Genomic DNA, 72,089 nt, shown 5'->3' with positions numbered 1-72,089 from the left:
TGATTTATGTGATTAATAACTAAAATTAACTAAGAATCTAAAGCTATTGACTAATGACAATCGAAGCAAAGGTAAGCAAGGAAGTTATCAGTGGGAGAAAATAGGGATTGATTGGATATGTGCAAGATAATTATTTGGGATCTAACTCTAGATAATTCACTTCTAATATTTAAGTGAGTCTCTCACATTCACTCAATTATTAGTTCAAACGTTTAGTAGAAACTCCTCTCTTAAGCCTCAACCTCACAAGATGAACCAATTTAAGCACATGAAGATATGTATGAATGCATAGTAGATTGGTCTTTAGGAGAACCTCTCTCGATTATCCTCCTAACTAGGTTTAATCAACAATTCAACTAGCCTCTTTCGATTACTAAGAAGAACTAATAAACTCAACCAATAATATAATGCAAAGATATCACAAGTTATGCCTCTCTCGATTACATGAACAAGTGAGTATAGATGCAATGATTAAATCATCCAAAACGCTTCAATACATAAAAACTAGAGTTATAATCCACCAAACAATTATCAATATGCCAAATCCATCAAACCCTAGAGAGAACTACTCCATAGATATGGAGTAATTCATCACAAATATGTTTAAAGTAAAGGAAAATATAAAAAGATCCAAACTCGTGTCTTGAATGAGGATTGAATGATGAACTCCTTGTGCTTCTGCTTCTCCAACTCCTCCTTATCCTTCCTAGGTCTACTATGTGTCAAATGTTTTTCCATGTATTTATACCAAGTAGGGTCGGGCCCAAATGAAATCACCTTTTCCTACGCGAAATAGGATAATTACTTTGTAAAATTTGTACAGGCGCACCGCATGGGCCGATGCGCCATGCGGGGCATTAGTGGGGAAATCCAGAGAGTTGAAATCTATCAGGAAGCAGGAAAATACATTAGCGTGGCGCCCCACGCGCCGCGACTGTGGGATTTTCTCAGAATACAGATTGTTTCGTGCTTTTTGTTATCCAGATGTTGTTTTCGACTCCCGAACGTGATCCCGGCTTAATCTTTTGCGCTTTTACTCAGACTTCAAAACTCCAAATAGCTCGAATTCATTCAGTAACATCTACATAGCTCAAAATCACTCCTACAAGGTATAAACATAGAATTAGTGCAAAACACTAGCGATTAAAGCTCAAACATAATAGAAGTGCAGTAAATTAGAGTGCAATAAGCGACTAAAATACGAGATTATAGCCAACTATCAAAACCCCACACTTAAACCATTGCTTGTCCTCGAGCAATCAAATTACACTTCACATAGACACGAACTTTTTAAGCAACTCTCATAACTCATCAAACCAAGAATATTTAAAATAGATTATGTGCAATACTGTAACATCCTAGCCTCAAAATTTGACTCACAAGCACCACACATTATTTATAACCCGCTCACTTACTCTAACACAGAGGTCAACGATATTACTTTTCCTTTATGAATCAAGTGCCCTCACACAACAATAGAGAGTAGTTCCAAATACAATAAAATTTAAGAACAATTAGGAATTTAAGATAGAAAGAATTCTCTCACTCTCAAAAACAACACTCATATGCCACAAAAGACATACCATAAGCTTTCCCGTAGTGTACTACTCAACTAATCAAGCTCATTCAGTGAAGGATCAAGTAGGACTTTACTTGGTTGTAATGTAGGCTGCGGGACGGGTAGGATACATTTAGATATAAGAGTGACTACACCTCCCTAAGCAATTTAATACATACAATTCATTGTTCAAAACCCCACACTTATGTCAAACCAAAAATCCACCTTCACATCAATATACATTAACTCCCAACTTCTTTAAACACAGATACATCAAGAATTACCACTATCATAGAATATTTTGCACAATTATACACTTATTTTTTTTATTTCTTTTTCTTATTCAATTCAAGTGTCTCTTACTTTTTCAAACAGTGCACCTTTCTCCTTTTTTCATTAGTTCCACTCAAAAGCCAAACCAACCACCCCACACTTCAACTTTTACAAAGTTCATATCAAATTCAAGTGCTCACGAGAGGTAAATGGTTCAAATAGATGGTCAATTTGAACAAATGGGTAAGTCTTGTAATGTGGTTGCCAAAGAAACAGGATTATAGGCTCAACGAAGTTAACTAATATTCATAATATTAGGTGGGTAATAGCATATACTGGCTCAACAAAGAAACGCCTATATCACTTTCAAGACTAAACAAAACTACCATTTCGCTTTGCAAACACATGGGGCATGTCCTAGAAATCAAATGCAATGCACAGAATACACAAAACCTCACACACACATGGCACATAACTCACTCAAGATTGGATTATCAAGACACTCTAGTCAAAGCAGTTAAGCAAAATTAAAATCCTACAGTTTAAGGTACTTATACAAGAGTCAAAATCTGACCCTAAGCGTCATAACGCACTTACTATTTTCAAGGCAAAATAAAGTTAACAGATATTACTTTTAATTAAAATCATAGCACAAGGTTTTCTACTACTAACAAAAATAAAATCTAACTACACCCAGTTCAAACAAAACCCTTGAAAAAGTATCGCCGCACAAAGAAAAACCAAGGGGGAATTAATACACTTCCTAGCAAAAGAAAATCTTTTTGTCTTTTTCTTTTAACTTTAATCCCTCAAGAAATCCGTCGAATTATATATATCGTCGGAAAAAATCGATGTTTTAATTGTTTTATGTTTTTTCAATTTTTTTCTATCTCTAACTACTAAACAAAAACTACACTAACATATATACATATAATATACAACATATCCTCCACCCCACACTTTAAGTTGTGGCATGTCTCTATGATCCACAATTAAAAATCATAAGGTAAAGGAAACTTACCTGAATATCTAGTCGGGTTCTGAGTCGAAGTCAGGATCCATTCCTCGCCTTCGAACTAATGCACACATCCATGCAGACAGCTTCTTCTCCGCCTTCTTGGGGTACACCCCAGACTTATCTCTCTCAGTCGCCACAGCCTTCTCTTTTGGACCCTTCACTCCACTCAACACTTGTAGCTAGCTTCTTCTCTTTCACCCCCGTTTCTACATTCATCTCGAACAGTCTCCTCATCCACTCTAAGCATGAGCTTTCTCTCTTGTATATCTAATATTGCTCTACCCGTTGCTAAGAATGGTCTTCTTAAGATGAGGGGGACCTCTTTGTTCTTCTCTATATTCACTACTATAAAATCTACAGGAAATACGAACTTATCTACCCGAACTAAAACATCTTCCACTATTCCCTCGAGTATCAGAGTCGTTTGGTCTACCAGCTGCAAAGATATTGTTACTGACCTTATCTCTCCAATCTCCTTCTCCAGTTTCCTGTAAATAGATAGAGACATTAAGTTAATTGAGGCACCAGAATCACATAAAGATTTATACAAATTAATAGAGCCTAAAGAGAAAGGTATAGTAAAACTCTCTGGACCTCCACACTTTTGTGGGAGTTTATTTTGAAATATCACACTACAATGCTCTGTGAGCTTGACCACTGAGGTCTCTTCTATCTTCCTCTTCTTTATCAGGATCTCCTTCAAAAATTTGGCATAAGATGGCATTTGGGAGAGCACCTCTGTGAATGAAAAATTTATATTAACCTATTTCAGCATATCTATAAATCTCTCAAATTGCTTGTCCAGCTTTTTTCTATATAGCTTTTGAGAAAAAGGTAAAGCATGCATATGCTTGCTCTCTTCAGATTCATCCCTTCTCAAAATTTCCCTCTTCTTCTTTTTGTCAGCTCCCTTCTCTCCATTCTTCTTCTTATCAATCTCTTAGTTGCTCCCCACTTTCTTTTGCAATTATTACATCTTTTTGGTTTGAGGTGGGATCCTTCAACACTTGCCCACTTCTCAAGGTCACAACATTCACTGTTTCTTTGGGATTTCTCTCAGTATCAGCTGGCAGAGTACCTGGAATCCTCTCAGAAAAAAGAGTGGCTAGCTGCCTAACCTGTATTTCTAAGTTTCGAAAATCAGTGCCTATTTCTTTGATAGCGGCTGTGGGTTTTTCTCAGAGTATGGATTTTTTCGTGCTTTTCGATATCCAGATGTGGTTTTTGACCCACGAACGCGATCCCGGCTTGATCCCTTGGGCTTTTACTCATACTTCAAAGCTCCAAATACTTCGAATTCATTCCTATCTACATAGCTCAAAATCACTCCTACAAGGTATAAACACACAATTAGTGCAAAATACTAGCGATTAAAGCTCAAACACAATATAAGTGTAGTTAATTAGAGTGCAATAAGCAACTAAAATACGGGATTTCTCGTCCTCGAGCAATCAAACTACACTTCACATAGATACAACCTTTTTAAGAAACTCTCATAACTCATCATACCAAGAATATTTAAAATAGATTAAGTGAAATACTGTAACATTCGGAGGTCCCTATGTTGATTTGGCTTGTTTTACCGATAGTTGGCAATGTGAAGTTTAGAAGTTTCCCTAAGTTTGATCGTAGGTTGAATTTATGACTATCGGGTTTGAAATTTGGGTTTGGGACTTGAAATAGGTTCTTTTTGCTATTTGAAACTTGTCTGCCAAATTTGGTGTCATTCAGAGTTGGTTTAGATTCAGACGCTTGGTTGCAATTCTAGAAGTTCTTGACTTTTCTTTTGAAATTCGTGTGCTTTGACGTCTGAATCATGGTTTTAGATATTATTTTAGTGATTTGATTGCCCGAGCGAGTTTGTATGATATTTTTAGACTTGTGTGGATGTTTGGTTTGGAGCCCCGGCGGCTCGGGTGAGTTTTTGATGTGTTTTAGAATAGTTTTGAACTGAATCAAGTCTGCTGGTTATTGATGCCTCAGGTGTCGCAATTTCAAACACCAGCATCACAATTGCGATCTTAGCAGGAGGTCTCAGGTGTCGCATTTGCGATGCCTGGATCACAATTGCGAATTAGTACTTGGGCTGCGTAGTCTCACATTTGTGATAATTTAGTCGCACTTGCGATGGGGATAGGCTTCGCAAATACGAAGCCAATGTCACATTTGCGACTTCCCCGTAGGATGTCAGGAGTCGCAATTATGAGACTTTCTTCACAATTGTGAAGGTTTGCAATTGCGAACCCAATGTCGTAATTGCGACATCTACAACTGAACAAAAGGGCTGGAAAGTCGGGATTTAACCTCATTTCTCTCATTTTAGAATTCTAGACTCGGTACGAGGCGATTTGGAGTGCGGATTTTCACCTACAATTATTGTGTAAGTGATTTTGATCAATTTCTAACTATTTTACATGATTATATGTGAGATTTAACATCAAAACTATGAGAATCCAAGGGAAATTTGTGAAATTTTGTCTATGTTTTGAAAAAAGAAAAATTTGGGATTTGAGAGTTGAATTTTACTCGGATTTGAAAACAAAACACATATATGAATTTGAATTTTGTTGACTTTTGAAAAATTGTGTAAAGATCATAGCTTTATTAATTGTAATTAATTTCTCTCATATTGTTTGATGATATTAAGTCATTCTCGGTTAGATTTAAGCCGTACGAAAGCAGATTTTAAGGTAAATCCTATTTTTCAGTATTGGTTTGGCCTAGTTGAGGTAAGTATCTTACCTAACTTTATGTGGGGGAACTACCCCTTAGGTGTGATGACCCAAAATATCATCTTTAAATTTAATAATTAATTTTATGTTCTAAGACCTCGAAAAGTATATTTATCACTCCTCGACTTGCGTGCACAGTCCGTAAAATTTTTCGAAAAGGTTTTATGTGAAAAATGGATTAAGATGTGAAATAGAGCCTTAAAACTCAACTGAGTTGATTTTGGTTAACATTTTGAGCAAACGGATCCGGATCAGTGGTTTGACAGTTCCGGTAGGTCCGTATCATGATTTGGGACTTAGGCGTATGGCCGAAATTTAATTTGGAGGTCCCTAACTCCAGTTATGACCATTTAACGGAAACTAGTAATTTAAAGGCTAAAGATTTCCAAGTTTGACCACGGGGTTGACTTTTTGATATCGGAGCCGGAATCCGATTCTGAAAATTTGAATAGCTCCGTTATGTCATTTAGGACTTGTGTGCCAAATTTGAAGTCATTCCGAATTCATTTAATATGTTTTGGCACGAGATTTGCAAATTGAAAAGTTTAAAACTCAAAGTTCGAATCGGGGTGTGAATTGTAATTTCAACGTTGTTTGACGTGATATTAGACCCCGAGTAAGTCCGTATTATGTTACGTGACTTGTTGGTATATTCAGACGGGGTCCCGAGTACCCCGAGTGTGATTCAGATCGAAATCAGATCAAATTGAGAACTTAAGCAAATTCTGAAAATTTGGTGCCTCTGATGTAATCACACCTGCGAGGGTCTTCGCCGCAGGTGCAATGCCACAGGTGCGGAGGAATGGAGCAGATGCGGGACTGGGCCGACCTGGGGTCTTCGCAGGTGCGACAAGTTTGCGCAAAAGCGGATGTCGCAGGTGCGACAGGAATGTCCGCCGATGCAGAACTTCATCTGGCAGCCTGGCATCGCAAATGCGTGTCCGCAAATGCGAAACTTTTATCCGCAGATGCAAAAATCACTAGGCAGAGCCCTTAAATTCGGATGTCGCCATTTTTACTCATTTTTGAGTTTTAAGTTTCGGATTTAGGCGATGTTTGGGCGATTTTCACGGGAAAAAATTAGGGTAAGTATTCCTTATCCTATATTGATTATATTTCATGATTCCATACTCATTTATATCATGAATCCGTGAATCTATAGAAGAAAAATCAGATTTTTTAAAAATCTTCAAAAAACAAAAATTAAAGATTTGAGGGTCCATTTGACATCGGAATTTGATAACTTTTGTATGGTTGGACTCACCTCGGAATGGGTATTCGAATTTCGTAAGTTTTTTCGAGATTTGAGACGTGGGCCCCACTGTCAATTTTTAAAATGAATTTCGAATTTTTATCCGGAAAATTAGTAAATTCATATGGAATTAATTCCTTTGATTCGTATTGAGTATATCGAATTATTTGTGAATAGATTTGACGCTTTTGGAGATAAATTCAAAAGGAAAGGTTGTGGTCGAGTAATTGATTGAAATTGCAAAGCGAGATAAGTTTCGTGGTTAAACTTGACTTGAGGGAATATAACCCTTAAATTATTTGTTATGTGAAATGCATGTGAACGACGTATAGGCGAGGTGACGAGTGTCTATACGTCGTCAAATTAATTATTTGCATAATTATTTAAAAATCATAAATTATTCTAAGACACGAATTAATTGTTATAATAATTATTTCTTTCCTATTTTCTGACAAATATTAATTCTTGAATTCCTGCAATAATTGTTACATGCTATTTGATTTATGTGTATTAATTTCTACTTGACATTTAGCATATTAAATATTAAACTGCCTATTTTCTCCCTGATTTCTATAATAAATTGCTATTTGTCATTGTTTGTTTCATAATTAAATCATAATTATTGTATGTTTGTTGTCTTATAATTTTATATTAATTGTTGTATTTATTGGGGCAATTTCTTCTATAAGAATTGGTAAATGAACATATTGGTGGAGCGGGTTGCACGCCGCAACAGAATTGATTGAAATGAATATATTGGAGGATCGGGTTGCACGTCGCAATAGACTTATTTAAAAGTCCATATTGGAGGATCGGGTTGCACGTCGCAACATACTTATTTAAAGTTTATATTGGAGGATCGGGTTGCACGCCGCAACAGACTTATTTAAAAGTCTATATTGGAGGATCAGGTTGCACGCCGCAACAGACTTTTAAGACTTATTTAAAAGTCTATATTGGGGGATATGATTGCACGCCCCAACAGACCTATTTAAAAGTCTATATTGGGGGATCAGATTGCACGCCGCAACAGACTTATTTAAAAGTCTATATTGGGGGATCAGATTGCACGCCGCAATAGACTTATTTAAAAGTCTATATTGGGGGATCGGATTGCACGCCGTAACAGACTTATTTAAAATTTTACATATACTTTATTAAAATAAATATATGGGAGGATTGAAAATGAATATGTTGTGTGAGTTTGTTGCATGCTGCAACAGAAATTGATTGAAATAATAATTGGTTATGACAGCTGAGTTGGCTTCAACTATTAAAAATGAGTTACCTGATTTATTTCTATTACTGTTGTTGTTACTACTATTGCGTACAAGTTAATGTGAGTGACCTGCCTTAGCCTCGTCACTACTTCGTCGAGGTTAGGGTCAACACTTACCAGTACATGGGATCGGTTGTACTGATACTATAATCTGTACTTCTTGTACAAATTTCGGAGTTGGTCCCAGCGGCGTTCTATAGACTTGCTCGGATTTCAGCTACCAGAGGAGACTTGAGGTATAACTGCACGACGTCCGAAGTTCTGAAGTCCCCGTCTACTTTACATTAGCTATGTGTTTGTTTCCTGACAGCTTTATTTTATTCAGATCTTTATTTATATTATTCTAGAAGCTCATGCATTTGTGATACCAAATTCTGGGATGGTATTTAGACACCGTTATTTATATGGATTAATCATTACATTTTAGACCTTACTTCCGTATTTGTTTATATTATTATTAATAAATTTAAAAATCATTTTAAAATGAAAAATATTATTCTAACATTGGCTTGCCTAGCAATTGAAATGTTAGGCGCCATCACGGCCCCGAAGGTGGGAATTTCGGGTCGTGACAGTTGGTATCAGAGCTCTAGGTTACATAGGTCTCACGAGTCACGAGCAAGCTTAGTAGAGTCTGAAGGATCGGTACGGAGACGTCTATACGTATCTCTCAGAGGCTATGAAGTTTAGGAACAATATCACTTCTTTCTTATTCTATCGTGCGATTTTATTCTATCATCGATGATTGAACCATTCTACTCTTATTCTCTCGTGGATGGTGAGAACACGTAATACCTCTACCGATGGACAGGGATCAGAGCCCTCGGCGGCAAGTATGGCCAGGGGTAGAGGTCGAGGCCGAGGTCGTGCTAGAGGCTGAGGCAGAGGTAGAGGCAGAGGTAGAGCTCAGTCTAGAGATTGAGCAGCTGCACCTGTTGTAGAACCTCAGGTGGATCTTCAAGACGAGGTTCCAGTTCAGAATGTACCAGTTGGACCAGTTCAGGTCCCGGAAGGATTCATAGCCACTCCAGTACTTCAGGATGCTCTAGTCCATTTGGTAAGTCTTATGGAGGGCGTGGCCCAGAATGGTACATTTCTAATGGCACCAGCCGTCTCTCAGGCTGGGGAAGGAGCACAAACTCCCACTACTCCCGCTCCGGAGCAGAAGGCTCTCCAGAATCAAGCTCCAGCAGCCCCGCCAGTTGGGGTAGTTCAGCCAATTGTTGCGGCACAGACCGGCGATAGGCCCGCCATGTCTTTTGAGGCCTTATTGAGATTGGATAAGTTTACTAAGCTCTTTCCAGTTCACTTCAGTGGTACACCTACTGAGGACCTACAAGATTATCTTGACCGCTATCATGAGGTGCTGCGGAACATGGGTATAGTCGAGACCAATGGGGTTGATTTTGCTATATTTTAGATGATGGGCTCCACCAAGAGATGGTGGAGAGATTATACATTGACTAGACCAGTTGGATCGCCTGCACTTACCTGGGAGCAGTTCTTTCAGCTATTTCTGGAGAAGTTCTTTCCTATCACACCGAGAGAGGATTTCCGCAAGCAATTTGAGCGTCTACAGCAGGGCAGTATGACTGTTACTCTGTATGAGTCCCATTTTGTGGATTTGGCCCATCATGCTCTTCTTTTACTAACTACCGAGGGAAAGAGGGTGAGGAGGTTTATTGAGGGACTCACTCACCCTATTAGGCTTCAGATGGCCAAGGAGACCGGAAGTGAGATTTCGTTTCAGGTGGCTGCTAATGTCGCGAGGAGGATCGAGATGGTTTTTGCACAGGAGAGAGGGCAGAGGTCGGATAAGAGGCCTCGTCAGTTCGGTAGTTTCAGTGGTGCCTCGTCTGGAGGTAGGGGTAATTTTGGTAGGGGCCATCCTCTCAGACCATTTCATTCAGCACTTCATGCATCTCCCGGTTCTTCAGGGAGTCACGGTCCTATTATGCCTTACTATGGGCAGCCAGCATTTAGTGCACATTCAGCTCTTATCAGTGCACCACCACTCCAGAGTTACTACATCGGTTATCCGCCCCATTCGGGTCAGCTTCAGTTTCAACAGCCACGACATCAGGATGGGTGTTATGAGTGTGGGAACATCAGTCACATCAGGAGGTATTGCCCTAGGTTGGAGAGTAACAGATCTCGACAGAATTCTCGTGCCATCATACCGGCACCGGTCACTTCACCGCCTGCTCAGCCAGCTAGAGGTAGGGGTCAGGCAGCTAGAGGTGGAGGTCAGGCTATTAAAGGTGGAGGTCAGATCATTAGAGGTGGAGGCCAGTCAGTTAGAGGCCATCCCAGAGACATAGTTCAGAGTGGTGGGGCCCAGCCTCGATTTTATGCTTTTCCAGCTAGGCCTGAGGCCGAGTCATCTGATGCTGTGATCACATGTATTATTCCAGTTTTCCATAGAGATGCTTCAGTTCAATTTGATCCAGGATCTACTTATTCATATGTATCCTCCTATTTTGCTTCATATTTGGTTGTGCCTTGTGATTCTCTGAGTGATTCTGTGTGTGTATCTACACCGGTGGGAGACTCTGTCGTAGTAGATCATGTCTATCGTTCGTGTGTGGTTACTATTGGTAGTCTTGAGACTAGTGTGTATCTTCTACTTCTTGATATGGTAGATTTTGATGTCATCTTGGGTATGGATTGGCTGTCGCCTTATCATGCTATATTGGATTGTCATGCCAAGATAATGACCCTAACCATGCCGGGGTTACCTTAGTTAGAGTGGAAAGGAACTCCTGGTCATTCTGCCAACAGGGTTATTTCCTATATGAAAGCTCGGCGTATGGTAGAGAAAGGGTGTCTAGCCTATTTGGCTTATATTTGCGATCCCAGTACAGGTGTTCCTTCTACGGACTCAGTACCAGTTGTTCGTGAATTTCCAGAAGTATTTCCTGCAAATTTGCCGGGGATGCCACCCGATAGAGATATTGACTTCTGTATTGATTTAGCTCCGGGCACTCAGCCCATTTCTATCCCACCATACTGTATGGCCCCGCCGGAGTTGAAAGAATTGAAGGAGCAGTTACAAGACTTGCTTGATCAGGGATTCATTAGACCAGTTTCTCGCCCTGGGATGCAGCATTACTATTTGTAAAGAAGAAAGATGGCTCTATGCGGATGTGTATAGATTATCGGCAGTTGAACAAGGCCACTATCAAAAACAAATATCCGCTGCCAAGAATTGATGACTTATTTGATCAGTTTCAGGGTGCCAAGATATTTTCGAAGATTGATTTGAGGTCTGGTTACCATCAATTGAAGATTAGGGCATCTGATATCCCTAAGACAGCTTTTCGGACTCGGTATCGGCATTATGAATTCTTAGTGATGTCATTTGGGTTGACAAATGCCCCAGCAGCATTTATGGATTTGATCAATCGGGTGTTCAAGCCCTATTTGGATTCTTTTGTGGTTATATTCATTGATGATATCTTGATTTACTCCAACAGTTGAGAGGAGCATGAGCAGCATCTTCGGAGTGTGATTCATACTTTGAAGAATAATCAGTTATATGCCAAATTTTCAAAATGTGAGTTTTGGTTAGACTCCGTTGCCTTTTTGGGTCATGTGGTATCGGCAGAAGGCATAAAGGTGGATCCTAAGAAGATTGAGGTTGTTCAGAATTGGCCTAGACCTACTTCGGTTATAGAGATCCGGAGTTTCCTGGGTTTAGCAGGTTGTTATCGTCGTTTTGTGGAAGGGTTTTCATCTATAGCAAGCTCATTGACCAGACTAACCCAGAAAGGTGTCCCATTCAGATAGTCAGACGAGTGTGAGTTAAGCTTTCAGAAGCTCAAGACTGCTTTGACTACGACGCCAGTGTTGGTATTACCCATAGGTTTAGGTTCGTATACGGTATATTGTGACACATCTCACATTGGGCTTGGTGCAGTATTAATGCAAGATGGCAAGGTGATTGCATATGCGTCGCGGCAGTTGAAAGTTCACGAGAAGAATTATCCCGTTCATGACTTAGAACTGACAGCCATTGTTCATGCGCTTAAGATTTGGAGGCATTACCTTTACGGTGTCTCGTGTGAGTTATTTACTGATCATCGTAGCCTTCAATATTTGTTCAAATAAAAAGATCTTAATTTGAGGCAGAGAAGATGGTTGGAGTTGTTGAAAGACTATGATATCACCATTTTGTATCACCCCGGAAAGGCCAATGTGGTAGCCAATGCTTTGAGTAGAAAGGCTGTGAGTATGGGCAATCTTGCGTATATTCCGGTTGGTGAGAGGCCATTAGCTGCAGATATTCAGACTTTGGCTAATCGGTTTGTGAGGTTAGATGTTTTTGAACCCAGTCGGGTTCTAGCTTACACAGTCGCTCGGTCTTCTTTATATGAGCGCATCAGGGAGAGGCAGTATGATGATCCTTATTTACTTGTCCTCAAGGACACGGTGCAGCACGGTGATGCCAAACAGGTTGTTGTGGGGGAAGAAGGAGTTCTGCGAATGCAGGGTCGTATTTGTGTGCCTAATATTGACAGGCTTCGTGAATTGATTCTTGAAGAGGCACACAGTTCCAGGTATTCTATTCATCCAGGTGCTGCCAAAATGTATCAAGATTTGCGGCAATATTATTGGTGGAGGAGAATAAAAAAGGATATAGTTGCATATGTAGCTCGGTGTATGAATTGCCAGCAAGTTAAGTACGAGCATCAGAGACCTGGTGGTTTGCTTCAGAAGTCAGAAATTCCTGAGTGGAAATGAGAGCGTATCACTATGGATTTTGTTGTTGGACTCCCACGGACTCAGAGAAAATTTGACGCAGTTTAGGTCATTGTGGACAGGTTGACCAAGTCAACACATTTCATTCCTGTGGTAGTTACCTATTCTTTAGAGAGGTTAGCTGAAATTTACATTCGTGAGATTGCCTACCTACACGGTGTGCCCGTGTCTATTATTTCAGATCGAAGTATGCAATTTACCTCACACTTTTGGAGGGCTGTATAGCGTGAATTAGGCACACGGGTTGATTTGAGTGCAACATTTCATCCACAAACAAACGGACAGTCAGAGCTCACTATTCAGATATTGGAAGATATGCTTCGCGCTTATGTTATAGACTTTGGAGGTTCTTGGGATCAATTCCTGCCACTTGCGAAGTTTGCTTATAATAATAGCTACCGGTTGGTTTGTTTGAACCGGGAGAGGCTCGGTTGTTGGGTAACGATTTGGTACATGATGCCTTGGATAAGGTCAAGGTTATTCAGGATCGACTTCGCACAGTTTAGTCTAGGCAAAAGAGTTATGCCTATCGTAAAGTTCGTGATATTGCATTTATGGTCAGAGAAATAATATTGCTCCGGTTTTCACCTATGAAAGGTGTAATGAGGTTCGGAAAGAAGGGAAAGTTGAGCCCTAGGTATATCGGACCCTTTGAAATTCTTGAAAGGGTAGGTGAAGTGGCCTACAGGCTTGCATTACCACCTAGTTTATCAGTGGTTCATCTTATGTTTCATGTTTCTATGCTCCGAAAATATTATGGTGATCCGTCCCATGTGTTAGATTTCAGCTCAGTCCAATTAGACAAAGATTTGACTTATGAGGAGGAGCCGGTAGTTATTCTAGCCCGGCAGGTCCGACAGTTGAGGTCTAAGAGTTATCCTTCAGTTTGGGTACACTGGAGAGGTCAGCCGGTAAAGGCATCTACCTGGGAGTCCGAGTCAGACATGCAGAGTAAATATCCACACTTATTCACCAGCTCAGGTACTTTTTCTAACTTCGTTCGAGGACGAACGTTAGTTTTAGAGATGGAGAATGTGATGACCCAAAATATCATCTTTAAATTTAATACTCCCTCCGTTTCAATTTATGTGAACCCATTTGACTGGACACGGAGTTTAAGAAAAAAGAGAAGACTTTTGAACTTGTGGTGTAAAATGAGACACATATATTTTGTGTGGCTATAAATTATTGCATAAAGGTAAATTGTTTCAAAATAGGGAAAAAGATCATTCTTTTTGGCACATACTAAAAAGTAAATAGGTTCACATAAATTGAAACGGAGGGAGTAATTAATTCTGTGTTCTAAGACCTCAAAAAGTACTATTTATTACTTTTCGACTTACGTGCACAGTCCGTAAAATTTTCCGAAAAGTTTTTGTGTAAAAAATAGATTAAGATGTGAAATAGAGCCTTAAAACTCAACTGAGTTGACTTTGGTCAATATTTTGAGCAAACGGACCCGGATCAGTATTTTGACAGTTCCTATAGGTCTGTATCGTGATTTGGGACTTGGGCATATGCCCGGAATTTAATTTGGATGTCCCTAGCTCAAGTTATGACCATTTAACGGGAACTAGTAATTTAAAGGCTAAAGATTTCCAAGTTTGACCACGGGCTTGACTTTTTGATATCGGAGCCGGAATCCGATTCTGAAAATTTGAATAGTTTCGTTATGTCATTTAGGACTTGTGTGCCAAATTTGAAGTCATTCCAGATTCATTTAATATGTTTTGGCACGAGATTTGCAAATTAAAAAGTTTAAAACTCAAAGTTCGAATCGGGGTGTGAAATATAATTTCAGCATTTTTTGATGTGATATTAGACCCCGAGTAAGTCTGTATTATATTACAGGACTTGTTAGTATATTCGGACGGGGTCCCGAGCACCCCGAGTATGATTCAGATCGAAATCGGATCAAATTGAGAACTTAAGCAAATTTTGAAAATTTGCTGCCTCTGATGTAATCCCATCTGCGAGGGTCTTGGCCACAGGTGCGATGCCACAGATGCGGAGGAATGGCGCAGATGCGGGACTGGGCCGACAGGTGCGACAAGTTTGCGCAAAAGCGAATGTCGCAGGTGCGACAGGAATGTCCGTAGATGTGGAACTTCACCTGCCAGCCTTGCATCGCAAATGTGAGCCTTGTCTCGCAAATGCGAGTCCTCAAATGCGGAACTTTTATCCGCAGATGCGAAAATAACTGGGCAGAGCCCTTAAATTCGGAAGTCGCCATTTTTACTCAATTTTGAGTTTTAAGTCTCGGATTTAGGCGATTCTTGGGCGATTTTCACGGAAAATATTGGGATAAGTGTTCCTTATCCTATATTGATTATATTTCATGATTCCACACTCATTAATATCATGAATTCGTAAATCTATAGAAGAAAAATCAGATTTTTATAAAATCTTCCAAAAACGAAAATTTAAGATTTGAGGGTCCATTTGACTTCGGAATTTGATAATTTTTGTATGGTTGGACTCGACTCGGAATGGGTATTCGAATTTCGTAAGTTTTTTCGAAATTTGAGACGCTGTCAATTTTTAAAATAAATTTCGAATTTTTATCCGGAAAATTAGTAAATTCAGATGGAATTAATTCCTATGATTCGTATTGAGTATATCAAATTTTTTGTGAATAGATTTGACGCTTTTGGAGATAAATTCAAAAGGAAAAGTTGTGGTCGAGTAATTGATTGAAATTACAAAGCGAGGTAAGTGTCGTGGTTAACCTTGACTTGAGGGAATAAAACCCTTAAATTATTTGTTATGTGAAATGCATGTGAACGACGTATAGGCGAGGTGACGAGTGTCTATACGTCGTCAAATTAATTATTTGAAAATCATAAATTATTCTAAGACACGAATTAATTATTATAGTAATTATTTCTTTCCTATTCTTAGACAAATATTAATTCTTGAATTTCTGCAATGATTGTTACATGCTATTTGATTTATGTGTATTAATTGCTACTTGATATTTAGCATATTAAATATTAAACTGCCTATTTTCTCCCTGATTTCCATAATAAATTGCTATTTATCATTGTTTATTTTATAATTAAATCATAATTATTGTATGATTATTATTTTATAATTTTATATTAATTATTGCATTTATTGGGGCAATTTCTTCTATAAGAATTGGTAGATGAACATACTGGAGGAGCGGGTTGCACGCCGCAATAGAATTGATTGAAATGAATATATTGGGGGATCGGGTTGCACGCCGCAACAGACTTATTTAAAAGTCTATATTGGAGGATCAGGTTGCACGCCGTAGCAGACTTATTTAAAAGTCCATATTGGAGGATCGGGTTGCACGCCGCAACAGACTTATTTAAAAGTCTATATTAGGGGATCGGATTGCATGCCGCAACAGACTTATTTAAAAGTCTATATTGGGAGATCGGATTGCACGCTGCAACAGACTTATTTAAAAGTCTACATATACTTGATTTAAATAAATATATGGGAGGATTGAAAATGAATATGCTGTGTGAGCTGGTTGCATGCTGCAACGGAAATTGATTGAAATAATAATTGGTTATGACTGCTAAGTTGGATTCAACTATTAAAAATGAGTTACCTGATTTATTTCTATTATTGTTGTTGTTACTACTATTGCGTACAGGTTAATGTGAGTGACTTGCCTTAGCCTCGTCACTATTTCGTCGAGGTTATGCTCAGCACTTACCAGTACATGGGGTCGGTTGTACTGATACTACACTCTACACTTCTTGTGCAGATTTCAGAGTTGGTCCTAGCGGCGTACCATAGACTTGCTCAGATTTTATCTACCAGGGGAGACTTGAGGTATAACTGCACGACGTCCACACTTCTGAAGTCCCCGTCTTCTTTACTTTAGCTGTGTGTTTGTTTTAAGACAGCTTTATTGTATTCAGACCTTTATTTGTATTATTCTAGAAGCTCGTGCACTTGTAACATCAAATTCTGGGATGGTATTTAGACACTGTTATTTGTACAGATTAATCACTACATTTCAGACCTTACTTCCGCATTTGTTTCTATTATTATTAATAAATTTAAAAATTATTTTAAAATGGATAATATTATTCTAACGTTGGCTTGCCTAGCAAGTGAAATGTTAGGCGCCATCACGGTCCCGAAGGTGGGAATTTCGGGTCGTGATATTAGGATTTGGGTTGATCGTGTTATTTAAATTATATGAAAGATGTGTACACGAGGTGATGAGTGTGTACATGATCTTATATGTGTTATGTTGATCGATTTAGATTCTTAGGCTACACTCAGGCATTTAATTGAAATTTCCATCTCATGTCATCTCTTCCATTGTTAAATTTACTCTTGCATGCTTTATTGACATTGTTAGCACATGTTCTATCTTTTATTGTCACATTCACGCTTATATGCTTTAATTGAAGTTGTTGTCTCTCTTATTGTTATATTACCTCTTTTATTATTGAGTAATTAGTATTTGAAGTTGCTATTCATGATGTCTCTCCATGTTGAGTTATTTTCATGCATTTAGACTCAATTTCTATTTCATACGAACTCTTTCATTGTTAAGCTTATGTTATACACTTGATTGGAAGTGGCCATCTTCATTTTGAGGTATTGAAGTTTAAGTTGTGAAAGCTATTAAACATTAAGTTTGAAGTTGTTGAATATTGAGATATCTTTCCTTGTAGAGTATTTCTCATTCATTTTGTTCTTATTGAGATTTTTGTACACATTGTGGTTGAGCCATGGGCTATATGTTGTGGTAACATTGATATTGTTAATTTTGGCTATGTTATGGTATATATGCACGTGTGGTGTAAGTTGATTATTGTATTGTGATATTGATATGCATGCGGCGGTAAACGAATAGTGGTTGATATGCATGCAGCGTGATAAGGTGGGATTCATATGTGTATTTCTAGTAATGGAATTACTTGAAGCCGCGCAGTGAGATAAATGGTCTAAAGCGCGTGTAGCTATTTCGAAAAAATTATTTTCAAAAATATCTAAATATAAGGCTCACGCGGCTATATAAAAAAAGATTGTAATTGCGACTTGTGAAAAGAGAATGTGAGATGTAGTATCTCAGTTGTGATTCTTGTTGTACATTCTTTGTTGAAAGAGCTTGTTGATGGAATAATTATTGTTTTTCCTTCATTTGATTTACTTGTATTTGACTGTATATGTTTACTCAGATTTCTTATCATGTACTCATTCTTGTTGTCCTTTTATTGCTTTAATATTCGTTGTTAGCCTTACATCATTGTACTGCTTTGTTGTCATTTATTTCACTGCTTTCCGTTATTAGGCTATATTATGTTCTGTTCAGGTTCCTTTTGTCTAGTAGGTATCTTGACCTGGTCTTGTCACTGCTCTACTGAGGTTAGGATCGATACTTACTGGGTACCATTGTGGTGTACTCATACTACACTTCTGCATATTTTTGTGCAAATCTAGGTACTTCAGCTCGTGCTATATGCCAGTGATTGACCAGTTATTCCAGAGATTTCAAGGTATACCTGCTCGACGATCGCAGGCCTCAGAATCACCTTCTTATATTGCCTTACTACTGTTTATCTTCATTTCGAACATAGTTGTATTTAAAGATTACTAGTACATTTTCTATAGAGCTTATGACTCGGTCTGAAAATATTGTGATTGTTATCTAGTATTGATGTTATCATGACACTTAACAACTTTATTTAATATTCTTAGTCGTTATCTCTATCAAACTCTATTGTATGTTATCTTTACCTAGTCTTATAGACTAGGTGCCATCACGACTACCTCAGGTGAGATTTTGGGATCGTGACAGTCATTCTACTCTTTTCTAAATCATATTTCTTATCTCTATATAACCCTCTAATATCCTTCTTATACTTGTATAAGAAAAGATCCAGATATGCCTTTGAACTATGAGAAATTGATCGAACTTTCCCGTTGTTAATACTTTGGCACAAACATGCTCCTATTATCCAATACATCAGTTAACTTATCAGCCAATTAACTTAGTAAGCTGATTAATATGCAAATTAGCATCAGATTGCAACACATGTCATAATTTGGTGCACTCTTTCTTATCCATTTCGAACACTTCTAATTTGGAGAGCATAAATGTTCATCCACACATAGTTGAAGGGCATGTCTGGCCCACTGAAGTTCCTAAACTGTAGCCATTATCACAAAATATCAACACTTCAAAACATCATTTTAACCTGCACTTTGTTCCATCAAAACATCATTTTAAGCTGAAGAATTCAGTATATTGTTATAAAGATATTATATTTCCACCTAATTTACATAGTGTCATTATATTCTATTCCTTAAAAATATCACAAAATATCAATATATTGCTTATAAGCTAAATCCACCACACATTTTCCCTCTTTCATCCAATATTCAAAAGCTACCAAATATAACTATATATTATATAACGAACAATAAACCCAACAAGGAAACACAATAACATAGGAAATTTTTTTTCCTTCTTCTTTCCAAGCCTTTCCATCATTTTCAGTAGAAGAAGATCCAGAAGATGCCTCAAACTTAGCCATTAACTCCTTTAAAGGTTTAATTTAAAGGTGAAGGTCGTCTGCTTTTTTATTTAGACAAGAGGAGTTGCTCTGATGGTAAGCAACCTCCACTTCTAACCAAGAGGTTGTGAGATCGAGTCATTCCAAGAGCAAGGTGGGGAGTTCTTGGAGGGAAGGATACCGAGGGTCTATTGGAAACAGCCTCTCTACCTCATGGTAGGGGTAAGGTCTGCGTACACACTGTTGTTGTAGTTTCAGTTATAAGATCATCCTTTTCTATTTTTAATTTATTAATGATAATAATAGTTCTTGGATAAAATTTATTGTCTTTTCATTCGCAATAGCCACAAAATATATTCCACAACAGAAATATGTTAACAAAATTCGTTATAAGCCAACAAGAAAATACTATCTAAATCTGCCATAAAGATCAGAAAGTCACAAGGAAAAAATACTTACCTCAGGCTTATGACACCTAAAAAAAATATCTCCCAGAATTTTTAGGAGTCCACGATGTGAGATGGACCATAATGTTTTCACATCGATAATCCCTTCTAGACTAGTTCGAAGAGCTTGAACATCGGACATTTCATAAAAATAAAAAACTAAAGTTGTTGGAAATTTAACAAGAGAACTAACCACTTCAGAATTTACTCATTATAAGGGGAAAAACCTAACCCTAAGGAGTAGATTTGAAAGTTTTATGAAGGGGCTATTTCCGTGAGAGAAGGTGGAGAGAAGAAAATAAGAAACATTAATAGGCCTATATTCCCTTCAACTATGCGTGGATGAACTACACCTCCCAAATTAGATGGGTTGAAAATCGGTAAGAAAGAGACCACTAGATTATGTCACGTGTTGCGCTATGGTGTTAATTTTCATATTAATCAGCTTATTAAGTTAGTTGGCTCATTTTGTCAAGTAAGAGCATATCTGGACCAAGTATTGGGCGATAGTAGCATGTTTGTCCGAACTATTAATGTTGGGAAAATTTGTCCAATTTCGCATAGTTCATGAACACATATGACCCTTTTCCATACTTGTATTTGAATGAGCGGTAGAGATATTATCTTTTGGGTTCAAGAACTCTAACTTTGGATCTTTATAAATAATCTTAAATTTGGGATGAATTCTTATGGATTTGATCCATAAATGATATTGGTGTTATATGATCATAAATGCACCATTATTGCTTAGTGATGAGAGAAATGCTTCTCATTCTCTCTTGAATTCAATACCTAACTTCAAAGCGAAATTTTTTTCTTTCTTTTCACTTCATCTTTCAGCACTTTAAAATGTCCTGAAGCTGCGTAGCCTATGCTAGGCTACACATGATGGCTACATAAGGAACGAGCTTTCTTCTCTTTTCTAAATATTGCTTCTGTTATTTGCTACTCAGCTCACATAGCCAAGGGGTTGGAGGCTGGGTAGGCTTTGTGTGTAGGCTATGTATAGTCTCACCCTTGAAGCTCTAAATTCCTCCTCCTGTGTAAATAGCTTCGCAGATTATGCGTAGCCTAAGCATGGTTGCATAGCTAGGATGTTTTGTTCTACTAGCAGTATCTTATTTCCCTTTTAGGCAGTTTTCTTTTGTTCCACCTGTGATACCCATTATACTCTTAGCCACTTTAGTCCAAGTTTGTCCAAATTAAGTATGAAATGTTACCGATCTTTACAGTGTATTTGGGTTTTAATTTGAAATATGAATTTGTAAAAGTATCGGTGGATTGCATTGGAATTGAGTTTAAAAGCTGAGAAACTTCATTAATGAACTTGAACACGAGTTACGAATTTGGGTTTCTCTGATTTTTGTTTGTTGACCAAATCAACCATTCAAGTTGTGCTTGGTGTTTTAAGGAGCTTGTTTTAAAAATTTGAGATGATTTGATTGATATTTAAATGGTTAAATTGAAATTTAGAAAATTACATGCTCATTATGTTCATGTGAATTCATGTTTATGATGACCATTTTATCTATTTGAGTTTATATGACTCATAAATTTGATGTTAAAATTTATTTGGGCTTTGTTCTTAAAGTAATTCTCAAGTATAATATGAAGTTTGGTAGAATTTAAAAGTAATTTGGGTAAATCTGCAACACCCGAGGAATGATGCATGCATAGCCACAAAACGAAGCTACGCACCGTGTTTAGGCACTTCCAGTAGCTCTCATTTGGAGGCCAAAGTTCATTACGTGTCACGATATAAAATCCGACTGATAGTCGTGATGGCACCTAACCCTAAAATTAGGTAAGACAAACACACAATGATATAAGCACATCGTAATAAGATACAATAAGACTGAATTTAACATAAAAATACAGAATAAAGCCCCAACTCAGCCAAATATAGGTGCATAAGCAAAACTTCCCAAAATCAGATAATACTAAGTCATGCGCTCTAATCAAAACACATAATGAGTCTCAGTTAGTACAATACTCTATGAAAGTAATACAACAGTAAAAAATAATAATAGAAGGGGACTCCAAGGATCTACGGTGTCCATGCAACACTACCTTGAATCCTCTTGAACGGTCCAAACTCACTCCTGAAGAACACTACCACATACATAAGGAGTTCACTTTCTTAATCTGGAACGTAACCACATTAATTCACATTTCATCACAAGAACGCCACCCTTATTTTTCCATATATGCATAATCAAGAATAGCCACCCTTATTCTGTCATATGTGCATAATCAAGAATAGCAACACTTATTCTACCGCATGTACATAACAATAATCACAATCGCATGGCAAAATTCCGTGCCAACACCCAATCAATACGCCTAACGTGTCCACATGTGCTATTATAATAACAAGGAAATATGTCAAATTAACATCAAAAGACTGTAAGGCCCCGTAAAAAAGGTTTCCTAATGATTTAAGATTTTAAAGTGCGCCAACGGTATTTGGTATAACGTATTTGAGTATTAAAGGAGACCTATGGGATAGACCCACATCATTTTGAATTGATAATATATGTTTAAGGCGTGTTGGAACATACTAAGGAGTTTTGTGAATGGCAACAACTTGTGTGGAACAAGTTGAATACATTAAGTGGAAAGGATGTTTCAATTGGTACAAGACCCGACTTCAAATAAATAGAACTCCCTCAATACAATGACTTAGGTAGTGATCTACCTATCAAATTAAAGCCTTTGAGTCTAGTTTCCAATGCATCAAACCGTTCATCATTTAGATATTTTTATAGAAAGTTATGGCTATTTTACAGGACCTATGCCATATACGTGACCAGATGCGTGGCAGCGCATATTAGAGGGTATTCTGCCTCAGGTGAGCGATCGCGCACGTAGGAGCCCATTAAATACCCCTAAGGCCGGGTAGAGAGAGAGGTTAAGTTATTTCTTTGAGCTATGACTTGCATGCATATCAAGAAAAATCCGTCCAACACTTCCCTCCCATGAACCAAGGTAATATTTTTGGAGTATTTTGAGTTGATTACTACTCCTAAACACCTATATTAACTAGGATTAATCTTGAAGATCCATAGAATTCCATTAAAATTTCCAAATTGGTCAAGAACCCTACAAATTGGGATTTTCAAGAGTCTCACTACAAGAGGTATGTCTACCATCTCTAACTAATCTATGATAATTATTTATGTATGAAATATGTGTTATAACTTAGGGTATGGTAATTGGAAGTCATAAGTTCCCAATTTAAATATATTACCATTGTAGAGATTGAAAGGTAATTATATGATGGAATTTTATTGGTTGGGTGTGGATAGATGGTCATGTATGTGATGTTGGAAGTAATGAATTATTTAAGAATGATGGTGGGATAAACTGTTGCTAAATGGTAGTAGTTGGATGAACTAATTCTATGGTTAAGAGATGTAGAGATTCATGTCTACCAAATATTTGGTAAAGTGCCTAAATTATGAAATTTGTTACTAATATTGGTCCCATTGGATGTTGTTATAGTAGATTGAAGTTGATTAGTATAGTGGATCATTGTAGTATCATTAAGGGACGAATTTGAGGTATGCTGGCTAAACTCCTCTCCTAGAATTGAATCCCACGATGTTCTTGTTAGTCCCGAGTTATTCATTAAAAATTGACTATTCCGGATAAGCTTTGTGTCGAAAGGTATATATTTAAAATGTGTTCCGAACTCTCTTGTCATATTATGATATCATACGAGAATGTGTTCAAGTACGAGATGTGTGTTAAGATTTTATGACTTCAAGTCGTGTTTCGAATAAAGGCTATTATGCCAAATTGTGTAAGAAATCTCGATGTACTTAAGACTCTTAATTACTCATGTGTGTAATGAAAGCTGTGATTAAATATGCTTGAAAGTGAAAAGGGTGAGTTGGGATTTAAAGTGTGGCCATCGTGCCAAGAATGAAAGTTATACTTGTGGCCAATAATGCCAATGAAATAAAATGATGAGAGAAAGGTTATGAAATGAGTCTTGATTCGACCATTCCAAATTGACTCCGAAAATAGAATTATCCAAAAGCTTATGTACTGAAGTCATGTCCAAATGTGGTTGTTTTAACTAATACTATGCTTGGTAGGTATTTCTAATATGTTTTGAGTTCTTACATATTCATGAGTTAAAATTGTGTATTCTCCGTTTGGGGAAAGGTATTTCAAGAGTATTATATATTGTGATGTTTATAATGATAATCCTTGAAAGTAAAGAAATTAAAGTGCGGAATATGATATACGGACATAGTGCCAAGAATGAAGAATAATATGTATGGCCAAGGGATACAATGAAATAATGATGTTGTAAGTAGTTGAAAGTAATTATGAAGTGATATATGGTGTGAAAGGTTATGAGATGAACGTATTTGTACTTATGTTTCCAATGTGTTATAAGCTCCTACGCCCTAATAAGGAGAGGCTATGGTATTCCTAAATATTTTAAATGTTCTTGATGTCCTATTATCATCCATGGCAAGAACAAGTAAGTGATGGTATGAACATGAAGTGTGGCCGTTTGCCTAAATGAGAATTATGAGGTGTTGTATGTCTAATGGTTTCAACTATAGTTGTATGCTTCTGAAATAATGTTTGTAAATGACTTCGATGTTAAGACCCCAAGAATCATGAACTTAGATAATGACCTTAAGATGACAAGAAAGTATATAATGTAGTGGAAGAGGGATGCCCTATGCTAAGTGACGATAAATCTTATGGATAGCGTATTTGGGCCATGCGCCATTGAAATTGACTTATTGATTTACCATACGTGTGCTAACGTAATGAGTTGTGTTCCTCCATGATGAACATGAACCTGAACATGAAGTGTTCCAATGATATGAGATATTACAACCTTAAATGTAATATCAACTACTTCGCTTTGAGTTTATATGTGGTATTATGAATACACCTCCATCTCCATACATTGGGGTGAGGCGGCCGGGCCACTTTGTGTAGTATTGTGATTGCACCTCCACCTGCATATATTGGGGTGAGGTGGCAGGGCCGCTTTGTGTAGAGATTGTGGTATTGTGATATAGCTCCACCCACATATATTGGCGTGAGGCGGCAGGGCCGCTTTGTGTAGAGATTGTGGAATTGTGATACACCTCCACCCTCGTATATTGGGTCAGGCGACAGGGCCGCTTTGTGTAGAGATTGTGGTATTGTGATACACCTCCACCCGTATATATTTGGGTGAGGCAGTAGGGCCTCTTTGTGTAGAGATTGTGGTATCGTGATACACCTCCACCCGCATATACTGGGGTGAGGCGGCAGGGCCGCTTTGTGTGAAGGTGGTTATAGATGATCCCCGACTTAATATCTATAAATGTTAATGGAAGCTCTTAATAAATTTGCTTGACGTTAACGACTATTTAAGCCCTTTTATTGTTACCATAATTCATCATATTCATGTTGTACTTCCAAGCCCTTGCATAGGTGTATTGTAATGTAATATGAAACGTATAGGTGTATAATGGCATAGGTGAATCCTATGGACGGGCTATGAAACGCATAGGTATATAATGTAGTGTGTGATCCTATGGACGGACTATGAAATGCATAGGTGTATGATATGTGAATACTGTGAACGGTCTATGAGACACACATGTATATTGTGTAAGTAAATACTGTGAACGGTCTATGAAACACACAGTTGTATTGTGTAAGTAAACACTGTGAATAGTCTATGAAACGCACATGTGAGTTGTGCAAGTAAACACTGTGAACGGTCTGTGAAACGCACATGTGTATTGTGTATGAAATCCTATGAACGGTCTATGAAATGCATAAATGCATTATATATGAAATGTATAGGTGTACGGTATGAATAAACACTATGGACGGTCTATGAAACGCATAGGTGTATAATATGATAAGTAAACACAGTGAACGGTCTATGAAATGTACATGTGTATTGTGTATGAAATCCAATGAACGGTCTATGAAACGCGTAGGTGCATTGTATATGAAATGTATAGGTGTACAGTATGATTAAACACTATGGACGGTCTATGAAACGCATAGGTTTATAATATGATATGTGAACACTAAGGGACGGTCTATGAAATGTATAGGCGTAAAATAAGATAGGGATATGGACGGTTGATGCATTATTAATGCTAACAATAGGTGACAGTTTCATTGGCCTTGTTTGTATATGTTATTTCAATTACATTATATTAGGTATTTCGCGTATAGTTCATATGGCTCAGTTGATCCTAAACGAAGTTTAAAATGATGTAAGCATAACGAGACTTGAAATGTGAATCTATGGGATATTTCGTAGTTCTTGATGTACTTCATATGCCTCTTATTTGAATTACCATGATTTCATATGTTGTTCTATTTGCCTTACATGCAAGTACTATTCCACATGTACTCACGTCCCTTTTGATGGGGGCGTTGCATCTTTTAATGGATGCATGTATACTTCTACAGGATGATATGGATATTTTATAGGGATATTCTGCGCAACAGATTATGGTGAGCCCGCTACAATTCCAGTGGGTATTCAAGTCTAATTGGTTTTATGTACTTAGGTATCTATTGTCATATAAGCTCCATGTATATTGTGGGTCATGTACGTAAGTTTTGAGGTTCTTCATGTATTTATGTTCACAGATATTTATGAAGCTATGTACCCATCATGAGAGAAAAAAGAAAAACAAACTTTATGGGCCATTGAGCCAAATGTATTCAATATGAAAGTCAAGATCTAATTATGTTTTGATAAATCATGCATAAATTATGATGAGAGGGTGATGTAACGTAGGCTTGCTCGACTAGGTTCACTCGGTTGAGTACTGGTCATGTTTCCCAAGTTCGGGGCATGACAAACTTGGTATCAGAGCACGGTTTAGGAGTCCTAAAGTGTCATGGAGCTGTGTCAGTAGAGTCCCTCTTATCAGTGTGTTGCCGGCCACACTTATAATAGGGAGGCTACTACGACATTTAGGAAATGTTTCTCTTCTTCTATCCTCGATCGTGCGTTAAGGTTCCGAGTTAGTCTCGGAGTTCCCTTGTTAATATCAAGGAATGTTTGCACATTGAGTTATGAAATGAGAAAGGCCTAAGGATTAAAGGAATGACGCATATAGTAGGCATAATATGTGAGGTGCCCAATTGTCCTCATAATGGATGAAGGTAAAGTCAAGGATTCGACCAAGGTAAACAAGGTCAGAGAATTAGCCTCGAGAGTTATGGTAGGTGTTGTTTTCATGTATATGGTGCAATGTGGAGTTATCTATATGTTGTTAAAATTGATTTATGAGATTCTCTAACAGGTGGATAAGCCCAAATACAGGAAAATCTTTGTCGAAATTTCTGGAAATTTGGGGAGTTAGCCAAATTTTAGAGCTTTTGGTGTGTGGATAAAGATTTAAGTCACATTAGGTGTCAATGGCAGACTATAACCCTCATTTGAGGACGAATGATCCTAAGTGGGGAAGAATGTAAGGCCCCGTAAAAATAATTTCCTAATGATTTAAGATTTTAAAGTACGCCAACGGTATTTGGGAATAACGTATTTAAGTATTAAAGGAGACCTATGGGATACGTTTAAGGTGCGTTGGATCATACTAAGGAGTTTTGTGAATGAAAATAACTTGTGTGGAACAAGTTAGATACATTAAGTGAAAAGGATATTTCAATTGGCACAAGACTCGACTTCAAATGAATAGAACTCCCTCAATATAATGACTTAGGTGGTGATATAACTATAAACTTAATGCACTTTGAGTCTAGTTTCCAATGCATCAAACCGTTCATCATTCGGATATTTCTACAGAAAGTTATGGCTATTTTATCGGACCTATGCCATATGCACGACCAGATGTGCGGCCACACATATTAGAGGGTATTCTACCTCAGGTGCGCGACCAGGTGCGCGATCGCGCACGTAAGAGCCCATTAAATACCCCCAAGGTCGGGTAAAGAGAGAGGGGTTAAGTCATTTCTTTGATCTAGGGCTTGCATATCAAGGGAAATCTGTCCAACACTTCCCTCCCATGAACCAAGGTAATTTTTTGGAGTATTTTTAGTTGATTACTACTCCTAAACACCTATATTAACTAGGATTAATCTTGAAGATCCATATAATTCCATTCAAATTCCCAAATTGGTCATGAACCCTACAAGTTGGGATTTTCAAGAGTTTCACTACAAGAGGTATGTCTACCATCTCTAACTAATCTATGGTGATTATTTATGTATGAAATATGTGTTATAACTTAGGGTATGGTAATTGGAAGCCATAAGTTCCTAATTTAAATACATAAAAATTGTAGAGATTGAAAGGTGATTATTTGATGAAATTTTGTTGGTTGGGTGTGGATGGATGGTCATGTATGTGATGTTTGGAAGTTATGAATTGTTTAAGAATGATGGTGGGATAAATTGTTGGTAAATGGTAGTAGTTGGATGAACTAATTCTATGGTTAAGAGATGTAGAGATTCATGCCTACTAGGTGTTTGATAAAGTGCCTAAATGGCCTAGATTATGGAATTTGTTACTAATATTGGTCCCGTTGGATGTTGTTATTGTAGATTAAAGTTGCTTAGTGTAGTGGATCGTTATAGTATCATTAAGGGACGAATTTGAGGTATGTTGGCTAAACTCCTCTCCTAGAATTGAATCTCACGATGTTCTTGTAAGTCCCGAGTTATTCATTATAAATTGACTATTGCGGATAAGCTGTGTCGAAAGGTATATGTTTAAAATATGTTCCGAACGCTCTTGTCATATTATGATATCATACGAGAATGTGTTCAAGTATGGGATGTGTGTTAAGATGTTATGACTTCAAGTCGTGTTTCAAATGAAGTCTTTTATGCAAAATTATGTAAGAAATCTCGATGTACTTAAGACTCGTAATTACTCATGTGTGTATTGAAAGCTGTGATTAAATATGCTTGAAAGTGAAAAGGATGAGTTGGGATATAAAGTGTGGCTACCGTGCCAAGAATGAAAGTTATACTTCTGCCCAATGATGCCAATAAAATGAAATGATGAGAGAAAGGTTATGAAATGAGTCTTGATTCAACCATTCCAAATTGACTCCGAAAATAGAATTATCCAAAAGCTTATGTACTCAAGTCATATCCAAATATGATTGTTCTAACTAATGTTATGCTTGGTAGGTATTTCTAATATGTTTTGAGTTCTTACATATTCATGAGTTTAAATTGTGTATTGCCCGTTTGGGGAAAAGTATTTCAAGAGTATTCTATATGATGATGTTTATGATGATAATCCTTAAAAGTAAAGAAATAATAGTGCGGAATATGATATACGGCCACAGTGCCATGAATGAAGAATAATATGTATGGCCAAGTGATCTAACGAATTAATGATGTTGTAAGTAGTTGAAAGTAATTGTGAAGTGATATATGCTGTGAAAGGTTATGAGATGAACATATTTGTACTTATGTTTCCAATGTGTTATAAGCTCCTATGCCCTCATGAGAGAGGCTAGGGTGTTCCTAAATATTTTAAATGTTCTTGATGTCCTATGATCACCCATGGCAAGTAGAAGTAAATGATGGTATGAACATAAAGTGTGGCCGTTTGCCTAAATGAGAATTATGAGGTATTGTATGTCCCAATGGTTTCAACTATAGTTGTATGCTTCGGAAATAATGTATGTAAATGACTTCGATATTAAGTCCCAAGAATCATGAACTTAGCTAATGACCTTAAAATGACAAGAGAGTATATAATGTAGTGGAAGAGGGATGCCCTATGCTAAGTGATGATAAATCTTATGGATAGCGTATTTGGGCCATGCGCCATTGAAATTGACTTTTTGATTTACCATACGTGTGCTAATGTAATGAGTTGTGTTCCTCCATGATGAGCATGAACCTGAACATGAAGTGTTCCAATGATACGGTAAATTACAACCTTAAATGTAATGTTAATTGCGTAGCTTTGAGTTTATATGTGGTATTGTGAGTACACCTCCACCCGCATACATTGGGGGTGAGGCGGTAGGGCCGTTTTGTGTATTATTGTGAATTCACCTCCACCCGCATATATTGGGGTGAGGCGGCAGGGCCGCTTTGTATAGAGATTACGGTATTGTGACACACCTCCACACGCGTATATTGGGGTGAGGCGGCAGGGCCGCTTTGTGTATAGATTGAGGTATTGTGATACACCTCCACCCGCATATATTGGGGTGAGGCGGCAGGGCCGCTTTGTGTAGAGATTATGGTATTGTGATACACCTCCACCCGTATATATTGGGGTGTGGTGGCATGGCCGCTTTGTGTAGAGATTGTGGTATCGTGATATACCTCCACCCGCATATGTTAGGGTGAGGCGGCAGGGCCGCTTTGTGTGAAGGTGGTTATAGAGTATCCCCGACTTAATTTCTATAAATGTTAATGGAAGCTCTTAGTAAATTTGCTTGACATTAACGACTATCTAAGCCCTTTTATTGTTACCATGATTTATCATATTCATGTTGTATTTCCAAGACCTTGCATAGGTTTATTTTAATGTAATATGAAACACATAGGTGTATAATGGTATAGGTGAACCCCAGGGGCGGGCTATGAAACGCATAGGTATATAATGTAGTATGTGATCCTATGGACGGACTATGAAACACATAGGTGTATGATATGTGAACACTGTGAATGGTCTATGAGACGCACAAGTGTAATGTTCAAGTAAACACTGTGAACGGTCTATGAAACGCACAGTTGTATTGTGTAAGTAAAAACTATGAACGTTCTATGAAACGCATACGTGTATTGTGCAAGTAAACACTATGAATGGTCTACGAAACTCACATGTGTATTATGTATGAAATCCTATGAACGGTCTATGAAATGCATAGATGCATTATATATGAAATGTATAGGAGTATGGTATGAATAAACACTATGGACCGTCTATGAAACGCATAAGTGTATAATATGATAAGTAAACACTGTGAACGGTCTATGAAATATACATGTGTATTGTGTATGAAATCCTATGAACGGTCTATGAAACACATAGGTGCATTTTATATGAAATGTATAGGTGTACGGTATGAATAAACACTATGGACGGTCTATGAAACGCATAGGTGTATAATATGATATGTGAACACTAAGGGACGGTCTATGAAATGTATAGGCGTAAAATAAGATAGGGATATGGACGGTCGATGCATTATTAATGCTAACAATAGGTGACACTTTCATTGGCCTTATTTGTATATGTAGTTTCAATTACATTATATTAGGTATTCCGCGTATAGTTCATATGGCTCAGTTGATCCTAAACGAAGTTTAAAATGATGTAAGCATAACGAGACTTGAAATGTGAATCTATGGGATATTTCGTAGTTCTTGATGTACTTCATGTTTCCCAAGTTCGGAGCATGACAAACTTGGTATCAGAGCACGGTTTAGGAGTCCTAAAGTGTCATGGAGCTGTGTCAGTAGAGTCCCTCTTATTAGTGTGTTGCCGGCCACACGTATAATAAGGAGGCTACTACGACATTTAGGAAATGTTTCTCTTCTTCTATCCTCGATCGTGCGTTAAGGTTCCGAGTTAGTCTCAGAGTTTCCCTTGTTAATATCAAGGAATGTTTGCACATTGAGTTATTAAATGATAAAGGCCTAAGGATTAAAGGAATGACGCATATAGTAGGCATAATGTGTGAGGTGCCAATTTTCCTCGTAATGGACAAAGGTAAATTCAAGGATACGACCAAGGTAAACAAGGTCAGAGAATTAGCCTCGAGAGTTATGGTAGGTGTTGTTTTCATGTATATGGTGCAATGTGGAGTTATCTATATGTTGTTAAAATTGATTTATGAGATTCTCTAACAGGTGGATAAGCCCAAATATAGGGAAATCTTTGTCGAAATTTCTGGAAATTTGGGGTGTTAGCCAAATTTTAGAGCTTTTGGTGTGTGGATAAAGATTTAAGTCACATTAGGTGTCAACGGCGGACTATAACCCTCATTTGAGGATGAATGATCCTAAGTGGGGGAGAATGTAAGACCCCGTAAAAATAATTTTCTAATAATTTAAGATTTTAAAGTGCGCCAACGGTATTTGGGAATAACGTATTTAAGTATTAAAGGAGACCTATGGGATACAACTATATCATTTTGAATTGATAATTTACGTTTAAGGTTTATTGGAACATACTAAGGAGTTTTGTGAATGGCAATAACTTGTGTGGAACAAGTTGGATACATTAAGTGAAAAGGATATTTCAATTAGCACAAGACTCGACTTCAAATGAATAGAACTCCCTCAATATAATGACTTAGGTGGTGATATAACTATAAAATTAATGCCCTTTGAGTCTAGTTTCCAATGCATCAAACCGTTCATCATTCAGATATTTCTACAGAAAGTTATGGCTATTTTATCGGACCTATAACATATGCGCGACCAGATGCGCGGCCACGCATATTAGAGGGTATTTTGCCTCAGGTGCGCGACCAGGTGCGCGATCGCGCACGTAGGAGCCCATTAAATACTCCCAAGGTCGGGTAAAGAGAGAGGGGTTAAGTCATTTCTTTGAGCTAGGGCTTGCATATCAAGGGAAATCTGTCCAACACTTCCCTCCCATGAACCAAGGTAATGTTTTGGAGTATTTTGAGTTGATTACTACTCCTAAACACCTATATTAACTAGGATTAATCTTGAAGATCCATATAATTCCATTAAAATTCCCAAATTGGTCATGAACCCTACAAGTTGGGATTTTCAAGAGTCTCACTACAAGAGGTATGTCTACCATCTCTAACTAATCTATGGTGATTATTTATGTATGAAATATGTGTTATAACTTAGGGTATGGTAATTGGAAGCCATAAGTTCCTAATTTAAATACATAAAAATTGTAGAGATTGAAAGGTGATTATTTGATGAAATTTTGTTGGTTGGGTGTGGATGGATGGTCATGTATGTGATGTTTGGAAGTTACGAGTTGTTTAAGAATGATGGTGGGATAAATTGTTGGTAAATGGTAGTAGTTGGATGAACTAATTCTATGGTTAAGAGATGTAGAGATTCATGCCTACTAGGTGTTTGATAAAGTGCCTAAATGGCCTAGATTATGGACTTTGTTACTAATATTGGTCCCGTTGGATGTTGTTATTGTAGATTAAAGTTGCTTAGTGTAGTGGATCGTTATAGTATCATTAAGGGACGAATATGAGGTATGTTGGCTAAACTCCTCTCCTAGAATTGAATCTCACGATGTTCTTGTAAGTCCCGAGTTATTCATTATAAATTGACTATTGCGGATAGGCTGTGTCGAAAGGTATATGTTTAAAATATGTTCCGAATGCTCTTGTCATATTATGATATCATACGAGAATGTGTTCAAGTATGGGATGTGTGTTAAGATGTTATGACTTCAAGTCGTGTTTCAAATGAAGTCTTTTATGCAAAATTATGTAAGAAATCTCGATATACTTAAGACTCTTAATTACGCATGTGTGTATTGAAAGCTGTGATTAAATATGCTTGAAAGTGAAAAGGGTGAGTTGGGATATAAAGTGTGGCTACCGTGCCAAGAATGAAAGTTATACTTCTTCCCAATGCTGCCAATAAAATGAAATGATGAGAGAAAGGTTATGAAATGAGTCTTGATTCAATCATTCCAAATTGACTCCGAAAATAGAATTATCCAAACACTTATGTACTCAAGTCATATCCAAATATGGTTGTTCTAACTAATGTTATGCTTGGTAGGTATTTCTAATATGTTTTGAGTTCTTACATATTCATGAGTTGAAATTGTGTATTGCCTATTTGGGAAAAAGTATTTCAAGAGTATTCTATATGATGATGTTTATGATGATAATCCTTAAAAGTAAAGAAATAAAAGTGCGAAATATGATATACGGCCACAGTGCCATGAATGAATAATAATATATATGGCCAAGTGATCTAACGAATTAATGATGTTGTAAGTAGTTGAAAGTAATTGTGGAGTGATATATGCTGTGAAAGGTTATGAGATGAACGTATTTGTACTTATGTTTCCAATGTGTTATAAGCTCCTACGTCCTCATAAGAGAGGCTAGGTTGTTCCTAAATATTTTAAATGTTCTTGATGTCCTATGATCACCCATGACAAGTAGAAGTAAGTGATGGTATGAACATAAAGTGTGGCTGTTTGCCTAAATGAGAATTATGAGGTATTGTATGTCCCAATGATTTCAACTATAGTTGTATGCTTCTGAAATAATGTATGTAAATGACTTTGATGTTAAGTCCCAAGAATCATGAACTTAGCTAATGACCTTAAAATGACAAGAGAGTATATAATGTAGTGGTAGAGGGATGCCCTATGCTAAGTGATGATAAATCTTATGGATAGCGTATTTGGGCCATGCGCCATTGAAATTGACTTTTTGATTTACCATACGTGTGCTAACGTAATGAGTTGTATTCCTCCATGATGAGCATGAACCTGAACATGAAGTGTTCCAATGATACGGTAAATTACAACCTTAAATGTAATGTTAATTGCGTAACTTTGAGTTTATATGTGGTATTGTGAGTACACCTCCACCCGCATACATTGGGGTGAGGCGGCAGGGCCGTTTTGTGTAGTATTGTGATTGCACCTCCACTCGCATATATTGGGGTGAGGCGGCAGGGCCGCTTTGTATAGAGATTACGGTATTGTGACACACCTCCACACGTGTATATTGGGGTGAGGCGGCAGGGCCGCTTTGTGTAGAGATTGAGGTATTGTGATACACCTCCACCCGCATATATTGGGGTGAGGCGGCAGGGCCGCTTTGTGTAGAGATTGTGGTATTATGATACACCTCCACCCGTATATATTGGGGTGAGGCGGCATGGCCGCTTTGTGTAGAGATTGTGGTATCGTAATACACCTCCACCCACATATGTTGGGGTGAGGCGGTAGGGCCGCTTTGTATGAAGGTGGTTATAGAGTATCCCCGGCTTAATTTGTATAAATGTTAATGGAAGATCTTAGTAAATTTGCTTGACATTAACGACTATCTAAGCCCTTTTATTGTTACCATGATTTATCATATTCATGTTGTATTTCCAAGACCTTGCATAGGTTTATTGTAATGTAATATGAAACGCATAGGTGTATAATGATATAGGTGAACCCTAGGGGCGGGCTATGAAACGCATAGGTATATAATGTAGTATGTGATCCTATGGACGGACTATGAAACATATAGGTGTATGATATGTGAACACTGTGAATGGTCTATGAGACGCACAAGTGTATTGTGCAAGTAAACACTGTGAACGGTCTATGAAACGCATAGTTGTATTGTGTAAGTAAAAACTATGAACGGTCTATGAAACACATACGTGTATTGTGCAAGTAAACACTGTGAACGGTCTATGAAACACACATGTGTATTATGTATGAAATCCTATGAACGGTCTATGAAATGCATAGATGCATTATATATGAAATGTATAGGTGTATGGTATGAATAAACACTATGGACGGTCTATGAAACGCATAAGTGTATAATATGATAAGTAAACACTGTGAACGGTCTATGAAATGTACATGTGTATTATGTATGAAATCCTATGAACGGTCTATGAAACACATAGGTGCATTGTATATGAAATGTATAGGTGTACGGTATGAATAAACACTATGGACGGTCTATGAAACGCATAGGTGTATAATATGATATGTGAACACTAAGGGACGGTCTATGAAATGTATAGGCGTAAAATAAGATAGGGATATGGACGGTCGATGCATTATTAATGCTAACAATAGGTGACACTTTTATTGGCCTTGTTTGTATATGTTGTTTCAATTACATTATATTAGGTATTCCGCGTATAGTTCATATGGCTCAGTTGATCCTAAACGAAGTTTAAAATGATGTAAGCATAACGAGACTTGAAATGTGAATCTATGGGATATTTCGTAGTTCTTGATGTACTTCATATGCCTCTTATTTGAATTACCATGATTTCATATGTTATTCTGTTTGCCTTACATGCGAGTACTATTCCACATGTACTCACGCCCCTTTTGTCGGGGGCGCTGCATCTTTAATTGGATGCAGTATACTTCTATAGGATGATATGGATCTTCTGCACAACAGATTATGATGAGCCCGCTACAATTCCAGTGGGTATTCGAGCCTAGTTGGTTTTATGTACTTAGGTATCTATTGTCATAGAAGCTCCATGTATACTGTGGGTCATGTACGTAAGTTTTGAGTTTCGTCATATATTTATGTTCACAGATAATTATGAAGCTATGTACCCATCACGAGAGAAAAAAGAAAAATAAAATTTATGGGCCATTGAGCAAAATGTATTCAATATGAAAGTCAAGATCTAATTCTGTTTTGATAAATCATACATGAGTTATGATGAGAGGTTGATGTAACATAGGCTTGCTTGACTGGGTTCACTCGGTTGAGCGCTGGTCATGTTCCCCAAGTTCGGGGCGTGACAAAGACATATTCTCATAATTTGTCAACAAAGTGCACAAGGACATGGAAATAAATGAATGAAGATGAGGATTCAACATATAAAGCATGATTACATCTAACTCAAATTAGCAATGATTCCACAATTCTCAACATGGCCAATTTAGAATAATTATTATGCTAAAATATGATCTCTAGCATGGAAAGGATAAGCTCGTATAGTCATTCAACGAATTATACATGTATCAAAGAGGGAACACAATCAAATCAAGACATAGTAGGAACCCAAAGTTTATTCCGGTTATTTTTCATATATAGCACCCGCATATACGCTCATCACCATACATATATGTCACATCGCAAATATCATAATTAGACAAATAAAGATTAAACCTAAGTCTTATTCTCTCACACAAGATTAGGCAAGATGCTTACCTCAAACAAGCCAAATCAATACTCTAAAATACTTTTCCACACGAATTGCCCTCCGAACTGCTCAAATCTACCCAAAACTAATTCAATAGCATCAAACAAAGCCATATGACATAATCCCGAACAATAAGACTTTGATTTTTACACATATACATAAAGTCAACCCAAAGGTCAGCCTGGGCCTCCATCCCAGAACCCGACAAAAATTTCATAACTCCCAAACACCCATTTCAATATGAGTCCAAATACACAAGTTTCATCCAAACCCAACTTCAAATCGGTTTCCAAATTTCCAATTTTTACTCTCCACAACCATAAACAAATTCCCCAAATTTCTCTTTCAAATGACATAATCTAGGTGTAATAATCAATGGAGAAACAAGATATAATGTTAAAATCAAGTAGAAATCACTTACCCTCTTCTTTTGCGAGGTAGTCGACTAAATTGCGTTCTACTCGACTGATATTTTTGAAACTAAGTATAATAAAGGAAATTGCAAAAAGTAAATGACATAGATTTGTTTATACTGGTTCGGATTTAGAGTGAATCCTACGTCCAGTCCCCTTGGGTTGCAAGGGTGATCTCTTTCAAATATGAAGTGACTTAGTACACACAAAACATATCCACCACTATATTAATCACAAATCAAGCCCGGAAAGGACACACAATATCCATACAAACTCATACAGTCATAAATATATAAATAAAGTGTGCCACCCCCAACTAAAATTATTGCAGTGTCCTCACTGCACAATATCAAATCGAAAAGCATAATAGTTAGAGGGCTCCCTGAATCGGCCTCAGTCGGAGCTAGAGGTGGAAGGAAATTTGAGCTCCTCCTACTCCTCATCATCATCCGAGTCATTTAAACTACACAATGACCTCAACTTATCCATCATTTTGTTCAGGAGGTTGCTCTTTTTCTTTTCGTGCTCCTTGAATTTTCTCTGCCGCTTCTCAATCTTCCCTTGTAGGAGGCTCATGTTTTCCAACCTGTTATTCATGGCCTCCATCTTGTCCGTTATTATTTTTTGCTCTTTAACTATGTCATCCAAAGATGGTGGGGCAGCAGTGCTAGTAGATGTGCGAGCCCCAGATGGGCCAGTAGGAAGGCCAGCTATAAGCTGCCTAATGTGTACATCTACTCCATGTATCTTACTGGATAGGTGACGCATAGTGTGAGGTCTAGACTGGAGTGGTCCCATGGGGTCAAATGACCCTGTTCTAGGTGCAAAGGGTCTGTCAGAATTAGTGGTAGCCTCAGAGAATTTCCCAAATGAAGAGGAAGCAACATCAATCCTCCTCATTTTTTTGCTTGTCAGAGGGTCCCCTTTTTAGCAATTGGTGGATCATCGGCTTCCCCAGATCTTTCTCATTATTATTTGGGTGTTTTAACACCCCCAACATTATAACATACCCGCGTAATCAATGATGGTAAGAATAGGCTCTTGGACCGCCCATGGGTGGCTTCCTCGATTTCTCTAACAATGTGCTCTCCCATATTCACGGGTAGTCCATCGATAATAGCAGCAATTATCAATGCCCTTTATGGTGTCACATCAGTGTCATTTATAGAGGGAAAGATCCTCAAATAGATAATGGAAAGCCAAGTCTTTGTTTCTGCAGTAAAATCATGAGAGTCAACTCCCCTGTGCAATGTCAACCACTTCGGGGTCACTCCATCATGCAATTTGTCCACCAACCATTGGTTTCCTCTTGCTTTTGCTCTGTCTCTATAAACCTCGTTATCGGCATTGGGAAGGCCATAAATTCTGTCGATTATCTCATGGTTGAAGCTGACTTGCACACCTCGCACAGTAGTAACTAAGGCTCCTTGGAAATCGGTCCTCAAAGCATTTGCATAGAATTCCAACACCACTGTGTAGTTGGCATCATTTGGTTGGGGGGCAAAGCAAATCCAACTGCTTTATACCAATCTTGTGTAGAAGCCTGGAATTTTAGCTTCAACCTTCTCCATGTTTATACCTCTTTCCCTGATGATGGATGACAAGAGTTCGTCATATTTTCGTTCATATTCAGCAGATAAAAACCTGTCATGATCAAAGGGTTCCTCTTGTTCAACTTCGGGGGCATGTTCTTGCTCAATTTTGTTGTGTTCCGAATCCATTTTATTCCCAAAATACCTACAAAATAGACCAACAATGTTAAAAGCTCATATAGACACTTAAAACAATGTATTAGGAAGTATTTAAGCCAAATAAATTGGCAAAAAGGGTCCCGGGCAGAGTTGTGCAAAACTGCTATTTTTTGTCATTTTAGGAACTGCCAGCAATTGCTCTTCGCGTTCACATAAGGTCGCTCGCTTTCGCAAAGAGAAAAACATTTTGCCCAAACATTTGCCTTCACGTTCGCGAGCAGATCAACGCGTTCGCGAAGATTAAAATGTTACTCCTCTAGGAATAGGCTTACGCGTTCGCGAGCAGAACATCATGTTCGCGAAGGTCCTCTTCATCGCCCAGGCCTTTTTTTCTTTCAGGAATTTTGTCAAGCAGTTTGTGTTCCCTCTTTTCCTTGTTCATTTTTTAGTCAATTTTAGAACACATTTCATTCAAAAATTTGTAATAACAATCACACACTTACATTCAACCAACCTCACCCAGCTAGCACAAACAATTTAACACACAAGATTGACATTTAAGACTCAAACTTTTGAACCCTATATACAAGAGAGGAAATCACATACCTTGCAAATGGAGGCTGAAAATTGCAATGGACTTGAAGAATATGAAGAGTTTGATTTTTGGGGATTCAAGCAGGAGGAGAATTGTTCTTGAGCCAAGAGGGAATTAAGTGTCCGTTTCCAGTGTTCCCAGTATTTTTAGAATTTTAAAAATTACATGACTAAACGCGTTCGTGGGGTCTGCGTCGCCTATGCGAAGTGTAAAAGCTGGCCAAACAGTCACGAACGCGACATTAGATTCGCGGATGCATAGGCTTAAAATTTCATAACCCTTCGTGATCGCGAAGGTATACCCCGAACGCGAAGCAGTGCTTCTGCAATTTCCAATAGCTACTGGTATTTGGTTGTCCGGTCACCCCGACCTGCCTAAATCAACTCCAAAAATTGTGAAACTTGGCAGATTAGTCAAAAATAATATACTAAGCTATTCTTAAAAAAAAAAAGAAATTTTCGAAAACGACTAAAAGTTTTAAAAATGATGGGTTGCCTCCCACCAAGCGCCGCATTTAACGTCATGGAACGGCGCGAATCAACTTTACCACTTTTCTCTCCATTTGGAACATATGAATTGGGCACCTAACGTGGAATCAAGTTTGTGACCACGAGCGGTGGGGGATGGTAAGTAGATGATCAAGGCAAATATCAATTTCTTTATTTTGCAATTCTTGGTTTTCATGCGAGAAATGCCATTTTGCCTTCTTGAATATGTAAATTGCAAAATGTATGGCTCTTGTTCTTCTTCTTTACACTTCCATATGGATTCATACAGCTCAATTACCATATCACCATGCAATTTCAAAGTTGAAAAATGCTTGTAATACGACCTCAAGCCTTTAAATTGCAATTCTGCCTGGATTTTGACATTCTCCTTTTCCCCCGGAATAGAGTCAATCACAATCATATTTTCAACTACACCGGTTGACTCTAATTCCATTTTTTGCTTGGCATAACCAACAAGTATGAAGTCAGTTGGCGGATGTTCAATTCTTGATTCCTCGAAATAAAGCTCACTTTCTTCCTCGAAGTTGGACTCTTCTTGATTTCTTTCCACACTCTCAAGTTGGTGGGCATAGTGAGCCTCAACCAATATTTTCATTTGATTGTCCAAAGTGCGGATATTCTCATCATTTTGAGTCAAAACTTGTTTCAAGTCCTCGAGTGCCAAGTTGCGCTTCTCCTCATTTTCAAGAATGACCTCCAACATGAGCATCATTTTCTCATTTTGAGCATTTGAGAGTTCTTCTTGATTTTGATCAAGTGCGAAAGAAGGAATTTCGGCTTCTAAATCTAAGGAAGGTTCTTGGCTATCATTTACTTTCGAGGCTTTTTGGACCTCTATAGCTTCAAGCATTTCTCACATTTGCAAGTTCAACCTTTCAAGCGCCAAATCATTTTAGAGGCTATTTTCCAAATGCTCTACCAAGGCATTTTGCTCTTTGTTTCCTCCTTCAAGTAGGCATTCTAACATGAGCTTGAACTCTCCATTTTGACCATACTCAATTTCTTCAACTTTCATATCCCTATAATTGTCATCACAAAAAGTAGAATCATTATAGCAGGGGTTTAGGGAAGGGAAGGACAAATAAGCACAATTATACCAATGGCCGTTTTGACGACCACACTTATCATAAATACTCCACTCATGGGTTTGAGATTGTGCGCACTATCCGTCCCCGGGAGAATTTAAACAATATTTCCAAGAGTGTGGTCCTCCACAATAAGGACAAAGGTCATCAAAGTATGAAGAACTACCATCCGACCAATTTTCATTATATGATGCCATTTTTTAAAAAAAAACTAAGAAAAAAAACAAGAAACAAAGAAGAAGATAAAAAAATATAAGAAAAATAATTACACAAATATTCACAAGTTTGGACCAAAGCACGTACACTTATTTCTCAAACAACCTAAATACGCCAAATTGTTCCCCGGCAATGGCGCCAATTTTGATGACATCCAAATCCACTACTAAAAAGTAAATAAACATGGTCGCATGCAATATAATTTACCCAACTATGAGTTGGGGTCTAATCCCACATAGAACAATATGTAGGCGATTCGGCATGTAAGAGAATTATCACTTATTATGCTAAGCCAAACACTTAGAAATATTTTGAGAAAATATTTATAACTAATTACGAAAATGTAAACTAACCTAGAAAGCAAATAAAATGATCAATGGCTACAAGCATGGATGCATAGGATATTACACTCAAGTAACGATCCAATGTATTTCACGATTTTACAAATATGAGCAAGTTTATGTTAATTAGCCTCGGGTAATAATCCTATATTAGCTTCTTCCGAAGACTTACAAGACTTCCTAATTGAATTATCCCTAAAACAATTACGAGATTAAGCACACCCGAATATGGCTACAAGTAGTTCAATCCTATCCATAGGTAGAATCTACAAAATGAGGGTTAAAGCCTCAAGTTCTTGTTAATTAATCTTTCCCAACCCCAAATTATCTTTTCCAAAATTAATTAGCAGTTAGTGGGCGAGTCCTAGGGTTAGCTAATCCCTTTGGAAACATTAAAGAACAAGAATAATTAAAGAAACAATAACTCACTTCATAATAAATAAAAATCATTCAATACATAAGCACAACAAGATATTTAAAAAATACTTTAAATATGAATATTCCCATAAACAAGATTCAAGTGTTGGAAAAAATACTACACACTTAAATATACAATACAAAGCAAGAAAACGAAGAAATGAACATAAATGGGTAAGAAATTCTCAACCAAAAGCTTTAAAATTTCAAGACCCAAGTGTGTGTGCAAGAACCCTAGCTCCAAAACTCGTGTTCTTCTCTTAAAATAGGTCCAAGACTGCCCAATATTTGCCAAAGATGCCTTACAAATGAGATAGGTCATGTATTAGATGGTTTGGGGGAGAGGGGGGGGGGGGGTAAATATGTGAAATTCCAGAACTGTCTAGTTTTTCCGCCTATTTGTTCTTCGCGTTCGCGAAGGTTTGTTTCCTCCAGCTTTGTGTTTGCGTACAATACTTCGCGTTCGTGAAGGTTCATTTTCCTGAAGCTACGCGTTCGCGTTTGCGAAGGGTAATTTACTGGGCAGTGTTCCTGTTTGCATTTTAGCTCCTTTTTGACTTGTTTTCACTTGGTTTCTTCACAATCACTTCTAAATCACATAAAACCTGTAAAATGGATGTAAACGATATTAAACATGCGGTTTACTCAATCAAACATAGAAAAAATCTAAGATTAACGAAGAGATAAGTTGGTAAAATACCAACTTATCACTTTTTAGCCTCCCTATCTTCCATCTCCTGCCCACGGATACGCTTTAGCCTCCTACCAATCTCCATAGCCTGAGGAATTGTAGTCTCAGTCTCCATCTCCCGTTCCATCCCAAATCTAAGGTTGTAGGTAAGTCCATCAAGAAATCTATAGGCTCTCTACCTCTCAGCAGAAACCAAAGGAGATGCATGATGGAATAACTCCATAACATTAATAGCATACTCGGACACAATCATACCTCCATGGCGCAAATGCTCAAACTCATTGCACAACTCGTCCCTTCGGGTCCATGTAAGTTGTGTTGCGCCAGCTGGCCTACTCGCCTTGTAGGTCTTCCACCATCTATACACCAATCCCGTTAATTAAAAAGTAGTAAGCTCGACCCCTCTCGACTCCACCAAACCCAAGGTACGCAGAATGCAATGACACTAATCCAAGAAACCATGTGCGTCCTCAGAAACCCCTACACCGAACTAGGGAGGACGAAGTTTCTAGAACCTCTCAAACCTCTTATGCTCCTTAGTAGACACAATTGGCTCTATCTCAGGCTTAATTGTAACTATTGGCTGCACCAGCACAACGTTCGATGTCTGATAAATATAAGCCAGTTGTTGTGGTGTATGTGTTGCGAGAGTTTGGGCACCACCCCAACCCGTGAAGCAGCAGGTGCAACCGGAAGAAACCCTGCCTGGGCCAAGCTCCCGAACATACTCATAAACAAAGACAAGGTCTCTTGAAGTCCGGGGTAGCAATAGCCCCCTCCAGTTCAAGCTCAACATGCTCAGGCTCCTGATCCTCAACTGGAGCCACTAGAGGCTCCACAACTGCTACTCTGGTAGGTGCTCTAGTTGCGACACATGCCCCACCTCGGCCCCAGCCTATTGCGGCTCAAACAGAAGGTGCTAATGCTTGCTCAGTTCATCTAGTGGAACGTGTCCTCACCATCTGTGAGAGAATAGAAGAGTAAGGATTTATACTTTGGAATAAATGAATCCGCACGATAAAGAATGAAAGAAAATGAAGTTTCTTAATAGCCCGATAGCCTCTCGAAGATAAGTATAGACGTTTTCGTCCCAATCCGCAAGATACTACTAGACTTGCTCATGACTCATAGAACTCATGAACCTAGAGCTCCGATACTAACTTGTCACGAATCAAATCCGACCAATGATCGTGATGGAACCCAACCCCTAAGACTTGGTAAGCAAAATAGATAATGATATAAGCGTATCAAAATAAGATACAATAATATTGAATTTAACATCAAAATGTGGAATAAATCTCCAACTCAGCCAAACATAGGTACAAAAACCAAACTTTCCAAAAACCCGGTAATACTAAGTCATGAGCTCTAATCAGAATACATAATGAGTCTCAAAAGTAAAATACTATATGTAAGTAACACAATAATAAGAAATTAATAGAAGGGACTCCAAGGGTACGCGACGTCCATGCAGAACTACCTTGAATCCTCTCAAACATTCTAAACTACTCTTGAAGACAGCTACCACTAGCACCGAATCTGCATATATGCAGAAGTGTAGTATGAGAATGGTTCAATATGTACTAAGTATGTATCTAAAACAACCTCGATAAAGTAGTGACGGAATTTAAGTCATTTGATACTCACTAATCAGAGAATCCTGTGCAATATTTCGAATAACTGGGAACAAGAATATAGGAAGATGTAGAACTACTCAATTCATTAATTTACTATAGGGATGAATCCAATCCGGAATATGAACCATAAAAGAAAATACCTATTAAACCGATTAAAAGAATACAGTTACAATACCTATTATCTAAAGAGGAATCTTTCCAATAGTGTTGGCCATTTACCCTACTTCCCTCCAGATTTCATCAAACGGTCGTTCCAGAGACATAAACAGTCACAGATAGTGAAATTATGGGGCTACTGCATTCTTCAGAAGTCTAAACTAAGAAAGACTTACGAACAACTTAGGAATGATAAGATACATAGCTACAAAGCAAAAGAAGTTGTCGGAGGCGATGCAACGATACTCACCTCAGCCTCTCTGGCGGAATTAGTTACCAGATTCAATACCACGAAACAAGAGTTATCAACTTAACACAGGTAAATCATGCTTGATAAAAGAATCACTAGTCGATAATATAGGCATAGAGTATCATGTTAAAAACAATGTGAAATCATGTAAAGTGCATAACAATACATAAGGAGTTCACTTTCTTAATCGAGAATATCACCTCTTTAATTCATATTTCATTACAATAATGCCACCCTTATTTAGCCACATGTGCATAATCAAGAATAGCCATCCTTATTCCGCCACATGTTCAGAATCAAGGATAGCCACCCTTATTCCGCCATATGTGCATGAAAATAATCACAATCGCATGGCAAATATTTTGTGTCAACACCCAATAAATCCGCCCAACATGTTCACATGTGCCATTATAATAACAAGGTAATATGCCAATTTATCATCAAAAGAGAAATGCTCATAATGTTTTTAACAAGGTGCACAAGGATATGGAAATAAATAAATTTGGATGAGGGTTTGACATATAAAGCATGACTACGACTAAATTAATTTAGCAATAATTCCATAAATACCCAACTTGGCCAATTTAGAAACATTATAATCCTGAAGCATGATATCTAGCATGAAAAAAAAAGCTCGCTTAGTCATACATTGAATTATAAAAGTATAAAGAGGACACACAATTAAATCAAGGAATACTAGGAACCAAGAGTCTAATCCGGTCATTTTTCATACATAGCACCCACATATACACTCGTCACCACGCATATACGTTGTATCACAAACATCACAATCAGACAAATAAGGTCCAAGCCTAAGGGTTATTCTCCCATACAAGATTAGACAAGATACTTACCTCAAACAAGCCAAATCAACACTCTAAATATGCCTTCCCACCGGAATCGACCTCCAAACGGCTCGAATCTAGTAAACAATAACTCAATAAAACAAACAAAATCATAAGAGATAACCTCAAACAATAAAGCTTTGATTTTTATACAAATACAAAAAGTCAACCCAGATAACCCAGGCCCATACTCCAGAATCCGACAAAAATCACAAGGAAACCCATTCCAATACGAGTCCAAAATACAAGTTTCATCCAAATCTGACTTCAAATCGCTTGCAAATCCCCGATTTTCACTCTCCAAAACCCCCAAATTTCTCTTCCAAATCAGATAATCTAGGTGTAATAATCCATTGTGAATTAAGATATAATTTTAAAGTCAAGTAGAAATCACTTATCCTCTTGTTTTATGTGAAAATACTCTTCAAAAATCACCCATCTCTAAGTCTGGGGCTCAAAATGTGACATAATAGGTCTATGTCCCAAATTTAGACATCTTATAATTCTGCCCAGTGGTGCTCTTCCCGAATGTAGCCACTGAGTTCGAGAGGAAAAAAAGTCCCAAATGACATAAAACCCTATTCCAAGTCCCGGAACAATAACCCGATAGACTTAAAGTTAACTCCTGGACGAAGCTATGAACCTTCCAAACTTTCAAATTTCCAACTTTCACCAGTTAGAGCCAAAACAACTTAGGAACCTCCAATTCCAAATCCGGGCATACGCCTAAGTCCAAAATCACCATACAAACCTATTGGAACTATCCAATCATCAATCCGAGATTGTTTATATAAAAGTCAAACCTTGGTCAACTTTATAACTTGAGCTTCCAACCATGAAAATAAGTATTCCAATTTACTCCAAAACCTCCCCGAAACAAAACCAACCATTCCCACAAGTCACATAATAACAAATACACATACGGAGAGCATCAAATAAGGTAACAAGGCTCAAATACACAAAACAACCAGCCGGGTTGTTACAATTCGTAGCAACAAACCAACCATGCTAAGCATAAAATTGCATATGTAGCAACGTATCACGGCCGTAGCCAGGGTTTGACGAAGCAAGAAAAAGTATATATTTTTATTATCAACGTTGTGTGATCCATTCATTTTACCTTCCAATTCCTCAACTCTATTGACTTCATTGATTGGAAAGGATTAATATTTGTTCATATTAATTGCTAGTCTAATTTTTGTGTCCATTAATTTTCACTTCATGTTACTTTCTTTTGTGTTTTTTTTATTTTGTTGTCAATTATTTGGTTTAAGTATGTTTATCTTTTAATTGTTCTTCTGTGTTATGACCCAAAATTCTACCTTAAGGATCCTGATGGCACCTAGTCTCTAAGACTAGGTAAGCCTAACACATAATGAGATCAAATAGAATACAACAACTTAACTATTAAATAAAAAAGCTAGAAAATGCCATAATATAGCCGTAAAGTGAATACAACAGTCATACATCCCAAAACCCAGTAATATGAAGTCATAAGTGCTACAGAGAGTACACAATAAGTCTCAAAATACAACACTTTTTGGGATACAATAAACAATAGTAAGGAAACAATAGAGGGTGACTCTGAGGCCAACAAGCGGAACAACATGTATACCTTGAAGTCTCCACAGCTCTGGTTCAACTATCTAGCGACCTGCACGATCCGAGGTACCTGGATCTACACAAAAGTGTGCAAACGCATAGTATGAGTACACCACAATTGCTACCTAATAAGTAGGAGTAGTGACGAGGTTCAAGTCAAGACACTCACTAGACAAATAACCTGTGCGAATATCAGTATGAAACTGACAACAGAAAGGATAACATCATAAATATCAATCTGAAACTGACAACGGAAAGGATAACATAATAAATATCAACAAAGAATAGGGCATGTGATAACGCGACAAATTAACCAACAACTCGTAAAACAAAAAGTGAAATAATTTAAGGAAAAAAAAGATGTGTCCAAATCATCAACCCATTCCAACATAAGAATAACATCAAGAATAACCCCGAAATACCATGTAACATAATCAGCAAGCCACCCTTATGACGCCGCCCGGGCTTCAAAATGAAATATTTCCCCTTGTATAACTACACGCACATAAGCCCCATTATCTCTCCGCGTGAGCATCACAATGAAGTATTTCCCTTATTTGCAACATGCGCATAAGCCTCCCTGTCCTGCCACATGCGCATCAATAGACATCATCCTTATGCCGCCACATGCGCATCTCGCCACCCTTATACTCCACACAATAACAATCACCCGCACAATGCGTATACATGTGCCACAACATCACCATAATAGCAATACAAAAATCACACTACGATATCGCCCACGACTCAACAATAATGTGAAAAAGAATCAAATAATAACATAAGGGTGCCAGTAGTAAATAACAATAAGACATGTTTCATATAATAAACAACCCCAATTCAAGGCATATTAATAGCCTAAGGTCTAATTCGATCAAATATCACACATACACCCGTGTACACATCGGCACCTTATGTACCTGTCATCTCACATAGCACAAATAATGTAGATTAGACCAAATCCTAAGGGAAAATTCCAACCACACAAAGTTAGGCAAGATCTTACCTCAAACAAGCTAAGTCAATACTCTAAGAAGCCGTTCCCGCGTGAATCACCCTCCGGACTTCTCGAATCTGGTCAAAACAACTTAATAATAGCAATAAAAACCTTAGGAAACAAGTCGAAACAATAAAGCTACGATCTTGGTTCAATTATGCGAAGTCAACCCAAAAAGTCAAATCGAGCCCGCACCCCGGAACCCGACAAACCCGATAAATTCCGAATACCATTCCAGTACGAGTCCAAATATATGCGTTTCATCCATATCCAACCTCAAATTGACCCTCAAATCATTAATTTTTACTTAACAAAAGGTTTTACTAAAATCCCCAATTTTTTCATTTAGATTCACCAATCAATCGCTAAATTCAAGGTTGGAATCATTAATGATAAACAAATTCGAGTCAAAAGTACTTACCCCAATCCAAATCTTGAAAATCCGCTCCAAAAGCGCCCAAATTTGATATATATAACTCAAATTGTGATAAAATAACTAAAACTCTCGAAATAGAGTACTGAAAAGATCAACCCAGGCATACACATCGCGAACGCGGCACGTGCCTCGCATTCGTGAAGCACAAAATGACGAATGCCTCTGAAACATCTATGCGAACACAATGACCTGGTCGTGAACGCTATGCATGCCACAATAGAGCCTACGCGGACAGGATCCCTCCCACACGAATGCGAAGGCCAAAAGCTTGATGCCCTAACCGTCCTTACCTTTTACAGGAATGCGGCTCCCAACTCGCGATCGCGAAGGCCACTGCCTCCCAAAGATCCACGAATGTGGTCATCCCTTCGCGAATGCGAATAACAAATATGCCTACCACCAAATATTCTCCATGAATGCGACTTCCTAGTCGCCATCATGATGAAGTAAACTAGACTCCAACATCAACAGTCCAAAATAAGAGAAAATGGTCTAAAACCCATCCGAATGACACATGAAGCCCCTGGGACCCCGTCAATCACACCAACCAATCCCAAAACATTACACGAACCTAACCGAGTACTCAAATCACACAAAACAATATCAAAACCACGAATCGCACCTCAATTCAAGCCTAAAGAACTAATCTAAATTTCCAAATTCAAAACTTACGCCAAACATGCCTAAACACCTCGAAATGAAGTCAAATTTTGCATGCAAGTACCAAATGGCACAACAAACTTATTCCAACTTCCATAACCAAAATCTGAACCCGATATAAACAAATTCAACTCTCGGTCAAACGTTCAACTTTCCAACTTTTGCCAAATAGAACCAATTCAACCTAAGGACCTCCAAATCTAAATCTGAACATGCGCCGAAGTCCAAAATCATCATACGAAGCTATTGGAACATTCAAAATACCACTCCGGAGTCGTCTATACAAAAGTCAAACTCTGGTCAAAACTTACAACTTAAGCCTCTAACCGAGGGACTAAATGTCCCAAATGAATCCAAAACCTCAGCGAAACCAAACCAACGATCCCTAAAAGTTACGTAATCACAAATAAACCTATGAAAGGGAAAATGAGGCTCAAATACACAAAACGACAGGTAGGGTCGTTACATTCTCCCCCTCTTAAACAGACATTCATCCTCAAACGAGTATAGAGACATACTTGAAATGCCAAAACAGTGAGGATATCGGCTCCGCATATCATGCTCGGTCTCCCAATTCGCCTACTTGACCGGTTGACCTCTCCAGTGACCCCTGACCGATGGAATGTTCTTCAACCTCAACTTCCAGACCTGCTTGTCCAAAATAGCCACTGACTCCTCAACATAGGTCAAATCGTTGTCCAATTGCACTGAGCGAAAATCTAACACAAGTGACGGATCACCATAATACTTCCGGAGCATGGAATCATGGAACACCGAGTGAACTCTTGATAAGCTGGGTGGCAAAGGAAGTCTGTAGGCCACCTCACCCACTCTCCCAAGAATCTCAAAAGTACCAATATACCGAGGACTCAGCTTGGCCTTCTTCCCGAACCTCATCAAACCCTTCATGGGTGAAACTCTGAGCAGAACCCTCTCATCCACTATGAATACCACATCATGAGCCCTCCTATCAGCATAACTCTTTTACCTAGACTGCGTTGTACAAAGCCGCTCCTTAATCAACTTTACCTTCTCCAAAGCATTACAGACCAAATTAGTGCCTAACAACCTAGCATCCCCAAGCTCAAACCAACCAATCGGGAAATGATATCGCCTCCCATATAAGGCCTCGATGGAGCCATCTGGATACTCGACTGATATCTGTTATTGTAGGTGAACTCTGCTAGCATTAGAAACTGATCCCATGAGCCCCCAAAATCAATGACACAGTCACGTAACATGTCCTCCAAAATCTGAATAGTGTGCTCGAACTGTCTGTCCATATATGGATGGAATGCCGTACTCAGCTCGACCTTTGTGCCCAACTTACGCTGCACGGTTCTCCAAAATTGCAATGTGAACTGCGTGCCCTGATCGGAGATTATAGACACCGGCATACCATGAAGGTGAACAATCTCATGAAGATAAATTCGAGCCAGTTGCTCTGAAGAGTAGGTAGTCATAACTGGAATGAAGCATGCAGTCTTGGTCTATCTGTTCATTATGACCCACACTGTATTGAATCTCCTCAAGTTCTATGTAAGTCCAACTACAAAATCCATAGTAATACGCTCCCATTTCTACTGCGAAATATGAAGCCTCTAAAGCAAACCACCGGGTCTGTGATGCTCTTACTTCACCTGCTGATAGTTCAAAGACCGAGCCACAGACTCCACAATATCTTTCTTCATCCTTCTCCACTAGTAGTGCTGCTTCAAATCATGGTACATCTTCGCAGCGCCCGGATGAATGGAATATCGCAAACTATGGGGTTCCTCAAGAATTAGATCCCGCAACCCATCTACATTGGGCACACAAATCCGGCCCTGAAGTCTCAAAACCCCGTCATCACCAATAGTCACCTCCTTGGCATTAACGGGTTGCGCCGTGTCCTTAAGGACAAGCAAGTGGGTATCATCATATTGGCACGCATTGATGCACTTAAACAAAGACAACCGTGAAACTACACAAGCAAGAACCCGGCTAGGCTCTGAAATATCCAACCTCATGAACCTACTGGCCAAAGCCTAAACATCCAAAGCTAACAGTCTCTGCCTAATTGGAATAAAAGCAAGACTCCCCATGTTCTCAATGTTCCTACTCAAAGCATCGGCCACCACATTGGCCTTCTCGGGATGATAAAGAATGGTAATATCATAGTCTTTTAGAAGCTCTAACCACCTCCATTGCCTCAAGTTCAGATCCTTTTGTTTGAACAAGTATTCAAAACTCCTGTGATCTGTGAACACGTCACAAGACACGCCATGCCGTAAAGATAGTGCCTCCAAATTTTAAGCGCGTGAACAATGGTTGCCAACTCCAAATCATGCACTAGGTAGTTCTTCTTATAGGACTTCAACTGATGCGAAGCATACTTAATCACTCTATCCTCCTGCATCAACACAAATCTAATGCCAATCCGTGAAGCATCAGAATAGACTGTATAAGAACCTGATGCTGAAGGCAAAACCATAACTGGAGCTGTAGTCAAGGCAATCTTGAGCTTCTGAAAGCTCGACTCACACTCGTCAGACCATTGAATGGGGCACCCTTCTAAGTCATTCTAGTCAAAAGTGCTGCTATGGATGAAAACCTCTCCACGAAGCAACGATAATACCCCGCCAAGCCTAGAAAACTCCAGATCTCAATAAAAGTAGACGGTCTGGGCCAAGTCGGAACTACCTGAACCTTCTTTGGATTCACCTTAATCCCCTCACTGGACATCACCTGGCCCAAGAATGCCACCAAATCAAGAAAAAACTCGCACTTGGAGAATTTAGCATATAGCTTCTTCTCCCTCAAAGTTTGGAGCACGATCCTCAAGTGCTGCTCATGCTCCCAGCTGCGATTATACACCATTATATTTTTATAAATGCAAAAATAAATGAATCAAGATATGGCTAAAACACATTGTTCATCAAGTGCATAAAAGTTGCTGGGGAACTGGTTAGCACAAAAGACATTATCAAGAACGTATAATGACCATAACAGGTCCCGAAAGCCGTCTTTGGAATATCTAAAGCCCAGATCTTCAATTGATGGTACCCCAATCTCAAATCAATCTTCGAGAATATCCTAGCACCCTGAAGCTGATCAAGTAAATCATCAATTTGCCGTAGTGGGTACTTGTTCTTGATAGTAACCTTCTTCAGCTGCTTGTAGTCAATACACATCTCATAGAGCCATCTTTCTTTTTCAAAAATAGAACTGGAGCACCTCAAGGTGAAACACTTGGTCTGATGAAACCCTTACCAAACAACTCCTGAAGTTGTTCCTTTAGTTCCTTCAACTCTACTAGTGACATGTGATCTGGTGGAATCGAGATGGGCTGAATGTCCGGCACCAAGTCAATACCATAATCAATATCCCTATTGGGTGGCATGCCTGGTAGGTCTGCTGGAAACACATTTAGAAACTCACTCACTATCGGAACTGACTCAATTGGTAAGAGTATCAACACTCACATCCCTCACAAAGGCTAAGTATGCCAAGCATCCCTTCTTAACCATCTGATGTGCCTTCAGGAAGGACACCACCCTACTAGGAACATGACCAATAAACCTCTCCACTCCAACCTCGGCAACCCCGGCATAGCCAACGTTACAGTCTTAGCGTGATAGTCAAGAATAGTGTGATATGATGACAACCAATTCATGCCTAAAATCACATTAAATCCACCATATTGAGCAACAGAAGGTCAACCCTAGTTTCATAACCCCCGATAGTGAACAAACAAGAATGATAGAAACGGTCTACCATAATAGAATTCCCAACAGGCATAGACACATAAATAGGTCTACTCAAGGAATCACGAGACATATCTAGATATGAAACAAAATAGAACGACACATGTGAATAAGTGGAAACTAGGTCAAACAAAACCGATGCATCCCTATGACAGACTGGAACGATACCTATGGTGACAATATCTAATGCAACAGCCTCAATCGTACCTGCGAGAGCATAACAACGGGCCTGGCCTCCCCTTCTAGGATATCCTCTGCCCCCTGTCCTCCGCCCCTAAGTGGCTGTGTAGGTGGAGTAGCAACTTGAGAAGGAACCATAGCTTGAGTACCTGCGAAGGTCCACCCCTCCGAAGTCGGGTACAATCTCTCACCATGTGCCTAGTCTCACCACACTCGAAATAACCTCTATGCATGTGCAACTCCTGGTACTGGGTCTAACCCAAACGGCTAGAATAACCGAGGTGCCTCAGGTGCCTGCTCCCCTACTGGAGCTACTGCTGGCTCCTCAATAGCGATCCTAGCACGGCCCCTCGCTGTAGCACGTGCTTTGCCTTTTCCTTGGCCTCTAGCGACACCGACACTAGCAGCAGCATCATTAGTAACTAAATCTCTAGTAAGACAAAGGCTCAATTTTCGAAATCAACAAATCCGTATGATAAGGAATGAAAGAAGTGAAATTTCCTAGTAGTTTCGTAGCCTCCTGAAAATAAGTATAGACGTCTCCGTACAGATTCGCTAGACTCTATTAAATTAGCTTATGACTCGTAGAACATATGAACCTAGAGCCCTAATACTAACTTGTCGCGACCCAAAATTCCACCTTAAGTATCATTACGGTACCTAGTCTCTAAGACTAGGTAAGCCTAACACATGATAAGATCAAACAGAATATAGCAACTTAACTATTAAATAAGAAAACGGAAAAATGCCATAACATAACTGTAAAGTAAATACAATAGTCATACGTCCCAAAACCTGATAATACATAGTCATAAGTGCTACAGAGAGTACACAAGAAGTCTTAAAATACAACACTGTTTGGGATACAATAAACAGTAGTAAAGAAGCAATAAAAGGTGACTCCGAGGCCTGCGAGCGGAATATGAGGTATACCTTGCAGCCTCCACAACTCTGGCTTGACTCTCTAGCCACCAGCACGATCCGAGGTACTTGGATCTGCAAAAAAATGCGCAAAAATGTAGTACGAGTACACCACAATGGGTCCCTAGTAAGTATCAAGATTAATCTCAGAGGAGTAGCGACGAGGTTCAAGTCAAGACACCCACTAGATAAATAACATATGTAGAATATCAATATGAAACTGACAACAAAAAGCATAACATAGTGAATATCAACAAAGAATAGGGCATGTGATAATACGACGAATTAACCAACAACTCGTAAAATGCAAAGTGAAATCATTTAAGGAAAACAAAGATGTGTTCAAATCATCATAGTGGTCCAACATAAGAATAACATCAAGAATAACCCTGAAATACCATGCAACATAATCAAGAAGCCACCCTAATGACGCCGCGTGCGCATCGCAATGAAGTATTCCCCTTATTTTCACCATGCGCATAAGCCCCCTTATCTCGCCGCATGCGCATCAATAAACACCACCCTTACACCGCCGCATGCGCATCTCACCACCCTTATGCTCCACACCATAACAATCACCCACCCAACACGTACACATAAGCCACAACATCACCGCAACAACAATACCAAAGTCACAACAAGATATCACCCATGGCTCAACAACAATGTGAGCAAGAATCATAATAATAAAATAAGGGTGCGGGGAGTGAACAACAATAAGACATGTTTCATATGACAAACAACCTCAATTCAAGGCGTATTAATAGCCTAAGGTCTAATCCAGACAATTATCACACATACGCCCGTGTACACACTCATCACCTTATGTACACGTCATTTCACATAGCACAAATAATGCAAATTAGACCAAATCATAAGGAAAAATTCCACCACACAAAGTTAGGCAAGATACTTACCTCAAACAAGCTAAGCCAATATTCTAAGAAGTCGTTCCCGCATGAGTCATCCTTCAAACGGATCAAATCTAGCCAAAACAACTTAATAATATCAATAAAAGTGGTAGGAAATAATCCCAAACAATAAAGCTATAATCTCGGTTCAATTATCTAAAGTAAACCCCAGGCCCGCATCACAGAACATGAAACAACCCACAAATTCTGAATACCCATTCCAATACGAGTCCAAATATATGTGTTTTATCCAAATCCAACCTCAAATCAACCCTCAATCGCTCCCACGCAAACGCAGAGGCCAAATGGTTGATGCCCCAACTGACCTTCCCTTCTACGTGAACGCGACTCCGATCTCGAGATCGCGGATGTCACTTTCTCTCCAAGCTCTGCAAACGAGGTCATCCTTTTGCGAACGTGAAGAAAAATATGCCTACCACCAAAAACTCTCCGCGAATGCGACTTCCTCATCGCGCTCGCGACGAAGTGAACTAGATACCAACATCAGTAGTCCAAAACAAGAGAAAATTGTCTGAAACCCATCTGAATCACACCCCAGGCCCCCTACACCACGTTTAATCACACCGACCAATCCCAAAACATAATACAAACCTACTTGAGGCATCAAATTGCACAAAACAACATCAAAATCATGAATCGCACCTCAATTCAAGCCTAAGGAATGAATCAAAATTTCCAAATTTAAAACTTATGCCGAGCATGCCTAAACGCCTCGGAATGACCTCAAATTTTGCATGCAAGTCCCAAATGACACAACGGACTTATTCAACTCCCGAAAGCAAAATCCGAACCCAACATCAACAAAGTCAACTCTCAGTCAAACCTATTAACCTTCAACCTTCCAACTTTTACCAAATAGAACCAATTCAACCTAGGGATCTCCAAATCTAAATACGGACATAAGCCTAAGTAAAATAGTACCATACAAAGTTGTTGGAACCATCAAAATACCTTTTCAGAGTGGTCTATACAAAAGTCAAATTCTGGTTAACTCTTACAACTAAAGCCGCCAACCAAGGGACTAAGTGTCCCAAGTCAATCTAAAACCTCCCCGAAACTAAACCAACCATCCCCATAAGTCACATAATCATAAATAAATATATAAGAAGTTTCAAATGGGAAAATAGGGCTCAAATATACAAAATTACCGATCGGGTCGTTACACTTTGTGTCGCCACAAATTCAATTTCGGATCGATATTTGGGACATACTTGGTGATATTTAAATTATTAATTCTTAAAAAGATTAAAGAGAATTTATTGATCTGGAAAAGCAAAGAGTGATGAGAGTATTAGAGTTTGGTCTCAAAAGTCATTGACCTTTAGTGTATACATGAATGTTGAATGACATCTATTTGAGTTATACATATGAAGGAGTACATTAGCGAGGTACTTTTTCTTGTTATTTATTCGTTTGTATTGAAGATGTCTTTCATTGCTTTGGGTAGTCTATGTGACAATAATTTTGATAACTATATCTATTATGGAGATGAGGGATGCTTTGAAAATGATTATGGGTCGAATGAATATTATTGATCTAACAATGGAGATTAAGGATACTATAATAAAGATTATGGAGCCAATGATGAGTATGAAGCCTATGATGGAGTAAATAAAGGTTACGAGGCTTATGAGTCCAACCACGATAGTGAGGATAAAGAGACTTCAAGGTATGAATGTTCTATTTATTCTTCTTGTGATGAATATGAAGACGGGGATAATGATTGTGAATATGAGTTTGAAGAAGAAACTACTATGAGGTTTTTCATATGCATCGTTTGCTTGTAGGGCATCCATGGATTTTAGGAAGTTAAGCAATGCAACATCCAATTATCACTTTTCACTTCTTTTTACTGACGAAATATTGGATTGAATGATAGAGAGCACCTTTTATTGCTTCCTTGATAGATACTTGGGGTACAATCCAATCCAATCTCCCAGGAGGATCAAGAGAAGATCATAACATGCCCTTTGGGACCTTTACTTTTAAGAGAATATCGTTCGGTCATTGTAATGTACTACCTACCTTCCAACATCGTATAATCCAACCAATATGGTGGAAAATCTTTTTGGTGTTCATTAATGATATCTCCGTCCCAGGAGGTCTTTTTGATAGTGCTTGGCAAATTTGAAAAAAGTGTTAAAGAGGTTTAAAGAAATAAGACTGTGTCCGAAATATTATTTGAAGGTCCGTAGAGAAATTATGCTTGAAATGCCGAAAGTTTAATTTTTGAGAAGTTTGACCGGGGGGTTGACATTTTGATATCGGGGTCGGAATCCGATTCTAAAAATTGGAATACCTCTGTTATGTCATTTATGACTTGTGTGCAAATTTTGAGGTCAATCGGACGTGATTTGATAGGTTCTGGAGTCGTTTGTAGAAATTAAAAATTTCAAAGTTCATTAGGCTTGAATTGGGGTGTAATTCATGGTTTTAGCGTTGTTTTAGGTGATTTTAGGGTTCGGCTAAGTTCGTATGATGTTTTAGGACTTTTTGGTATATTTGGTTGAGGTTTCGAGGGGCTCGGGTGAGTTTCGGATGGTTAACGGGTTGGATTTTGGACTTGAAACTCTGCTGGAATTGTTCTGATGCACCATCTGGTTTCCTTCATCGCGTTCGCGAGTGGAGCCTCGTGTTCGCGAAGAGGAACTTACAGGCTGGCAATATTTGCTCTTCGCGTTCGCAAAGAGAAGAACACATTTGCGAAGGGTGGACTGGGTGTGCATCGCGAACGCGAGAGGTGTTACGCGTTCGCAAAGAAGAGAGGAAGCAGCTGAGGACCCCAGGCAATTGGTCTACGCGTTCGCGTAGGGGGTGTCACGTTCACGTAGTGAGGGGGAACGAAGCATTGCGTTCGCGATGGGTTGAACGCGTTCGCGTAGAAGACATTGAGGCAGAGACATTTTGTGCTTCGCGAATGCGAGAGTGATGTCGCGTTCGCGAAGGAGGAATTTGGACGGGAACTATTTTGTGCTTTGCGATCGCGAGGCACTAACCGCGTTCGCGAAGAAGAAAAGCCTGGGCAATGAGTTTAAGTTCTGAAAATGGGAGTTTTTGACGATTTGGAGCTCGGATTGAGGCGATTTTTGTGTGATTTTCAGAAGAAATAACGGGGTAAATATTCTTAACTCAATATTAGTTAAATTACCCGAATCCATGGTTGTTTTTATCATTTAATTGGTGAATTGAGTTGGGAAAGTTTGAAAACCCTCTTGGTTTAAATTGAAGATTTGAGGATTGAGTTGGGGTCGGATTTTGGTAAAATTAGTATGGTTAGACTCGTGGTTGAATGGGCTTCCGGATTTTGTAACTTTTGTCGAGTTCCGAGACGTGGGCCCTATGGGCGATTTTGAGCTAATTTTTGGATTTTTATGGAAAATTATTATTTTCTTATGAAATTAATTTTAATGAATTTTATTGACCGAAATAAATTATTTATGGCCAGATTCGAGGCGTTTGGAGACCAATTCACGAGGAAAGGACATTGCAGAATAAAAATTTCACGTCTTGAAGTAAGTAACAATTTTAAATCTAGTCCTGAGGCTATGAAACCCCGGATTTTGGTATCATGTGATTATTTTGGAGTTGACGTACATGCTAGGTGACGGGCGTGTGGGTGTGCACCAAAAGGATTCTGACTTGGTCCATCCCGGAAAACTGTAAAGTTGAATAATTTATTGTTAGCTATATGCTCTCTATGTGTTAATAAAATTTGACTGCAAATCATGTTAGAAATCATGTGTAGGCTATACGATAGTACTGTTGGGAACCACAGAGGTTGTGTACTTGTTGAATTGCCTGCTAAATGCTATATATACTCAATCTCAGTTTTTACTTGCACATTTTATCTCAGTCTCTGTTATTATTATTGATACATTATATCATTGTTGTTTGGGCTGATTTCATAATTATTGAGAGCCAGAGAGACTGGATAGATTTATGACTGAGTGAGGCCGAGGGCCTGATTGTGAGATATTGATACCATAGCACGTGAGTCTTCCGTGCAGCACGTGAGTTGTCCGTGCAATACGTGAGTTGGCCATGCAGATCCTTATATTATACTATAGCACGTGAGTTGGCCATGCAGATCCTTATATTATACTATAGCACGTGAGTTGGCCGTACAACACGTGAGTTGGCCGTGCGGATCCATATATTCTACTATAGCACGTGAGTTGGCCGTGCGGATCCAGATATTTATATTATGGCATGTGAGTTATCCGTGCAGCACGTGGGTTGTCCGTATAGATTATAGCGCTTGGGCTGTAGGAGCCCCTCCAGAATCTGTACACCCCAGTGAGCGCGGGTACCCATTGAGAGTGAGTGATGAGGGCTGGGAGCCTAGGGAGTGAGGAGGGTTGGGAGCCCAGTGAGTGATTGTTGTCCTAAGAGGTTGTACTTGATTTTCATTTGTTGTTGCACTTAGTTGCTATCTGTCATTGTTGTGAAATCTCTGAAAGATTTTGATATACGGATTACATGAATAGGAACTGTATAAAAATTGATTTGACATTAAACTGCTAGATTTGATAGCATGTCTATTCTTTGCTGGAATTACTGGAAATGAACCATAACTGTGTAGCTCGTTACTATCTTCAGTTCCTTATTTATTATTGTTACTTGCTGAGTTGGTTGTACTCATACTATACTCTGCACTTCATGTGTAGATCCAGGTGTTCCCGGACATAGCGAGTGTTGATTCTTTCACAGAGTTGATTTTTCGGAGATTCTGAGGTAGCTGCCGTGTTTCGCAGACCTTGCCTCTCTTTCCCTATCTCCTTATTTACTATATTTGGTCTCATACTGTTACGGACCGTATTTTTCAGACATGTATTCATAATTAGATGCTCATGTACTCAGTGACACCAGGTTTTGAGAGTGGTTGTATAGGTAATTGTAAGATTTATGGATGTTATTTAAATATTATATTTTCAGAATTGAAAGAAGTTATGGTTCATTGAGATTTTGGCTTGCCTAGTATTGAGATAGGCGTCATCACGATGGGTTAGAATTTTGGATCGTGACAAATAGTATGATTACTCAAGGACTAAGTCTAAAATTATTAGTTTTTCGGAAACGTTTAAAACGATTCCAGAAAAGAAGAATATCCCAAAGGCTGCAATTCAACAATCAACCCCAAGTACCAAGTATATAGACATTATATGTTATAATGTACATACCTTTTACCCAAAATTATTGTCTAACGTTTTTGAAATTTTTCTATTACATTAGTGATCAAGAAAGGGATTGAGGGAAGAGTACGGTTGAATTTTGAACCCATATTTACGCACACATATATATTGTACTAATATTAATAAACTAAAGTGAAAGAGATATACATCTACAACGTTTAGGATTTTTCTTGAAGTGTTATCTTCCCTTCAGGACTATAAGAAAGTTTTTGTTGGAAAGCTAATGTGATTTTCTCTTTCACCTTAACCTAGAGTAAAAACTCTCTTCTTCTCTGTGAAGACTCGAGAAAAGTAAAAGAAAACTTCTTCATCTTGGTAGAGCATTTTTCTATGTGACCAATGGCGTAAGTAGCATTAAAACTACGTGTTCAATTGAACCAATAATTTTTGAAGTGGATCATAAATTTATGTTTAAATATTCATTAAAATTGTAAGAAACAATAATATGAATTCATAACTTGAAAATATGATGGGTTCAATTCTAAAACTTTAAATGTTAGAACATATAAAATTTAAATCCGCATTTATATGTGATATCATAGGCTGTAAATACATTCAAATAGAAACTAAGAGTCCACCAAACTGTATAGAGTCAGTTCCCACAGTAAGCAATAGACTATAAAACCAAACAGTATAGGGAACCAGGTTCTCTATCTTTTCCCACAGTAAATCGGCAGTACATAAAGAACACGCGATATTTACGTGAAAAACTCCTTGCTTAAGGGATTAAAAATCACGACCTACCCTAGTAGAATTTCAACTCCACTAAACTGAGCAAACTTCAGATTACAACCTATTGCAATCTAGAAATTAAACTCTTAATCCCCCACCCCTTACAATAACTCTATTGTAAGCCCTTTGCAATAACTATATCACAAAGCAACAAATCTTGACTAACTCTAGTCAAAAAACTAAACCAAACAATGGTTTAAATCTGTCCTACAAAGACACTTATTGAAAGTAGTGTAGGATTACAAATGAAGAACAAAATAACAAAACTCAACAAACCTAAGGACTTAAGATATCTTCAATCTTTGGATCTGGTCCTTGAGGTTGCAGCAACTTTGTTCTTGAGAGAGGTGGTGGCTAGCACTTGAGAGAATATTATCTTTTGATTTGCAAGTGTTAGACAATGAAATACCTTGCCTCATATTGATAATATGTGTGTGAGAGGTCATTGGGATGATGTAAGCAAATATTCGGTACAAGGCATGCTCTATGAAGTGGTTTCTGCACTGTTTCGTGTGCAGTGCAGCAACTTTAACAGTTGTAAGGAGTTTGACATGTACTGTGATTGGAGGAACTGATCTCTATATGATCCCTCTATTGTTCCCTATGTTGTTCCCTATGTTGTTCCCTTAACTTATTTTATTGAGAGTTGAACTAGACACCTGACTAGTTACTCTGAACGCAAACGAACTAATTCTTCCAGGTTCCTCCCATCTGTTGACACCTATATAACTTCCCCCTTTTGGCATCATTGAAAAGAATAACAGAAGAAGCACAACCAAAAAGAAGTTTAGCAATATTAACTCATGCCACTTGGGCAACACAACATAAACAATAACAAGAACAACAAGTGAATGTCATTGCACAAAATAGAGTAATTACACATAATAGAGTAATTATAACAAAAGTACAGTAGTTTCAACAATACAAAATATGACAATTTAAACAACTAAAGGACCAATGTCATCAAACATAGGGATCAAAAGAAGATAGGAATTCAAGGGAATTTTGAAGGAGTGAAAGACATGGTCAATGGGTAGGAAGAAAAGTAAGGGGCTAAGGCCTTGATGAGCATGTACATTTGTTCATTCACAATCCTTTGGTCAATGATCATCTGCTCTTTCAGGTCCTCCACTTATTTCCTTAATCTTTCATTCTCACCCTTCAACTTAGAATTCTATTCTATCAAGGGTCCATGGGGACCTGGTTCTCTGCCCATTTGAGCAGGCTGAACCATCAATCAAATCACCAAGAATCTTCCCAAGCTTCTCCTCATCAAGAACAAACTCAGTCTCATGCACATATAACATCAGAGTATTACATACAACATAACAGTTTTTGCTTCTTCTTCATAAACGTTTGGACTTGGAGGAACAAAGAGGTGATTATATTTTTGGAACTCAACAATGTCAAGAAGTTCCTCCATTTTTCAGCAATATCATAGTCAATACTCTGCCTAACAATACTTTTTGAGACTTCATAGTCTTTTACCTCTCCGAACCCAATAACTCAATCTTTTGCTTCTGTAAGAACTAGGTTCTTCACTCACACTACCCTTTCTTTCCTTGAGCAGCCATGTCTCCCTCTTCCTCTTCTCAATTTATTCACCCTTATCATCTGCTGCATCTTTCTCAGCCAACTTTATTTTCTTCAATTTGTTTTTGAATTCTTTCTCACAAGTGAAGATTTTTTCACTTCATACTCTCTTCCACAATCACCACATCAGCAGATCACACCACTTCATCATCAATCAACCTACTTTTAATAGATCTTTTTTACTGGATCAGAGGTTCATTTAAGCACAGAACTCAAGAGAAAAAGATTATCACCAGAATTAACATCCGACGAAGGATTTGAGGGACCATGTTCCTCATTCAGTTCCCCCTTTTTCAGCACATTCACTGATTCCTCCATCCTTCAAGACTTCTACAAACCCAACAATAATTTCTGCTTCACTCTTTAGAATATTAGATCTACCCTTATCCTTTTCAGTTAAAGTCCCATAAATATCTACCAAAAACTACTTGGGTTTCGATTCAGATGGAGTTAGGATTTTGGAAGGTGACAGAGTTGGGTTCACTTCTGGCATATTTGGACAGAAGGATTATTTTTGAGAGAATGTTGATTTAGTTTTGAAGAAAAGAATTGGTTTTGGTTGGGTGTGAGAGAAGGAAATGGTTTTTTGGGGCAACGGGTCAGTTCAGAAAAGGTTTAACATTTTGGACTCAGGTTCTTCTCTTTCCTGGGCTCTCTTCTTTTGAGATCCTTGTTTTTCTTCATCTCATAAGTTTTGAGATTTCTTATAAGCTTGTCAATAGTCAGCTTCTTCAGGTCTTTGGCTTAAGTGATAACATTTACCTTGCTCTCCTAGGAACCTGATAGAATACTGAGTATCTTCCGGACCAGATTGTTGGTTGGAATGATTTCACCAAGTGAATAAAGCTCATTGATTATGGAGGTGAAGCGAGTATGCATCTCTTGAATGGACTCATCCTCTTTCATTTTAAAGAGTTATACTACGTTGTAAGCATATATATTTTGGACTGCTTTACCTGAGTAGTCCCTTCGTGAGCCGTTTGAAGAGCTTCCTAGATTTTCTTGGCAGATTCACATGCCGAGATATAATTATACTCGTCTGGTCCAATACTACACACAAGAGTTTTCTTCGCCTTGAAGTTCTTCTCAATAGATTTTCGGTCAGCACCATTGTATTCTTTTCTTGTCTGTGGAACAGTCTTTGTTCCCTCTCCAACAGCCTTCATAGAGACAAAGGGACCATCATAAATCACGTCCTAAAGCTTGGAGTCTTCATCCATAAAGAAGTCATGCATTCTTGTTTTCCACCAACCATAGTATTGGCCGTTGAATCTTGGGGGTCTATAGGTTGATTGTCCTTCCTCGAAATTTGGTAGAAGATCCATGATGAGGATACTTTCTTAATCTAAGTGTAAACCTTTTAGAAAGAACCTGCTCTGATACCAATTGATAGAAACTAAGAGTCCTCCAAACTGTATAGAGAACCAAGTTCTCTATCAATTCCCACATTAAGCAATAGACTATAAAATCAAACAGTATAGGGAACCAGGTTCTCTATCTGTTCCCACAGTAAATCGACAATAAATAAAGAACACGCTATATTTACATGGAAAACTCCTTGCTCAAGGAGTTAAAAATCCCGACCTACCCTAGTAGGATTTCAACTCCACTAAACCGAACAAACTTCAGATTACAACCTATTGCAATATTGAAATTAAACTCTTAATCCCTCACCCCTTACAATAACTCTATTGTAAGACCTTTGCAATAACTATATCACAAAGCAACAAACCTTGACTAACTCTAGTCAAGAAACTAAACCAAACAGTGGTTTAAATCTGTCCTACAAAGACACTTCTTGAAAGTAGTGTAAGATTACAAATGAAGAACAAAATAACAAAGATTCAACAAACCTAAGGACTTAAGATATCTTCAATCTTTGGATTTGGTCCTTAAGGTCAGCAACTTTGTTCTTGAGAGAGGTGGTGGCTAGAACTTGAGAGAATATTATCTTTTAATTTGCAAGCGTTAGACAATGAAATTCCTTGCCTCATGTTGATAATATATGTGTGTGAGGTCATTGGGATGATGTAAGCAAATATCCGGTACAAGGCATGCTCCATGAAGTGACTGCTGCATTGTTGCGTGTGCAGTGCAGCAACTTTAACAGCTATAAGGAGTTTGACATGTACTGTGACCGGAGGAACTGATCTCTATCTATTCCCTCTACTGTTTCCTATGATGTTCCCTTAACTGATTTCATTGAGAGTTGAACTAGACATCTAACTGGTTACTCTGAAAGGAAAGGAATTAATTGTTTTAAGTTCCTTATCTGGTTCTCTCATGAAGTTTGTCAAATCATTAAAACAAAAGACACATCTTATCACATCCCGTCTCTATGAGATTGTATTTGATGACTAGAGAAACAAATCAATATAGAATATTAGGAACTACGTGTTCTTTAACAAATATGTGACTTTCAATTATTGCAGAGACAAATTTTACACACAAGACTAAGAAAGACACAAAAAATTGATTTTAAAATATACGCAAGACTAAAAGGACATGAAGATAATTAATTTTAAAACTTAAGGATAAATCTAGATTAAGAAAGGTATCGATCTCAACTTTGTGAGGACGACAAAAACCATGGTGCTTGCCCCATACTAATAGTACTAAAGTAATGTTTTGTTATTCAGTCGAAGAATTATTATGTTTTAGCTCATGTCATATACGGCTACAGAAAAAGCCTCAAACTACAATGGGGAGAACTTTTTTCGATGACCAACATTTGCATCTCCTTTTGACATAACATTTAAAAAAAAGAAAAAAAAACTAAACCCAAATCCCTATAGCAGTCAAACCAAGCGAGACCTTATTAAAAGGAATGGATTTACGTCCAATTAAGTGTAAACTAGGACAAATAAGCTTTCAAATCGCAAAACAAATTCAAATTTTTGTTATGGATAATTTAACGCAAAGTTTAGCTGCAACCATCATGTAAATCAAGCCCGTTTTACCCCCAATGACATAAATATAAAAAGAAAATTTTATTTTTTGACATTCCTTCACATTAAATATCCATATGCTACAAATATAATGTACTTCTCTGTTCGTAATTTTAGTGTTATACAATATAGTAATTTTTACCGATTTTCAATCTTTATGTACTCAAAAATAAAAATAAAAAGTGCTCAAACCAGCTACTTATGTTAACTTCTATTGAGTCAAAAAGAAAACGTTCACTTCTTCTGGTAGATCACAAAATTATTTCACTTCTACCGGTAGATCACCATTATTCACACACAAAAATTCACTTCTGATTCGCGGACATACAAAACTTCATAATTCTGTTGTTCATTAAGAGTTCATCAAAAAGTAAAAGTAATATCTCAAATCACAAGTGAAATTAATGTTATAAATTCAAATTTGAAGTGTATCTATGGAACCTTTCCTAGATAATACTATTATCAACAAAATCGTTTAACACGTTTTAGGATCGAGAAACACGACACATATAAGTAAAAAACAAGCCGATATTCTAAACTTCTGAAAACCTTAATGGATGTGAGTTTTGACCACATGTGTTAAGGTACGTATGAAAAACCAACCACGACATTTGTGGTCTCAGTGCAAGCGGACGAGGTATCTTTTGATTTCTCAATCTGGTAATAAGTGGTCCGTAATTAAAGGAACCCACCGATAGATTCATTCGTTCCATCTTGAAAAAATCTTTCTTTTTTCGTCTTTGAGTGATTTATAATTTTATTTTAATTTAACTTTTTTCTCCCTCATATTATTGACTGAGCATATTATCCATCAACGTACCCGCGCGATTCGCGGTAAATATTAAAAAAAATATTAGTAAAATAAAATTATGATCGGGCTTATTTGAACAAATTAGATCGTATTATTTTTTTAAAAATTTCAATTGTCATCTTATTTGTCAATGTGATATACCCAATAATAAAATCGTTATTAAATTAAAGAGACTTATATAGTCATTGAATAACTTTTTTGTTCTATATTTATTTTTATTCTATTATCCAATGTTTAGTATTTTTACATTGATAATAGAAATTTTTATTAGCATATTACTTTGTTTAATATTTTTGTCTGCTCGATTTCTTTTTGTAATATAAGAGAAGATATATATTTTATTAATCTTGAAATATTTTTATTTTAAATTTTATTCTGTTGCTGTCAATAATATTATCTGAATTTTAATGAATAAAATCTCTATTAAATTAAATGGACTTATATAGTCATCGAATAATGTTTTTGTTATATATTTTTTCTTATTATATTATCCAATATTTAATATAATTGCATTGTTAATAGAAATTTTTATTAGCATATTACTTTGTTTAATATTTTTGTCTGCTACTTTCTTTTTGTAATATAATAGAAGATATATATTTTATTACTCTTGAAATATTTTTTTATTTTACATTTTATCCTATTTTTATCGATAATTTTATCAGAAATTTAATGAATAAAATCTCTATTAAATTAATGATACTTATATATGCATCGAATAACATTTTTGTTATGTATTTTTCTTTATTATATTATCCAATATTTAGTATTATTGCATTGTTAATAGAAACTTTTATTAGCATATTACTTTATTTAAAAAAAATTATGCTACTTTCTTTTTATTATATAATAGAAAATACATATTTTTTTGCCAAGTGGCTGATTGTGAGGTTGCCACTTGGCTTATTAGCTTGAATTCATCAAAAGTATAAAGCGATAAGCATTTATATATATATATATATATATATATATATATATATATATATATATATATATATATATATATATATATATATATATATATATATATATAATATGCTTCTCTTATGTATAATATCCTAATAGTATCTTTATATTTTTGTATTTTCATTTGAATTGAAATTTTCTTTTTTTTTTAATTTAAAAAAAATTAAAACTCCAACTTGAAACTACTTCCCAATTTGAATGGATAATGTTTATTATATATTTTTATTTTTTTATTATAGCTAATTTTATATATTTTTTAAAATATTTGTAAAACTCCAACTTGAAACTACTTCCCAATTGAATGGGTAATTTGTTTTTTCCTTTTTTTATTATAGCTAATTTTATTTTATTTTATTTTATTTTATTTTATTTTTTTGAAAATATTTGTAAAACTCCAACTTGAAACTACTCCCTAATTTGAATGGGTAGTTTTTTCTTTCCCTTTTTTTATTATATATATTTTCATTTTTCTATTATAGCTATTTTTTATTTTTTTTGTTTTTTTTTATTTGAAAATATTTGTAAAAGTCCAACTTGAAACTACTCCCCAATTTGAATGGGTATTTTGTTTTCCTTTTTTTATTATAGCTATTATAAGATATCTTTATTTATAATTTAAATAGAGTAACTGATTAATTCAAAATTTAAAATTCAAAGGTTTTTTAGTTGGAGCTTTGTCCTAAAAATCTATATTTGGCGTGTTATGGTTATACCACTTGACATCATATAATTATTTACTTCTCTTTTTGTATATATATATATATATATACTATATTAGAAAGAAACTACTCCCCAATTTAAATTGATAATTTTTTATTTCTTTATTTTCGTTTTTTTATTTTAAAATAATTTTATAACTAAAAATTGAAACCACACCCCAATATAAATTGGCAATTTTTTATTTCTTTATTTTCGCTTTTTATTTTAAAATAATTTTAAAACTCCAACTTGAAACTATTTTCCAACTTGAATAGGTAATTTTTTATTATTATTAATATTTTCATTTTTTTTATTGTAGCTAATATAAATTTTTTTTTGTTTTATTTTTTAATTTTAAAATAACTTTAAAGCTCCAACTTGAAATTATTCCCCAATTTGAATGAGTAGTTATTTTTTTAATATTTTCGCTTTTTTAATATAGCTAATTATAAGATATCTATATTTATTAATTCAAATAGAGCAACCAATCAGTTCAAAATTTAAAAAGATTTTTTTAGTTAAAAAGATAGTTTATTTTGTCTTAATAATGTCATTTGGCTTTTTGTGGTTATGCCACTTGTCTTAATAATGTGCTTTTGCCTCTCCTTTAATTATATATAGATTATTTCGAACACGTACGTAGCTTTGGTCTCTCAAATTAGTAGCGAAAGTTAAGAACTTAGCAGAATCATTATGTTTAAAAGATGAATAAATTAACCAATTAATTTCCTCGCATTCGGGAGAAGATGCATGTGGCTCCCATTGATGACAAGATGCGGGAAGCGAGGCTTAGATGGTTCGGACATGTTCAGAGGAGAAGCCCAGATGCTCCGGTACGGAGGTGTGAGCAGCTGGTTACGGAGGGCACGAGAAGAGGTAGAGGGCGGCCTAAGAAGTATTGGGGAGAGGTGATCAGGCAGGATATGACGAGGCTCCAGATTTCCGAGGACATGACACTTGATGGGAAGATGTTGAAGTCGAGTATTATGGTTGTAGGTTAGGAGGTAGTTGAGTCGTGCCTTACTTCGTAACATGGTGGGACTAGCCATGTAGTTTTTTTTTTGTTTTTTTATTTTTTTTTATTTTTTTTAAGACAACTAGTGGGAATGTTGTGGCTTACTATTTCTCTTTTCAGTGCAGGTCATATTTACTAGCTATCGTTTTTGCTTTACATCTTTCTTTTAGATTTCATGAGGTTCCTATTTTACTTATGACTGTTGTGGTGATACTAATATTTACTAATATTGTCTCCCTTTACTTTGCATCTTCTTCTGGATTTCATGGTGTTTCTATTTATCCTATGATTGTTGTTGTGATACTAATATTGTCTCCCTTTTTGTCCCTTTTGTCTTCATTTTTTTTGAGCCGAGGGTCTTTCGAAAACAACCACTCTACTCCTTCGGGGTAGGGGTAAGGTCTGCGTACACACTACCCTCCCCATACCCCACTAATGGGATTATACTGGGTTGTTGTTAATGTTGTTTGTTGTTGCATTGATCAACATGTACGAGGTATAAAATTTATTAGTATATTTCATTTAGATACTCCAAATAAAATCTATTTCAATTAAGCACCTAAACACATGACAATTGACAAAAAGTTCCTTTTATACACATGAAATATAAGCATTTATTATAACAAACAAAAACAAGACTGGTCAGTTAAAAGAGTTTCAATCAATTAAAAACAAGTCTTGCTCTATTAAATAAAATACCCGCTCCATTAAAAAAAGAAAAACAAGAGTTATTTTTCAAAATCTCCCCATTGAGTATTTAATAGTCACACTGTATTATGGATCCAGATGTTCAATTCAAAAATATAGTGTCAAAATAAAACCAGTTCAAGAGGCTATAAATATCATCCCAAATGCCATGGGTCTCCTTAATATTTAAATTGTAAAAAGACGTGTGCAGGGCCTGCAGGCATACATACAACAACCACAACCGATGATGCTAGCACTGTATCAGCATCTAACGTCACAATAAAGGCAAAAGCTACACATCTAAAAGTAAGTCTTTTTTTTTTGGTGAAAACATTCTTTTGTGACAATATAAAGTATTTGGCCCAAAACATTTCTAAAATATGCCAACAATTCAGTTCACCCTTCTGAAGTATCAAGAGAAAAGTTCTCAGATGTCTTCTCCATTCACCCTCCATCTTTTCCTTGGCTCCTTCTCCTTCCTCTCTCTCATATACCGTGAAATTTTTAACAATCTTTACTACATGGACAACAATCAGATGTTTAGGATAATTGAAAATCTAAAGTGTTCCATTGAATAATACGAGAGTCAACACAAGAATAGTATGATTACTCAAGGACTAAGTCTAAAATTATTAGTTTTTCGGAAACGTTTAAAACGATTCCACAAAAGAAGAATATCCCAAAGGCTGACATTCAACAATCAACCCAAAGTACTAAGTATATATACATTATATGTTATAGTGTACATATATTTAACCCAAAATTATTGTCTAACTTTTTTGAAATTTTTCTATTACATAAGGGATCAAGAAAGGGATTGACGGAAGAGTACGGTTGAATTTTGAATCCACATTTACATACACACATATATTGTACTAATATTAATAAACTAAAGTGAAAGAGATAAATATCTACAACGTTTAGGATTTTTCCTGAACTGTTATCTTCCCTTCGGGACTATAAGAAAGTTTTTGTTGGAAAGCTAATGTGATTTTCTCTTTCACCTTAACCTAGAGTAAAAACTTTCTTCTTCTCTGTGAAGACTTCTACGGAAGACTCGAGAAAAGTAAAAGAAAACTTTTACATCTTGGTGGAGCATTTTTCTACGTGGTATTATAACTACGGGTTTAATTGAACCCATAATTTTTGAGGTGGATCATAAATTTATCTTTAAATATTCATTAAAATTGTAAGAAACGTGAATTCATAACTTGAAAACTAAAACTTTAAATGTTAGAACTTATACAATTCAAATCCGCCTTTATATGTGATATCATAAGCCGTAAACTCTTCATTACATTCCGTCTCTATGCGATTGTATTTGATGACTAGAGAAAACAATGAATGTAGAATCTTAGAGAACTACGTGTTCTTTAACAAATACGTGACTTTCAATTATTGCAGAGAAAATTTTTACACACAAGACTAAGAAAGACACAAAAAATTAACTTTAAAATATACGCAAGACTAAAAGGACATGAAGATAATTAATTTTAAAACTTAAGGAAAAATCTAGATTAAGAAAAGTATCGATCTCAACTTTGTGAGGACGACAAAAACCATGGTGCTTGCCCCATATTAATAGTAATGTTTTGTTATTCAGTCAAGAATTATTATGTTTTAGCTCATGTCATATCCAGCTACAGAAAAAGCCTCAAACTACAATGGGAAGAACTTTTTTCTATGACCAACATTTGCATCTCCTTTTGACATAATATTTTTTTTTTTAAAAAAGAACTAAACCTAAATCCCTATAGCAGTCAAACCAACCGAGACCTCATTAAAACCTGAACAAAGTGTTAATCAAATCAGCAAATATTATTATTAAAATACAACAACTTTCTCTTTTGATAAGAAAACTACAGCAATTTTCTCAAATGAACATATTCCACGACCCAAAATCCCATCAAAGGTAGTCGTGATGACACCTAATCTATAACACTAGGTAAGCCTAACACAAAAAAAAACCTAATAGAGATAACGACTAATAATATTAAATTAAACTGATAAATTTCATAATAACATAAATACGGAATGACAATCACAAAATCCCCAAAACCAGTAAAATTGAGTCATAAGCTCTAAGAGGTACACGAGAAATCTCTAAATATAATACTATTTGATGTGAAGATAAACAGTAGAAAAGACAATAGTAGAAGGTGATTCCGAAACCTGCGAGCGTCAAATAGGTATAACTTGAAGTCTCCAAAATATCTGGGTCAGCTCACCGGCGTGTGGCACGAGCAGAATTACCTAAATCTACACAAAAATATACAAAAGCGTAGCATGAGTACACCACAACGGTACCCAATAAGTATCAAGCCTAACCTCGGTAGAGTAGTGACGAGGCCAGGTCATGACACCTACAGGCATAGAAACCTGAACAGAATATCAATATAATCTAATAACGTAAAGAAATATAT

At 37.3% G+C, this 72,089-nt stretch overlaps 1 protein-coding gene across 1 annotated transcript; it reads right to left on the bottom strand.

Moving 5' to 3' along the window:
- Positions 1-40,803: 40,803 nt before the first annotated feature.
- LOC138908990 (uncharacterized) lies at positions 40,804-50,707 on the bottom strand. The gene is made up of 6 exons (XM_070199884.1): positions 50,395-50,707; positions 49,841-50,185; positions 44,142-44,200; positions 43,177-43,244; positions 42,841-43,020; positions 40,804-40,930 (listed from the first exon to the last, which is right to left on the bottom strand). Exons 1-6 carry the CDS (start codon positions 50,705-50,707, stop codon positions 40,804-40,806), a joined length of 1,092 nt encoding a protein of 363 aa, XP_070055985.1.
- Between the last annotated feature and the right edge of the window lie 21,382 nt (positions 50,708-72,089).

The sequence above is a fragment of the Nicotiana tomentosiformis genome, chromosome 1 (genome assembly GCF_000390325.3).
Source record: "Nicotiana tomentosiformis chromosome 1, ASM39032v3, whole genome shotgun sequence".
NCBI classification, from domain to species: domain Eukaryota; kingdom Viridiplantae; phylum Streptophyta; class Magnoliopsida; order Solanales; family Solanaceae; genus Nicotiana; species Nicotiana tomentosiformis.
The sequence above is the reverse complement of the archived record's forward strand: the minus strand, read 5'-3'. Positions and strand labels throughout refer to the sequence as shown.

Bases quoted from the DNA above. Each gene is read 5' to 3' on its own strand.
- LOC138908990 (XM_070199884.1), bottom strand. From the start codon at position 50,707: ATGACTACCTACTCTTCAGAGCAACTGGCTCGAATTTATCTTCATGAG. The intron at 44,201-49,840 runs GTCAACCGGTCA...GCATATATGCAG, and splicing joins GGTCAGGGGTCACTGGAGAG to ATTCGGTGCTAGTGGTAGCT. The intron at 43,245-44,141 runs GTAGTTCTGCAT...GTGCTGGTGCAG, and splicing joins AATGTTTGAGAGGATTCAAG to CCAATAGTTACAATTAAGCC.